Source organism: Podarcis gaigeae, assembly GCF_964106915.1.
Source record: "Podarcis gaigeae genome assembly, chromosome: 11".
Classification (NCBI taxonomy): domain Eukaryota; kingdom Metazoa; phylum Chordata; class Lepidosauria; order Squamata; family Lacertidae; genus Podarcis; species Podarcis gaigeae.
In genome coordinates this window covers 27,473,400-27,545,488 of record NC_139687.1, presented here as the reverse complement: position 1 = coordinate 27,545,488, position 72,089 = coordinate 27,473,400, and the positions used below count along the sequence as shown (strand labels likewise).

At 44.2% G+C, this 72,089-nt stretch overlaps 1 long non-coding RNA gene across 1 annotated transcript; it reads left to right on the top strand.

Moving 5' to 3' along the window:
- The first annotated feature begins 51,115 nt into the window (after nt 1-51,115).
- On the top strand, nt 51,116-60,759 carry LOC310827031. The gene is made up of 3 exons (XR_014556151.1): nt 51,116-51,140; nt 58,679-58,795; nt 60,715-60,759. It is a non-coding gene; the product is annotated as an uncharacterized lncRNA (long non-coding RNA).
- Nucleotides 60,760-72,089: the final 11,330 nt, after the last annotated feature.

Genomic DNA, 72,089 nt, shown 5'->3' with positions numbered 1-72,089 from the left:
TGTAATATCAGTGTTAGGTTTAATATTTAGAGACAGAGGATTAGCTTCATCTTCCAAAAAGGGATTTCTGCAATAATGAACTTAATGTGTGTTGTAATAAGGGTTTTGTTCCCTTTTTTGTTCACTGTAATGTGGAATTAATTTCAGTCTGGATGCACAGAGGTCCCTGCTGGTTTGTGTCATACGAAGGTGAACATTGGCAGGAATCCAACAGGCTTCACACAATAGAGGCAGGCAGCGTCGGCTGAGCATGCTTGGCTAATCAGATTTTTAAAAAGCACTGAGCCATTTCTTCCCCATATGAGTGTGAATGCTTAATGCGACTTGATTTTTTGTTATTTTAATAGCAGGATAATCTTTGTGTAGAGAAATTCTTTGCAGCAGGATGAAGGCGGAGGTCATGGGCTCCTGCACTCCTTGTAATACGGGCTGCTCCTTGACTCAAAGAATCTGAAAAAGGCGGGGGGGGGGGGACGGACGGACCCAAACTTATATACATAAGTGGAATTTTATTTTATTTATTGAATTGCATTCCAAATTGCATTCAGGGAATTCGGAAATATTTTAAAATGGCCATATATGCATAAATGAGAGAAAAGGTGAAGGAAGAAATAAAGAAGAATATTGATATCAAGTGTAAGTAATCTTTGATAATCCAAAAATCTCTCACATGAATATTGATGGCTGCTTATGACCCTGGACCAAAGTGGCTCACATTTTTGCCTTCTTGTTTCTCCACATGTGGTGATGGCCATGATTCCTTGTTTCCATCAATTTGAGATGTTTCACGGGCTTAAAACTGGTTAACACCTGCTCAGCTTCATTATTCGGAAAGATTATTTCAGCCTCCCCATGCTCAACTATGAGTCCTCTTTGCATTACTGCAAGGCTGTTTTGCTGCTGTTTTGGCAGGGGAGTCACAGAGCACAGAGAGGGGGACCGTGAACTTTCCCACCTTTGAGCCCTGAAAATGGCCACTCCCCATTGCACTGAAGCTGCAGAAAAGCTTCCCCTTGGCTCCAATAATGCCTCTGAAAATCTGTCTGAAGGCAATCCTGTAGGGGAGGTTTTTTTAAAAAAAGTTTAATGTTTTATTATGTTTTCATATATGTTGGAAGCTTTTATCAGAGTAGCTGGGGTAACCCAGTATGATGTGTGGGGTATAAATAGTAAAATTATCATTATGGAATGAGACGGCCCTATTTTCATAGGAGGGTATGCTAGCTGCCCAGTCATAACCCCCACTTTCAGATGTTGGGACCTCCAGCAGGCAAATTCATCTCCTACCATTTTTTCCACCTGCAACTGTCACCCAGGACAGCACTCAAAATGCTCTTGTTCCTGCAAGTCACTGAGCTATAGCAGGTATGGAAGAAATTGGTAAACAGATGATGCTTCCTTGAAGAAGAAGGTAGAACAAAACAGCTTTTGGATCCATTCTGTCCACTGAGTGTCCATTATGCAGAGAAGAAAGTTATTATTATTTTTAGAATAATAAAGGCAAATGCTCAAGTATAGATATCACATTTCCATCCTGTTTTCACTAGGCTAGTATGCACTGAATGACATGGCAAAAGACTCTAGCTCACAGGTGTAGCTCGTAGAATTAGATTTAATCATTTGTCCACGCAACTGTATACATTCTAGGATTTTACTCCAGTCAGCAACAGCACAATATCCTCTGAGATAGAGCAAAACAGAACTCTCAAGGAATCCTTTTTTTGCTACAGGTGCAGATGTTGAATAATTTCAGATCATCAGGGATCTGCTGTGATAACTTAGGATGTTGTTTGTCATACCCGAGAACATCCTCAGCAATTTTTCGTCTAATTCTCATCGCAGATGTAATGCACAAAAGTATTCCCCGAGACTTCAAGGGCAGCTTCTCTGAGGACTGGCTGCTTCTGACATATTTTCATACATCCCTGCCTCCACTTTGCTTGGTCCAGCACAAACATATGGAGTTAGTAGGCAGCACTTGAGACCTTTGTGTCCTGTGCGTTGCTCTGTTGTGTTAAAACTTCCTGCAAATGCACAGACATTGTAAGGAGAAGAGTCTCCTTATGCGAGCATGAATTTGTCTGTCAGCATTAGCTGCAAGGGTGGATGTCAGCCTCCACCTCACGAGGAATTCACCCCCGCCCCCTTTTTCATGGATGATGGATTGAGAGTTAATCCAGTCAGATAGTCAGCTGGTGTGAATCAAAGTCAATGGAGCTAGATAGATTTTACACACTGGCTAGGTTTCTGGCTCAGTCATGTGTACAGAAATAGAAGCCAGGCAGGCAGGCAGAGAGAGAGAAACCAGCACATGTTTAACAAAAAGGCTTGTCTAAAGGATAAATAGCACGTGAATGTAAATCCTGAAATAAGGTAACTGGGAAAATAAATATAAAGAGAAATGTAAACAAGAGCTGTATGCCAAAGAGAGCATGAGATCACACTGAAATGGAGATTTTTATTTATTTTTTTATTGGTCATTTGTAGACGAAAGGACTAACAAAATGGCTGAAATGCAGGAGCTACTCAGGGGGAGTCAATATTTGAGGTACCCAATAACTGATTTTGTACTAAGGCTAATCTTGGCATCTGCAGCCTTTTTAGCCTGCTGGTAATGAATCATTTATATTAAAAAGTTCAAAGATATTAAAAGTTAACACCATCTAGAGTTCCAGTTCAAACATTTCAAAAGCATTTAGCAATGCAGAGGTGAAAGTCAATGTAAAATATCATATTACACAATTAGGGCATGCGCCAAGAGGATAAAGTCCCAGGTGGATAAATATCTCCAGAGGATAGTTTATGAGGGGTGTGTGTGTGTAATTCTGACATTTCTTTCTCTCCCTAACCTTCTCTCTCTCTCTCTCTCTCTCTCTCTCACACACACACACACACACACACACAAGTGCAGTTGTTAGTTTTGGTTTCTCTCAGTTTCTCAATTTTTCCTACCTTAAATTCACTTCTCCACATTTCCAGATCAGTTTGCAATTGGTTGTTTGTTTGTTTTTGGTGTATATAAAATCATTGTGAATGTTCACCAGCATTATAGTACGAATGTCTCCGTCATATGCAAGTTTGCCTCATACACTTTCTTGTAAGACAACTTTCCCCAGTACAATGCAATTTTTGGATATTATTTTTGTCATATCCAATTTTAATGTGCACTTCACCCTAGTACACGTACTTTTGAATACATTACATGGCGCATACGTAAACCTAGGGCATGAATAAAAAGATATCAAGCCATTAAAAAACAAACAAACCCAAGAGGCCATGGATCAGTGGGAGAGCACATGTTCCCAGGTTCAATCTATGGGATTGCCAGTTTTAAAAGAACAGGTAAGAACTGCTGAGAAAGACTTTTAACCTGAAAGCCCGGAGAGCCATTTAGAGGAGAAAATACTGTGCTACATGGAACAATGATCGGACTTGGTAACAAAGCAGCTTCCTACGATGGCTATGGACTGGTTTTAGTAAGTTCTGTCTTCACATTTCAACAATAAGGATTTAATTTCAATCCATGCTGTGCTTGATAATGTTATGACACGATGACTCCACAGGTGGGCTTCCTGGTAAAATCCTATGGCTATCCAAGAAGACAGGGTAGCTGCTGTGCTTCGAATGCCACCACACTCTCCACTACTTTCTCCTGAAATGGGGTACTCAAATGGCAATTGTTACACACCTTTGTGTTCACATTGGGCTTTTTAAGGGGCAGACACACCGCCATCTCTTTAAGGGTGTGTCATGATCTCAGGCAGGCAAGCAAGCCCTGATAAGTATTTAACGACTCTCCAGCAGTTTTATGGTACGTTTATTTACAAATTACATCCACAGTGTGTCTCTGAGCCTGTTGCTCTTTGCTATGAGTTGGTCACTCTGAGTCTCCACGCCTATCGCAACACGAAGGGCGCCAGAGTCCAGTCCTTCCTCTCTTGTACTTCCGTTGCATCTTAACCCTTTCAGCTCTTCTGGTTTGGGGAGATGGTGGGTGAACTTCCTCCATCCCGCTATCAAATGACAATTCCTCTAAATGCTGTTTCCCTCCTGGTTGCATAGCAACCCCCTCAATGTCTTCTACCTCCTTCCCTCCCTCTGTCTGTGAGCTCTCCGAGTCTGGGAACTCTTGATAAAGGGGCCCCGAATTAACCTACTCCTGCTCTTTCTGCGGCTGCGATCACTCGCTTCTAGAGTCAGACTCTGTCTCCCTTTGAATTGGCAATCCTTCATCTCCAGAGTGAGACTTTTCCCAGGCGTTCGATTCAGCCCACATCCCTGACAAGGTGGCTGGCAATGATGCTTTAGCTACACCCTGGAGCCACCTGGCAACTCCAGTTTTCTTTAACCAGCCAGGAAGGGCAAGGGTGGACAGAGGGCACATGGGTGGATGCATAGTTGCAAGTATCCTGTCCAGAAGACCAGGTCACATCAGGGCGAAATGGTCCCTGACACAAGGCCAGACACCTTGACTGAATTTGCAATGACAATGCCATCTAAAGCACTAAGACACTGCAGGACAGAGCAACTTTGCCCTCAAAGTGCCCTTGCAAGCTCACAGCTAGTCATCATGAGTTGGGCACTATTCACAGTCAACAGTCACTGTCCCTCTGGCTGGTTCCAAAACCAGCTGTTCTAGGGTGGTTTATGATGCAAAGTAGAAGTTGCAAGGATCAATATAAGATTAGCTCAGTTGGTAGAGCATGAGACTCTTAATCTCAGGGTTGTTGGGCAAAAGAATTCAGCATGGCAGGGGGTTGGTCTAGATGACTCTGTGGTCCCTTCCAGCTCCACATTTCTATGATTCTGAATCTGAAGGAGAGTTGCTGGGCTTTGTTATTGTCTTTAATTTATTGCAAGGACATGTTGAAAAACTATTTTGTAGCTTTTACGGGAAATAGTTATGATTTCAAGATGTTTTAATTGCTGGCATGAATAGACACCATATTAATCTTTGATTTATTACCCCCCCCCCCGCCTTTTGGGCCTCTTGAGTTAACTTGTGCATTAACAAAAAGCCCTGAAGACTGTTTCTAAGATACTTCATCATTTATCTGATGTCTGTAAGCAGTGAGAGTGTCACTGGAACGCAGGAAGAAAGAAAATAAAAGGAAGGAAATATATTCAGCGTTCTAGCAGCATAATTATCAACTTTTCATGAACTCTGCAACTGATTTATATGGTGAAGTACCTGTGGACTGGATCCTTAAATGTACAGTGTATCCAAGTACTTCCACTGGACTGGAGGAGGGGGAAACTCATGACATGTTATAATAATTACTCACTTAGGTCATGTAATCCCATTGCTAAACAATAAGCACACTGATTCAGAGTGAATACCTACTTGAATCTGCAGAATGAAAAGGAAACTGATAGAACTGATCCACAGTCTCATAAGACACAGTTCAGATTGGACTTTTTTTTTGTCTATAGTTGCTGCCATAGGCTTCAATGGTCAGGAAATACTAATAACTGCTGTTCAGACATTCACAAACAACAGCAACAATGAAATTTCCCCAAAATTTGACTGAGATTGGCTGTGTGGTGTAGAGAGCTGATTGGCCAGAGAACAGGAGATTGACAAAGATGTGAAGGGGACACACACACACACACACACACACACACACACACAATGTGCGCAGTTGAGATATTGGGTTGAACTTTTTGAAAATAATAATAATAATAATAAATTGGTTGATATTTCACTTGCTAGGGTTAAACGCCGATTGCCCTAATGGACCAATCAGCACGGACTTTAATCAGGGAATAGGAGCAATTAAGAGTGAAGAAAACACAACAACCAAGAATTCAACAATGTCACTTGGTTGTTCATTGTCACTTTTCAATGGTATCTTCATATTTAACAAAGTATTTAACAAACTTGGGAGCCCTTCAGCTAGACAGAGCCCTTATTCTGCACATACTATTAGTATGCTGAGCCTGTAATAACCTGGGATATGTTTACCTATGAGATAGCCTTCCCGCACATATGCCCACGCGACTGCTTTGATTGGTGGAATTGACACTCCTACAGGTGTGGTGGCTCCTACGCCTTGGAACTCCCTTCCTATTGAGATGAAGCAGACACCTTCAATAAATTCTTTTTCAGTGCCTGTTTAAAACATTGTTTAGACAAGCCTACCCAGGTACTTAGAAAGTTGGTGTGAATTTTAACCTGTTTTAGTAATTTAACCTTTTGTATGTTTTGTATGTTTTATTATTTTATCTTTTTGTAAATGGCTTGGAAGGTTGTTGTTTTTATGAAGCAATGTATAATTTTTAAATGAAATAAGTAAGTTAGTAAGTAAGTAAATACAGTGGTACCTTGGGTTAATAACTTAATTCTTTCTGGAGGTCCGTTCTTAACCTGAAACTGTTCTTAACCAGAGGTACCACTTTAGCTAATGGGGCCTCCCACTGTCGCTGCGCGATTTCTGTTCTCATCCTGAAGCAAAGTTCATAACCCAATGTACTATTTCTGGGTTAGCAGAGTCTGTAACCTGAAGCGTCTGTAACCTGAAGTGTCTGTAACCCGAGGTACCACTTTACTGTGCGTCTCTATAAATCCACTACTGGTAAGAACACCAACATTGTTCAGTTTTAGCGAGAAGTGGTCACAAAAGGAGTGGAGCTGTTGTCTCCTGAGGGTGTCCCATTGGGAAAGGGTTGTCTCTGCTCCTTTGTCTGTCTGGAATACCTTGGCTGGGATAGGAGTCAACCCCTAAGGGCTGAGGTCCATTTGGCCCCAACAATAAAATATTGGATGGCTAAGTCCAGTCAAAGGCGACTATGGAGTTGTAGCGCTGATCTCGCTTTCAGGTCGAGGGAGGTGGCGTTTGTCCACAGACAGCTTTCCAGGTCATGTGGCCAGCATAACCAAACTGCTTCTGATGCATCAGAACACCATGATGAAAACCAGAGTGCATGGAAACGCTGTTTACCTTCCCACCGCAGCGGTACCTATTTATCTACTTGCACTGGCATGCTTTCGAACTGCTAAGTTGGCAGGAGCTGGGACAGAGCAACGGGGGCTCACCCTGTTGCAGGGATTCAAACCGCCGACCTTCTGATCAGCAAGCTCAAGAGGCTCAGTGGTTTAGACCACAGCACCACCCGCATCCAGTACAGTACAGTACAGCAAGTGAAGTCTTGGAGTTCCTACAGCTTGTATAAAAAGGGGAGCAAAAAGGATCAGCACATCAGTTTTCAGCACTTGCCATATATCCATGACAATCTTTATCAAAGCGGCCTTGCAAGTTGGCCTATTCATGGGCCTTATCAGGTAGATCATGCATTTCAAATTTCTAGCTATTAATGCAACATGTGCTATTTTTATAAGGTATAGGAGAGAAGACACACTTTCCATCTGCATCCCAGGCATGGCTAGAGACTAGCTACAGGTGTACACAATTTAGTACATTAACCAGAACAAATAGGGGGGGGGGCAGGAGTTCAAGAATGATCATCAGGTGTTTTTTTTTAAAAGCTCACCATTGTCTTAAGAAGAAAGAGCATAGCTAATATCAAAGGCAACAATTATATCAACTAATTGTGATCCCCCCTTTGTTGCATTATTTAACGGTCCAAGTATTTTGCAGCAAGGTGGCTGACAGTCTTGTCATTTTTAGACACAATAATTTCCACCCACTCACTAATATTCATAAAACACTGTTTCTATGGAAACAGATCTAATTCCACCTTTGAGTGGCTGCTCTGAAAAGTCCACCATTCCTTTTTCTTTTGTATGTATAGGCCTTTGTGCTGGGTTTGTGGCCTATATTAAATGTGAAGGTTAGCATAGCAAGGGTGCATGTAAAGGAATATATGGTGAAAGTGTGTTATGCATTTGCTCCAGACACTTGATTAGATGGATCTATAAAATGGGGTGCAGCTCATCCTTAATCTTGTCTTCATTTGTGGTTCCAGAGCAGTCCCCAAATCAATTTAGGATGGGGTTAATGTATAATTAGGCTTCCTTTCTCACAACCAAGAGCAGTGGGGTCCAATTCTTCAAGTTATTCCTTCATCAGTGAAGGAAACAATGCCCTGCAACATTGAATACTTCGCTCAACAGCTGTGGGGAAGAGGCTTGTGGAAGACCACTGTGCACCTCAGAGGGTTGAATCTTCCACTGAACAGCTGTTGAGCTGCTTCAGGGGATGGGGGGTGGGTTGGGCAAGAAGGAGAGGAAGGCATTGGGAGGGAAGAAGGAGGGGACGGGTAGGAATTCAGGGCGGGATTCACTTAACCAGTCTCATCAGGTAGGGTCGTTCTGTCGGGCGAGCTGAAATGCTTACAGAGATGGAACAACTGGAATCGTGTGACACTGAATTCCTGCCTTAGTCTTTAAGGCAGCACAAGTCTCTTGTTGATTTGCTGTAACAGATTAACATGACTGCCCCTCTGGAAATGATTAGTGTTGACTGTGGGTATGTTTAGACATGGAGATTATTGACTTTAGTTTTCCTGGTTATAATGCTAGTGCTTCTGCCCCAGTTTTTAACATTTCTTTAATAATAATAATAATAATAATAATAATAATAATAATAATAATAATTTATTATTTATACCCTGCCCATCTGGCTGAGTTTCCCCAGCCACTCTGGGCGGCTCCCAATCGAGTGTTAAAACAATACAGCATTAAATATTAAAAACTTCCCTAAACAGGGCTGCCTTCAGATGTCTTTTCAAAATAGGATAGCTGCTTATTTCCTTGACATTTGCTGGGAGGGTGTTCCACAGGGCAGGCGCCACTACCAAGAAGGCCCTCTGTCTGGTTCCCTGTAACCTCACTTCTCACAATGAGGGAACCGCCAGAAGGCCCTCGGCGCTGGATCTCAGTGTCCGGGCTGAACAATGGGGCTGGAGATGCTCCTTCGGGTATAAAGGACCAAGGTATACACTGCATTACCTGATGTGTTATGGAAAGGTGGCTTTTTAATCAGTATGCCACCATGTTTTGCTGAATTTCCTACTCACCCATGGATGTGGTGTGATATAGCAGCCTCAGACACGTCACCCTCCCATCCTTCAGGTGGATGTGTGCTTCTCTTCCCCCCATGTTTCACCCATGAAACTGGCAGGAAAGAATTGTGCACCAGCATGCTGCCCCAAATTTTGTATTTTCCAGGCTTTCCAGGGTTGCAATTTCCATTTTTTCCTTCTTCCCTGGAAGCAATTAACACAGAAATGAGCACCATGCTTCTTCTAGTTTCTACTAGATTTCCAGAAGTGGCTTTTATGTTGTGCGAAACATCACATAAAATGCAGAAATTATAAGGTAAATAAATGCTGGGGGAAAACTGAATAAAGTGCTTTCTGAATGCAACCTTTATCACTAGGGAAATAGTTCCATAGATTCTACTAATAATGGTAAAGTAATGTATTTCTAAATCACTGTATATTTAATGTAATTTAATGTTGGAAGAGAACTTTGCATATTGATTTTAGACAATGCCCCATGCCTTGTGTCTGCATAACCAAGCTGGCAATGCACTTCCAACACCACATATATACTTCATTGATCTTCCTGTGTACCACAATCCTTCTTAGAATTAGCTCTAATATATATTTATATGCCAGTAGCAGTGGTTGTAGCCAATAAAATTACAAAGGAGCTTTCAGAATACACTTTTCCCCTCAGATATTTCATGCAGAGAATAGACCATGAGGTCAATTAAGATAGGTGAGAAGCTTGGTTCGGAGAGAAAGGTCCTTAGATTAAGGAGATGAGTTTAAGAAAATGCGTTTGAAAACTATGAATAATCTGAATGAGTCAGGAGCCAGATTCATCTCCTGCTTCTGCTAGGTTGTAGCTGGTTTTACAGAGCCTCTTTCCCCTCACATTGTTCATTTAATGTCCTTGGAGAGGTCTCTGGATTCACTGTAGCAGCAATGCCTCCCCTAAGCCTTCTTAAATGAACACGAATAATATCTATGAGGGCTAGTGCAGAAGAAAAATTCAGTAACATCCAGTAAAAGATAAGTTGTTCAATTATTACTTTCCTGGTTTCCCCAAACCGTTTTTTTTCCCCTTCTCTTTTTTGCTAGCGGCAAAATAAGATTTATTTTATCACCGTCCTTTCCTGAAACGCGCTGAGTATTTTCGTTTCTCTTCGACAGCTTTCAATGCCGTGTTATTATCCAAAGGCTCATAGAGGAGTCTGTATTTTTCTTTTTAATTAAGACAGGTGACACAGTGGGACTTGCGTGATTAATGCTTGAAGGGAAGAAAGATGCTTCTTTTGTGAACGTTTGCAATGAAACCAAGGAAAGGTCACTGTGTCATAATGCAGTTTATTTAAAAAAATAAATTTCAGGACTGGCAGGTCTTTCCTTCCGATTTACTTCATCAAATGATATGAATTTAATATTCCTCATAAAGACTTCCTGGGTTTATTACATTTTGCTTTTGACTGATGTCTTTCCTTTTAAAACTCAGGGCTTATTCTTTTAGGGAGAATTTGCATGAGCAGTGTCAAGGGACCCCGATAATTTCTGAGTGAAGAACAAAATGAAAAAGCCAATATCACACGGCACACTGGGCCTTGCTCCAAGCAGTCATTTGTTGTTGTTGCCACCTCTGAGCATTTCTGGTAGCCATGCTAATACATCTGTCTTTCACTCTTTCCAAAGGTGAAAAGGGCTAGCAGAAATATTGCTTCCAGAGGCAGTTTCTTGAGCAATGGAAGCAAAGGACCAGATACATTTTGACAAAGGAAAAAAAGCATGTAGTTTGTGCACAGAGGCTGTATGGTAGCATGTGGTGAACTTAAGTCCCACTGAAAGCAATGGGCAGAGGTGGCAGGTTGCCCCCAAGATTGAGAGGGGCTGGCCCGCAGCACACAGACATGACGTCACACATGCCACACAAATTGTGAGACGTCACATGCGTCTTCTGACACTGCGAGCTTGTGCCAGGCCACACTGGTCCCCGCGGTGTCTCCCAACAATGCGCAGGCCACTGCAGCCTTCCATGACATTGCGTCCTCTGGACATTGAGGGGGGGGGGGGCCTTCAAACAAATATTGGCTCTCCTGGCAATGGGTCTACTCTGAACACTACTAAGACTGCAGTCCTATCTGGTATCCCTGCAAAGTGGGGCTTTGAAGAATGGAAAAGCCACTGCTGCAGCCACAGTTTCTCGAATCATGGTGGCTGCAGTGGAAGGGGAGGCTCTGGGCATTACCACTGTCCTGTTCCACCCCAGGCAAATATATCCAGTGGGTTGGGGCAGGATGGTGGTGGTAGGGGTACTGGACAACTTGATTTTTTAAAACACACACATGCAAAAACATCTCATTTTATTTTACAGTGGTACCTTGGGTTACATACGCTTCAGGTTACAGACTCCGCTAACCCAGAAATAGTACCTTGGGTTAAGAACTTTGCTTCAGGATGAGAATAGAAATTGTGCTCTGGCAGCGCGGCGGCAGCGGGAGGCCCCATTAGCTAAAGTGGTGCTTCAGGTTAAGAACAGTTTCAGGTTAAGAACAGACCTCCAGAACAAATTAAGTTCTTAACTCGAGGTACCACTGTATTTTATTTTCCTCACCAAATTTCAGAGCAGTTTCTGTGGTTTTCCTGCAATGGCAGCTGTTACAGTATAAGGTGAGGGAGAAATGAATAACTTAGCTTCTCTTCATGTTTTGTGGGCAATTATTCTGGAAAGTGCAGAGGTGAGGGTGCTACCCCTGCTCAATAAACTTTAAGCACTTCTCTTATGGGCAGAGAGTGAGCTATTTCTTTCTCCCTAATAAGACACAAATATTATATGCATTTTATGCAGCTCCTCCTCCTCCTCCTCCTCCTCCTCATGTCTTAATTACAAAGTGCCATGAATTGCCACATGGTCACAGATGCACCACTTATAAACGCCATCTCCAACTCCTCGAAAGATTCCATCAGTGGTGTCTCCGAAAATTTGTACACATCACTTGGGAAGACAGGTGAACTAATATCAGCGTACTGGAAGAAGCAAATATCACCAGTGTTGAAGCAATGATTCTTCAACATCAACTTTGTTGGACTGGTCATGTTGTGCAGATGCCTGATGATTGTCTTCCAAAGCAACGACTCTATTCCAAACTTAAAAATGGAAAGCGTAATGCTGGTGGTCAGCAAAAGAGGTTTAAAGACTGTCTCAAGGCAAATCTAAAAAAAATGTAGTATAAACACTGACAACTGGGAAACACTGGCCTGCGAGCACTCCAGTTGAACAACAGCCTTTACCAAAGGTGTCATGGGCGTTGAAGACACTCAAACTCAGGACGCAAGGGAGAAACGTGCTAAGAGGAAGGCATGCTTGGCAAATCCACACTGTGATCAACTCCCACCCAGAAACCAATGTCCCCATTGTGGAAGGACGTGTGGATCCAGAATTGGCTTCCACAGTCACTTAGGGACTCATTGTTAAAACCGTATTTATGGAAGACAATCTTACTCAGCTGTGAGTGATTGCCAAAGAAGAAGATACATTTAAAGCACACAGCTTTCCTCAATAGTCCCGGGAACTGTCGTCTCCCCCCTCACAGAGCTACAATTCCCAGCACTCCCAACAAACTAAAATTCCCAGGATTCTTTGGGGGGGAGAGTAATGTGCGTTAAATGTGCTTTAAATGTGTGTCCACAACCTTTGTTGGTCTCTCCATCAAAGCACAGATTCCCTCCAATTTACCTCATGCCTCAGATTCTTCCAGAGGCACTGCACATGTCTACAGTACTTTATTGCACTATGTACTTATGCAGGATATGTTATAAATTCATAAAATAAAATCTGTTCCCACCAGAAGCAGAATATCCATGTATTAAATTTTGAATTGAATATTGAACCCAAGGCATTTTTCCAAGTGTAGTGCATTGATGAGGGTGCTTATACCATCAGAGAGAAAGGGAGGTGACCTGCTAGTGCAATTCACACCTTTCTTTTGCTGAAGGACTTCCTTGTTTTGATGAATAATAGTCTAGAAAAAGAAGCCTCCTTTCATAGGCATATATTTCACCAGCCTTACAGAATTTCCTGTTCCGTGTGTGTGTGTGTGTGTGAGAGAGAGAGAGAGAGAGAGAGAGCATATGAGGGAGAAGAAGAGCTTGTTCTGCATGTACTGTAGGTAAAGCTGGGAATAAAATGAGCCATGGGATGAGAAACAGCTGTGAGGTAAAACTCTGAGGAAAAACTCTTGCCACCTCAGTAGTGGCAAATGCACATAAACCAGGACTGCCCCGCTAACAACAACAACAACATATTTTTTTCTACCCTGCCCATCTGGCTGGGTTTCCCCAGCCACTCTGGGCGGCTTCCAACAGAAGGTTAAAAATACATTAAAACATCAGTCATTAAAAACTTCCCTAAACAAGGCTGCCTTCTGATGTCTTCTAAAAGTCAGTTGTTTATTTCTTTGACATCTGATGGGAGGGTGTTCCACAGGGTGGGCGCCACTATCGAGAAGGCCCTCTACCTGGTTCCCTGTAACCTCACTTATCACAGTGAGGGAACCACCAGAAGGCCTTCGGTGCTGGACCTCAGTGCCTGGGTTGAACGATGGGGGTGGAGACGCATGTTCAGGTATACAGAACTGAGGCCATTTTAATCTGTTAACTGACCAGATTAATCAATTAAAATTATTGGGCTCAATTCATCAGGTACTGCTCCCCTGTCAACCTGTGTCCTCCAATGCAAATTTGTCACCTCAGATTTCTTTCATCAAGTGACAAGTGACCTCAGCATCAACAGGAATCACATCTGATAGACTTCAGCAACTGCTCACGCTAAGCACACCAGAACGTCGAGAACTGCAATATTTTCACATGATAAATAATGCAAACCGTAACGTTATTTTATTGGATTCCTTTCCCGCCACCCAAACTCCACATTGCAATGGATTTTAATGAATTGATTAATCAATTACATTGCAATCAGAGCCATCACTTCATTAAGGAAGTCTTCGTCAATTAATCATCAGAGTTTTAGTCAATCAAATTGATTCATGTTGCACAAATGTGTGTGTTCCTTAAAAAAAGCCCAACAACCAAGATCATACTTTTAATAAAATTATAAATATCATATTGAGTGAAAACACTTGGTAATGTATTCTGCCTCAGCTCTAAGAGATCACATGCTTTTCATATTTGCACCATCCCCATTGCTTCCCCCAGCAAGAGGCATTCAGAAGTATATTGCTGCTGCACTGGAAGGCTCTATTGCTGTCTTCTGTGGCTAGTAAAGATAGTTAGCCTCTTAAATTATTAGTCTGGGTGACACTGGAGGCATGGCTCACATTTCAAAAGGAATGACCGAGTGCTTCTCAGGAGAGATGGCATTCAAATGTAATGGTGCTGCTAGCAGAGCCTCAGCACATCTGACCTGGCTTTGTGACAAGCATGAGTATGTAGAAAGACCTTAATCCTTAGAGTGACCATAGCTCTACGATTCTATGATTTGATTAGTCTGTGTGCAGAAGATCCCAGTTTCAATCCCTTGTAGGATCAGGTACTAGGGGGTGTTCCTTAGACCCTGGAAAAGCCCTACCAGTCAAAGTAAACAGTACTGGACTAGATGGGACAAATAATCTGACCACGTGGAAGATGAAGAGCTGTGAGCATGGCTTGTTCATAGAATCATAGAGTTGGAAGGGACTATGAGAGTCATCTAGTCCAAACCCCTGCAATACAGGAATCTTTTGCTCAATGTCAGACTCCAACCTGCAACCCTGAGATTAAGAATTTCATGCTTTTCCCATAGAATAATATATTGGCCAACACAGGTTCATGGGTTCATGACAGGTTCATGACCTCCTACCAAACTATGAACATTTATTTTCCTTCTGTGATTCACTGTCTTCTCAAGTCGATGAACAAATTAAGCACAGTCTTCTAAATTTTGTGAACACGAAAGCTCCATATGGGGATAAGGGCATCTAGATAAATAAGCCTCAAGATGAGTAATCAGCTTCCTCCCAACCAGGTGCCCCAATGGCTGGGTCAACTGAGACTGATGGAGTTGTAGTTGAAAACCTCTGGAGAGCACCAGGCTGGAGGTGGCTGTGATTGCCAATTTAGCAACACAGGAGCTTGGAAGCCATCTAGCTTGATGTCAGTTACTGACTGGACAATGTCAGGGATTGGCTGAAGGAGTGGTAGGAGGCTCCAGCTGGAAAAAACGCCTAGGGAAACCTCAGAGGAGAAAGATCAGAGTCAGGAAAGTGGTGGTGGGACGCTGAAGACAGGCCACAGGATGAAGAGGGGCATAATGGTTGGATGCTGAACAAGCAACAGGCTTCAGTGTGAGAGAGGAACGAGAGGCAGAAAGCACTGTAGACTCAGGACAGGAAGCTGAGGAAGAAGAGGAGGTGACAGAGGCTGCAGCAACTTCACAGGAGCCTGCCAGTCCTACTGTATTAAGCTCCCCTCGTCTCTTGTCTCCAAGGGCAAAGAGGACCTTGCATGTAGCAGAACTAAGAGCATGGAGAACACAGGGGCAGTATTTAATGCTGCTTGGAAAACATCTGGCCGAGGAGGAGACATAGAGAGAAGTGAGAGGCACAGATTATCAGTTCTGGCAACTGCTTTACTGGGGCCAGTCTTACTGGTAGATTTCTCTGTTGGTATTCTGTTTCCTTGAATAAAGAATTAACTTTACTGCTCATCTCTGAGTCTCTGTGCTGACCTGCATGTGGACCAGCCCTCACACTCAGTCTTATCTACACCGATTGGCAGTGCCTCTGCAGGGTTTTGGATGAGGACATTCCTGGATCTGCCAGGGATTGAATCTGGGACCCTCTGCATACAAAACAGATAATCTACCACCAAGAATGCTGTTAATATCAGTGGTGGCTCTGATAGGCCCAGCAGAAAGCAAGCTAAAAGTTAGGAAGGTTGAAGTAAATCTGATTTCAGAAAACAATCAGGAGTTCACGTATTTTAGGATTGTGCCATCCAATAGTCAATGTAAGTGTGCAGAACAAGCTTTCAGAAGACCTGTGTTGTTTGACCCTTTAACAATCCAATTAATGAAGTAGCTTGAGCTGAGATCTAAAAAAATGGCAAAGGCGCTGCTCATGAAACACAGCCAAAGACACTCGTGCTGAAGGAAGTCTTTTGTTTCGTAATGCAGTTTGTGAAAGGAACTTATCAGAGTCTGATAGCGCCAAGGGAAGATCTCAAGATCATGCACATAAAAAGATTGAAGGACAAATCTTTTAGTCCAAGGTGACTGGGTCTCAGGAATAAAGCAACCTCTTTTTCTGCGTGAGCACAACTTCAGACCATTTCCTGAAATGCCTGTTGAGGCAGAATTTAAAATTCGTTGTGAAGCTACAAGGCTAGAGGTCTTTGTGTGAGTTTGAAATCAAATCAAATATTAACACCTAGCCTGGAGATGTTTTTGCTTTTAGGTGCTTCCCCTCCTCTTACAAGAAACAGTTCCTAAATAGTCTCCCTTGTAAGCTGTTCCATAACCATTTCAATGTAATGTGATTAGAGTGTAAGTGTAATGAGAGCAACTGTGGGGTAATGGCTAGGATGTGAGGCTCAATAAATCCCTATTCAGCCTTGAAACTGACTGGGTGGCCTTGGGCAATTGGCTGCCTTGGCCTAATACGCCTTACATATTAGGGTTGTTGTGATCCAGGATATAGGTCTGTAGGAAGGTGAGGCCCTACCTAGTGAAAGGTCTGCAGGTCTGGGCCCATACCTTCCAACATTTCTCCAATGAAATAGGGACTACCTGCTCCATAATAATAATAATTTTATTATTTATACCCCGACCATCTGACTGTGTTGTCCCACATAATAAAATACTAAACATTAAAAAAACCTTCCCTCTACATGCTTTCAGATATCTTCTAAAGGTTGTATAATTACTTATCTCCTTGGCTCGGGGGTCACATAACTTTGATGTCACACTCAACATGTTTTTTTGTTTCATTCCACTTATCAATAAAATCCCACTTAACAATAAAAGCATCACCAATAAAAAGATTAACAAAAAAAATCCTATATAAAGCAATTTCACATATAAAAGCAAATAATTTCCTATAAAACAAGTAAAACGTGCTCTTTCCCCCCTTATGCGTCCTTCCTGATTTTGTTTATATGAATAATGATTAGACCAGATGCAATTTTAGAGCATGCAAATCACTGTTCAGTTATATTCCAAGTGAAACAGTTCATAGTACGTCTGTGACTATCACAGTTTGTTTCTGTTATGACAGAAAATTGTTTTCTTTTTGTCCTTAACGTTCTGCTTCCAACAGTGGAATCGGTTGTGAAGGGCTTCCATCATCGCTCTCCAGGCCTTAGGACTTTCCAGTCTGCTAGGATGACAACTTCAAAATCCCTCTAGCTAGAAACAATAAATATTCATGGGCCATGGGTACCAGTCTTGGAAGAAAACTTCAGAGAGCTGAGATAGGCTGGAGGTAGCACCGTGGGATCTAGCTGCAGAAGGAGCTGTTCAAAACAGGTAGCTTGTGAGATAACTGGGATGTGAGAATCATAAGTTCTTGACTTGGAAGACCTAAAAATGAAAGGCAGGGAGGCGCGATGTGGCTTGCAAGGTGTATGGAGCAGCTATACCTGCAGGGCTTGTCAAAGCCAGGCTAGCCTCAGAACCTGATCATAGTGCCAGTGTTCAGTTGTGGAGCCTGAGGAGCAACAAAAAAGTGTGTGTGTGTGTGTGTGTGTGTGTGTGTGTGTGTGTGTGTGTAGGAGTTTCACGTAAGAGAATTCAAAAAGCAAGAAACTCATGGGGGAGTCCTGCTCCAAAACAGACAGAAAGAACAGCTGGAAAAAAGGGCAGGATACAAAGATTTTAAGGAAGTTATTTGCTCTTGCATAGCAGCTGTCAGAGGAATGTGAACAATAGGAAAAAATTATGGAGCACATTCTCAGCAAACATGTGCACCATGAAGAATGAAGATGTGCAGCTAAAAACAAAGAAAAACAGTTCACATAAGTGAAACGGTTTTTAAATAGAATTATTCCAGCAGATACACTCTTTTGTAAGTGCCTTTTAGCAAATTATATCTGCATAGGGTTTTTTTTTTTTTAAAAAAATGTCTTGAATACTTGCTACTTTTTTTTCCTTTTTGAGAAAAAAGCGATTTACGTGGAATGATTGCATTACAGCCTGAAAAATAGTCAGTTTTCAGGATTCTCATGAATATTAATCCTTTTTAGCGCATAAAGGAAATACAGCTTCGTATTTGTGTAAAGAACTAGGTCAATATTGAAAAGAGGGCTCCTAAACATTCATTTGAATAAAACACATGAGATCTCTTGAATAGCTGGCTACATGCATCCCTCTTACTTCTCATTTTTAGCATTGTTCGAAAAAAGTCTTTCTAATGAATATTCATGTACATTACCGCACTGATCTGCATAGCAAAACTATTGTGCACAGGACCGTATGCCTCACAACTGACACAAGGCTTGATTCACCTTATTAGTGAAGAGGCACAATCCCCTGTGATATATATGTGATCAATTATACAATGCAAATATTGGCTAAAGAGTATTGAGTACTCAAAGCATAAATATATCTAATAGGCTGAAAATAATCAAAATACCATATTTAATGGTGCTTACCTTCGGATTGAGCGGGTTGCATTCATAATCAGAAAACATCTATCCTTGCTTGTGGATAATTCACTGACTATAAGACTCAAAACCTGCAATGTTTGTGGGGAAATCGAAACTATCCTCAGGGGTACTACTCTGGGACTATGGAAGCCACAGCAGAGCTTCCCCTTTCTAGAGCACTGGGGTGACATCACAAGGTCCAAACCATGTGGAGAGGTTCGTGCTATCGATCCTACCTCAGGGCCGGTGATGTGGTGCCTTGTTTGAGGCCAAGATCTGACATCTTCCCAAAGTCAGGTAAGAGGTGCCAGGCTTTGGGAAGGAGGTGTGAGGGTTCTGACAGGGTCTCAGAGCCTTCCCTCCTCTTCCCCAAAGCCCTGTAAGCACTTGCCTGGCCTGGGGAAGGAGACAGGATGCTCTAGGAACCTGTCAGAGCCCTCCTACCTCCTTCCTCAAGTGCTTACCTAGGAAGGGGGGCAGTGGAGGTGGACTGCCCCTGGTGCCCTCACTGAAGGGGGGGTAACCTTTGGTGCACTGCCTTCGACTCCCAAGCATACCCCAAGCCATCAAGGTAAGGGGGGAGCTGCGCTGGTTTGCCGGTAGTATTCCTCCCTTCCTCCTTCGTTTTGACAGCTTGGGGGAAGCTTGGGAGTCACGGGCGGGTGGCGTGCCAAATGTCCGTCATGGGTGGCTCACTCCGCCCCCAGCTGCAGGGCGTGCATACTGCTCTGGGCACCCAAGCAGCTATGCTGTGCCTGGGAGGGCACCCTCTGTGCCCCCTCCCTGTTAGTTTCTGTTTGCCACTGTGCAGTGCTTTAGAGTCACAAGACTCTGTTTACATTCCAGAGACATTCCAGACTGTTGGAAGTCTCATGGGAGATGGATGTGACATTACTGGTTTCCTGATCCTTTGTTTTTCAGTTGCTCTCTGCTCTCACAGAGAGAGCATGTATATTTCTTTTCTGTCTGGGTAGCTAGAAAATAAAGCATAGCGATGTAGCCATAAATCTCATCAGTTCCACGTGCTGCTTTGATTCTCTGCTGAATGGGAATGTGCCTGGAGCCTCATCAAAGGCTCAGGCCATTAATCACGTCGGAGGGCGATTCCGGAAGATGAGCTTTATCAGCTCGGTTGCAGCGGAGATTCCAACACTCCCTCAGGAGAGCGTGCGCCCTGGGCAGCATGGGCATATGCTACGCCACTGTGTTTCCCTAGGTCAGCATTATCAGGACGGATAAAAGAAAGCTCCAATTTAAAGTTTCCAATGCATAAACAAAAAAGGAGTAATAATACAATAGGAGTGAAAATACAATGCAATTGTGCTAAAAAGCTTTACATTGTTTTTTAAAAAAACCCTCAATTTAAACTAATTGGGGAAAAACAACTTCTTAAACAGGTGTCAGTTATGCTGATTTAAATTAAACTGGCATAAAGCACAGCAGATCCAGAACTTGGCTAGGAGGCTCAGGGAAGGTGAAGTGCTGGCAGAGCCAGTCTGAGCCTGGTGGGGTGGAAAGAAGCCAGCCAAATTCAGAGAGCTGTCTCAGCCAGCGTCGTTGTGGGAAATGTGGCCACCTGCTGACCTGTAGGGAAGAGTCTCCAAGCACCTTTCTCAGGTATGTTTGAACTGTGAGGTTCCACAGAGGAAGGTGAGGGTAAATGACATTGGGTTGGGGGAAAGGAAGTGGTGTTGATCCTGATTGTGATGTTGGTGCATGTGCAGAAAACAACCTTGCTGGGAAAAGACCAGAAGAGTGGGCGGCATATGTGCTATGCCTATTCTCCCAATGTTTTCCAAAGGAGCAGCCCAGTTCAGAAGTCCTCTCACCTTCAATGGTGGGTGGTGTTACAGCCAGACGACGGGCCTGATCCTAGGGGGATTAATTGCGGTCTACCCTGGCTTTCCTCCTCAGCTTTCTTCAACAGGTCTCCCACCCTCTCTCCCTTTTCTTTTGCTTCAGTTTGGGCTATGACCTTGCTATGGACAACGTTGGCCACTGTATTTAGGACCACCGGGTAGGATTTTTTTCACTTGGCAAATTGGCATTGGTCATTTGGTTTTCACCTACCTCATAGCAATCACCACAACTGAGGTTAGGCATTGGGTAGGCCTCGGTATTGGCAAGAGGGGAGGTTGTAGCTTCTGCCTGCCTCTCCTTGGGTAAGGGTGTCCTGTTAAAGGTCCTGTCTGATGCCCAGACAAGGGCAAGGGCCATAGCACTTCAACAGGGACCCCTCAGGGGCACTCCTATTTGATGTAGGTCATAGAACCCGCCTAGGAGTGGTTTATCCTTAGATGCACTCCCTGGAGATGGGCTGGAGCTGGATAATATGGCTTCACCCAATGCCTATGCCAAACTGTTCACATCTGTAACCAATAAAAGTTGTGGCCTCTTTGAACCCATAAACCTATATGCTGTTGTCTTGTCTGGTTATTCACTCCATAGGGAACTGTGGGGTCAAGGGGTCTTGGCACTCAAATGATATGATTCAGGTCCTCCTTTGAGTTCCAGTCCTTTCCTACCTTACATGTCTCCAGGTGGAGAAGAAAGGCATGTCAGAGGATGGGAGGTGTGGGCACAGGTGTGTGATCTTCATAACTCAGCTTTCTTTATGAGCATTGTTAATTCAGTGTGTGTGTCATACATCTTTAAATCAGTGTGTACAGATCCGTGTGATCTTTAAGCAGCAACCTCCTCGGACGAACATTGTTAATTCAGTGTGTGTGTGTGTGTGTGTGTGTGTGTGTGTGTGTGTGTGTATAACAGGATATTTCAAAAGATCAATGGTGTGGTGTTAAATTCAGTGCATGTCAATTACAGACTGGTGAAGGAGAACAACTAATTCATTTTAATTAATGCTTAACCTCTGACCAAGAAAGGTTAGTTACAGGTGAATGTGCAGAGGCCCCTTGCATGTCACAATATGCTTACAGCATGCAGGTGTACACAAGAAGCCAAGACTAGGGCAGTAATCCTACAACAATATTAAAAGATGAGTAGACGGGGGCTTTCTACACTGAGAACATTACCTTCAAGACTTTGGCATTGTTGTTGTTGTTCTTGTCATTTGTTATCTTAAATAATAATAATAATAATAATAATAATAATAATAATAATAATAATAATAGTTGGGGTTCAGTCTGACTCCCTCTCCCCTTTCATAAGAACTTGCATGAAAGTGGCCTCCCAATTTTTCTCACAGGCCCATATAAGTTCAGCACAAACAATTGGGCCTGGTGAACATTTAAGGTCCCCAACCCTAATCTGTGGGTTGCCATCTGATTGGATTTTATTCTGATCCTGATCTGATTTGAGGATGTATTTTAATTGATTGTCTGATTTTATGTTAATGTGTTATACATTTGATGTTAGCCACTCTGAGCCCGGCTTTGGCTGGGGAGGGCGGGATATAAATAAAATTTATTATTATTATTATTATTATTATTATTATTATTATTATTATTATACCACTAAATGCCTTGAAGAGGTTCCTAAGCGGTACATTAGGTATAAAAGCCAAATGCACAAAACCAATTAATATCCATGATCAAAATACACAATAAAGTGGTGGCATAAAAACAATGGAAAAGCCAACCTTTGCTTTATTATAAAGATGATAATCATTGGACTGTGGCAAGGCTGTAATGGAAGCCCACATAGAGTGCATTCTTAACTCTGCGATGGATAGTGACTACATTATTTTGATTTTCTCTGACCTACATAATAAAATACAGGTGAGACCTAGATTTTGTACATGTGGAACCTGCAACAAAGTGTTGCACTGTGTGGGGTGCTCCTGTTTAGGATTCAGCCAGCTATTCTCCTCTCCAGGTTACTCCATCCCGTTTCCTCTGCCCCAAAACTCACCCTCCTCACCAGTCGCTCAGACCTCCATGCACTTTGTAAGGGTGTTTGGGGTCTCCCCCCTTTGGGTTTCTTTCTAAAGATTTTTCTAATACTTCTGAAAACCTTGGGGGTCCCCCAAGTCTATCGATAATTCTCCCCCTTGTGCATGGATAGTGTCGGATTGGCTACATTTGGGTAGGCAAGCACATGGGGAGTTAAGTTCGCAGTTAGTCTTCCTGGGTTGCTTTCTGTCCCTTCCAATCAACAAGTCCACCTTTTAGGACTGTGGCGAAATGCTTGATTCTGTGATCAGGTTTCATGTCATACATCTTGGCACCGTTCTTCTGTGACAGGCTATAAGAAGTAATATATTTTTGTTTGACTTTACTAAGTTATGTCTGTAGTGACAAATTGTGCTCAGCAGGTGTAACTGCAGGCGCGTGACAACAAGGAGCAAGCTGCCTTGGTGTAAAATGAATTGACATCTATCTTTGCACAATCCTACCTACCCCTTCCCATCAGTTTTATTTTTGCTTGTATTTTTTTTATTAAAAAAACCTGCATCATTTGGCTAATCATCAGGGCAATTTTATTGCCAAGCTAGAGTTTGTATCAGAGAAGACAGGGTGCAATGTGCAGATCTCATCTATTTGTCTGGAAGCACACTACAAATTGAAGGCGATTAGCCACATGAGTACTCTTATCTCTCTAGCTGCTATTCTTGAAGAAGGGGGGGGGGAGAGGGGGTGTTATTCTTCTTACTAGCTGCTGTAGAATGGGCCTGAAGTCAGGAGATGATTTATGAAATTCTGGAAGTGCTTCAAGGGATATAACGCTGTTTCCGTTGACAGCAGAAGTTCTATAATGGAAGGGAGAAACACTTGATGGTCTGTCTTTCAGCTGAGCAGAGCAAATATGCTGGGAAAAATGTGGCATATACATTACACGTTCCTGAAAGAAAGAAAGAAAGAAAGAAAGAAAGAAAGAAAGAAAGAAAAACCTGTGCATATAATCATTGCCATGCTCTTTAGCATAGGTTGCCAACATGGTGCCCTCCAATGCCCATCAGCCCTTGCAAGCACATCCAGTAGGATTGACAGCATTTTTGTGTACGTTCTCTTTTCCTAATGCACACATTCTTTTCTCATCCAGTTTCCTTTACATACAAATTTCTGCAAGCAGTTTCTCTTAATATTATGCATTTTCATATGCTATTATTTTCACTGATGTATGTATACTTGCTCTGAACGTATGCATTTTTCAGCTGGAGAATTGCAACACAAAATTCAGAGAATTGTGCATGTTGAAGGATAGTTGCATTTTAGTTCACATATTGTTTCAGGGAGTGCAAATAAGGTATTTGCCTTAAAATGTGAACAGAACTTAATTTTTCTCCCATCCATAGGTTTAGTGGTATATGTTTCTTTGGCAAATGCAGCCCACCTGGCTTGCTGTGCTGGTGTCTACCTGTAATTCCGCTGTGGAATACTGGGAATTCAGAATTTATTTGTTACCCTGGAGTCCTCAGGATGCTGCTGACACACAAGTAGAATCATCAACTATTACTGGTGTGGCAGAATGTTGACCTGCTCAGCTTGCAAGTCTTTAGCTAGCCACTATCTCCTGGCCTTTGTTGCCCATTTATAAAATGGAATTGATAGTTATGTATTTTACTGACAGGGTGTTTTTGCTTTTTTAAGGAGGAGGTGATATTTAGGTATTTAATAATGTGCAGCTTAAAATATCTTAGGTGAAATTACACATAGTGTTTGTGCGCTTGGAAAACATGGCACTTCCTGCTAAAAAATAAATTATGGCTTAGTGGTTCTGTTACTACAGCTTACCTTGCTCCAGATAGTTTGGAGGTATTCCCTCCTTTACTACAGTAAACATGATGTCCATAGATACTTTCTCAGCCAGAGTAGATTTCTTATTAGTATCCTTGGCAATGCCCATCATCCTTTGGCTTGGTACAACAAATGAATCAAATGATACATCTAACAGTCAAATTTCAGCCTGAACAATGGAACTCTGATTGTATCAAATACGGAACTACTGCAGAGCCGGGAAATTAAGGATGATTGCTCCCCCCTCCTTGTCCTGCTGCACCTTTGCATATTCATGCCCATCTGACAAAACGGCAAGGCAGTTGCCCATGGTAAATGCGTGGTGTGTTCAGATGAAGAGAAGCAAGAGGTCTTTTTCCTCCAAGGATTCTCTGATCAGATGAATTACAAGCATGGATGGCAGATGTCACATACGCAGCCAAATGCTCTTTGATAAAAGAAATGGCGTCTGAGACCTTCAGATGCATTATGCATAAACAAACGATCACCTCTCCAACGATGGCTGAACACAGATACGTAGTTAATTGTCTTCAAGTAGGCAGTGAAGCTTGACCTGTTGTGCTGCATGCAATATCAGACTTCCTTATCTGTTCCTATTTTCAAGCAATATGTGCATCCATAGTGGTTTACTCATGTCTGCACGGTGAATGTATGTTTTGGTACATAGGACAATGAAATGTGAGCAAAGTCAATAACCAACAAGAAATGGCTAAAATGGATCTCACAGACCAGCTATTGACAATCGTTGTAGAGAATTATTTCAGGGCTTACTGTCACTAAAGCCATCTGTACAGTATTTCAGAGTGAGGAATATGTCAAGCCAGATCTTAAGTTGCATGTAGAGAGGAATAGCTTGTTTGTGGATGAGAGCAAAGGTTCCTGTTCTGCTCTTATTATATGGATAAAAGGTAGACATTAGTTTAACTCCTGTTATACTATTTTAAAGAATTGTTGGAAACATAAAGGAAAACAGGAAAGGTACAAGAGTTGTACTGAAACTTGGCATTCAGTAGAAACAATAAAGGTTGTTTTCATTTACAAATTTATTTCAGACTATTCATTTCTATAGATCTTTGAAATGTTTCCAGCCCTATAACCTTAACAAACCTTTCATGTGATACCAAAGGCTGAAATACAGCATGTAACTTCAGGGTTAATTTAATATTATAAGATAACATTTTAAAATCTGATTTTAAGAAACACACACAATTGTTTCACTTTTTAAAAAACAACTTGGTTTAACATAGAATCTGAATATAACACAAATGGATGTTAAATTCTACACTTTTTGGTTAAAACTAAATTGAGCCCTTCACCTGACCATCTATCAAACATGCCAACATAAAGTCTGCCTTTCTATGTAAAAGAGAATGAAATAGGGACAATATTTGACTTTCAAGAGGCAATATAAATATGATAGAGCAGTAAGTCAAGCATGATGAGAATTTTTACTATCAGCCAAACAGTATGGATCTTTCTCTCGCACTTGTGAACCATTGCAGGGTTTCTGGCTTATTATGGTTTACAGTGAATGAGCAATGTGCTCCTTCTTCACACACACACCCTGGTAGGAGAAGGTTTGGTTTCTCAGTATGTCTGAACCCGGGTTTGTGGCTTGCTGCTTCTTAATAAGCCACCATCCATAAACTAAAATAAACCATGGTAATTGTCACTAGTTAGAGAGAAGCAAGCCAAAATTTCCTGATCTGCTTATCTTGCTAATACCAGGAGAAGAGCAAAGCAGGAAGACTGGGCACAGTGTTCTTCAATCTTGGGTGCCCAGATGCTGCAACTCCCATCATCCCTAGGCAGTAGTCTGATAACATCTGGGTATTCAGGAATGAAGAATACTGCACTCAGCATTCATGGGAAGGGCGGAATGCTGGCTTATCATTGTGCATGAGACACTGAGGGTGCACATACACTCATGGTTTTTAATGTTAAGGAATGTGTATATGGACTCATGACATCCTACTTCTAACATTCATAATGTGTTATTAAAATGTGAAATCAGAGGGCGCAGCAGAACAACCAGCAACCAGCATCAGGGAGATAGCGTTTTGACAGAAAAAGCCAAGGTAAAAAATGCTTTAATTAACAAGTATGCCCTGTGATGTTTTAGAACAACGTATCTAATATTGTCCTGATAATGTTAAACAGGTCAATGTAGATCTAGCCTGAGATACTGTTTTGCCCAGATATTGTTACTGGAGATGGGAAAGCACGACAATCCTTGCCCCAAAAAGAAATTGTGCTCAGCAAGCATTATTGGAGAATGCTTTGAAACCTTTGTATTGTGTGCGTGCCAATAAGCATTCATTAAATACACATGGGATGTGCAGTCCTTTCTTGGTTGTCGAACGGAATCCGTTCTGGAAGTCCAATCGACTTCCAAAAACATTTGACAACCAAGGTGTGGCTTCTGATCGGAAGCCGCAGAAGCCACGTCGGACGTTCGGGTTCCAAAGAACGTTCACAAACTGGGTTCCGGGTTTGTGCCGTTCGGAAGCCAAAACGTTCGAATCGCAAGGTGTTCGGGATCCAAGGTATGACTGTAATTGGCAGACAGTCCTTCACACTCTCATTTTTCACCTCTCACACACTCAAAAGCAAATAAACCAGTCTTTGGGAAAGGAGAAGGGTAACAGGCAGCGAAAGGCTCTGCTGCACCCAGGAGGCCTCAGCCTCTCTGCCAGCTGGAAAGGAAGCACATAACATCTGTTCCTGGTGAGGATGAAACACATGTCCCATTGTTCCCAGTGACAAATGATACTGAGGATGCCATTTTTTCATCCATGGGATGATAGGTCCATTGTGCCCCGTAGGAAATGATGCTTCGGCCATTTCCTTTGGGAAACGGAGCCCTCTGCAACTTACTTTTACCTTCCCTTTTAAGGGAGGTGGGGTGGCTGCAGTTGAAAGGCCCTTTCAAGAAGAATCAAGGTTCTCACCTTGATTTCACTCTTTTCCATTCAAGCAAGGGCACCCAAATCTTTCTGGAAATTCACACTCTTTCCCCAATTGCCACCCTTGCTTCTGTAAAATTCTTGGCACTTAGCCCATAATCAAGCACAACCCCCTCTATGTTGGAGTTTGTCCTTTGTCTTCGAGTAAGGTACCGTATTTTTTGCTCTATAAGACTCACTTTTTCCCTCCTAAAAAGTAAGGGGAAATGTGTGTGTGTCTTATGGAGTAAATGCAGGTTGCGCAGCTATCCCAGAAGCCAGAACAGCAAGAGGGATTGCTGCTTTCGCTGCACAGCGATCCCTCTTGTTGTTCTGGCTTCTGAGATTCAGAATATGTTTTTTCTTGTTTTCCTCCTCCAAAAACTAGGTGCGTCTTATGGTCTGGTGTGTCTTATAGAGCGAAAAATACGGACTTGCTTTGTGCCTTGCATGCGAACACAGAACCAAACCAAATTATGCTAATGCAACAGTTAACAACTTTTGCTGAGCAGATACAACCATGTAGTGCCAAAAGCATGCAGTATTCATGACAAGAGGTTTTGAATTTTGTTCCTAGGTTGTTTTAAGGCTTTATATAGATGCAAACCATTTTTGCGTGCTGAGGTCCCCAAGACACCCCAAACCCAATAACTCAAACTTCACACATTATTTTTGTTTAAGGTTTTTGGCATAATTTTGGCCACAACTTTATTATCAATACAAATTGTGAGTGGTTGCTTAGGCATTGGTTAGACTATCTGTCCTCCCCACCTTGGGGACAGCCCTGACTCCGTAGTCAGTGCGGAAGAGCAAGATCAGGGTCAACTGGAGCTGCGAAACAGACCCTCAGCTAATCCCCGCATGCTCCTTGGAACTTACACGGCCCGCACCCTGCACCAAGGGTTTGGACGAAGGGGATGGTAAGTTCCAGAATTCCTTTAACGGAATACCCGTGCAGCATTGGAGGGGCAGGCCCAGCCTATCCATACCCCTCCACCAACCAATTTTAACCAATGCCTAACCGCCAACCTTACAAGTTGTGACGATTTGCTACGCAGTAGGCAAAACCCAATTGGCACACACTAATCAGCCAAGAGGTAAATTCCTACTGGGCCCCCGCACCAAGGCGAACGACCCCATGACAGGCATAGCAAGGTCAAGTGAAGCCCAACAAGGGAGGGCGGGCGGGAGATCCGATGTCCACAGCAAAAGAGAAAGAGAAAGCTGTGGACCTTGCTTAAATAGCCACTGACCCCACCCCTAAGTTTGCAACATCAACTTTCCCCAGATAACCAGATCCTCCCATCTAAACAAGCCCTGGCTTTAACTTGCCTAGCAATCATGGGGTGCCTTGTATAGCCCCATCCGCAACCCGTGCTCTCCTTTTAGTGAGAACACGCTTTGCGTGCTGAGGTCCCCAAGACACCCCAAACCCAATAACTCAAACTTCACACATTATTTTTGTTTAAGGTTTTTGGCATAATTTTGGCCACAACTTTATTATCAATACAAATTGTGAGTGGTTGCTTAGGCATTGGTTAGACTATCTGTCCTCCCCGCCTTGGGGACAGCCCTGACTCCGTAGTCAGTGCGGAAGAGCAAGATCAGGGTCAACTGGAGCTGCGAAACAGACCCTCAGCTAATCCCCGCATGCTCCTTGGAACTTACACGGCCCGCACCCTGCACCAAGGGTTTGGACGAAGGGGATGGTAAGTTCCAGAATTCCTTTAACGGAATACCCGTGCAGCATTGGAGGGGCAGGCCCAGCCTATCCATACCCCTCCACCAACCAATTTTAACCAATGCCTAACCGCCACCCGAGCCCTTTATGCTCGCCGCCAACCACTCACAGACTAAACCACACCCTCAACTTGGACACCACTGCATCCAACCAGACATCATTCCCCAACGGGGAAAGATGCACCCCATCATCCCTGAATAATTCAGAGGCCTTGAACGAAATCAGAGGGTGAGGAATCACAAATCCGCCCAAACCAACCACCAATTTGCTTGCCGCGGAATTAATCCGCTTCCTAACTCTTTCGGTGGCCGCCGGGCAAGGGCTACCCCTCCAAATGCGGCGTTTCAGCAGCTGCGACCAAATTAGTGTGGTTGAAGGCACCAAGGCCGCCAAATCCCTCAAGTCCAGTAATATGGCAGCACGCAGCCCAAAGCAGGAAGAGGAAACCATATCATTCTCCCCCAGCTGCACCACTATCGCTGTAGGGGGGCCAGCGTGGAGGACCCGTCTGTGCATGAGAGGCAATAATTCTCTCCACTGCATCCCTCGTCTGGAAATCCAGGACACCTGCACGTGCTGCGGAAGGCCCAAGCCAGCTCCCAGACCAGATTGACGAGCTCTGACAGCGGCCCAGTGCACAATGCTGTGTCCCACTATCCAAATACGGATAGCGGCCAGACCTAGGGTTAAAACACAAAAATGTCAGTACACACACCACCATTATTTCCTCACATATACTTTGAATGCATCCGATCTCCAACGACCCAGGTCCTTTATCCTCCTTGCAGACAAACCCCAATGGGCAGCTGTCGTTGCGGCACCAATACGGAAGGAGTGAGGAGCAAATTCCGATGCTTTGCGGCCGCAGGCCACTACCACCTTGCGCATCACCTTAGTGAACTGATGCCGGACTAAAGGGTGCCCATTTTCATGAATAAACAAAGGCCCCTCGCCTGCCGGCCGCAAGGACAAGTATCTCTTAAGATCCTTTACGGGGCAAGGACCCTTCTCTCCCGTTGCCGAGAGCCGAATGACGGCTCCCCTACCCACCTGGTCGGTCTTCGAATTCCTGATATGCACCCTCAGGTCCGACTGTGACATGCTCACGTCCTGCAACAGCAAACCCCTGGAACCTCCATCCCGTTTTTGCTCCAGGACCACCTCGCCTACCCTCAGTGCCCCAAAGAATGCCAAGGAAAAGGCTGCTGAAAATAGACGGGCCTCAAACTTGGACCAACAGATGCTCCGCAGTTTACTGCGCATCTGTATCAGCAACTCAAAAGTGATGGGACTTCTGGGAACAGTCCTCGATGGGGTGAGCCGTCCCCATCCCTCCAATGCCCGGCGCACCACAAACTTCCTACATGGGTCCTTGTCAAAAGTGGCCCTGCTAAAGAAAGAAATTGCTGCCGAGTGAAGTCGCAGGGTCCTAGCCGCCCGGCGCATCTGGAACAAATGTGCCAGATACTTAAGCACCTGGGCAGTAGAATGAGGGGTGATGACCGCCCCCGCCGATTGGCCATTAAAGGACAGAAAATCAGCCCAGGCCTTCTTATAGGACCTTAGCGTGGAAGGGGCGACTGATGCTGCTACTCCCTGTGAAACTAAGTGTTGCCAAGGTTCCAGAGATGATCCGGGAAAATCTCCGGACGGTCTCGAGCCTCTGGCGCCAATGACCTGAATCGTTCCATCTGAAAACGGGACAGAGCATCAGCAATCTCGTTAGAAATACCCGGAACGAAGCGAGCAGAAAATACAATATTAAAACGCAGACAGTGCAAAACAAACACCCGAAGCAAGGCCGAAACCCTAGACGACCGGGATGACTGCTTAGCTAAAACAGTCACTACTGCCTGGTTATCGGACCAAAAACAAACCCGATGGTCCTTAAAATGCTCGACCCACAAGTGTACCGCAACAACTATGGGGAAAAACTCAAGAAATGTCAGGTCTCGAGTTATCGCTTCCCCACACCAAGCCTGGGGCCAAGGTTCAGCACACCACCTGCCGTCCCAAAACAAACCAAACCCCAGTGACCCTGCCGCGTCCGAATGCACTTGAAAATCATTGTGGAGGTTCAAAGTGTCCTGCCACAGTGATACGCCATTAAATTCTTCCAGGAATTCCAGCCACACACGGAGGTCGGCTTGCACTTGGGCGGACAAACGAACCCTATGATGCGGTGCCTGCAGCCCCGAGGTAAGTTTGGCCAGGCGAGAGCAGAACGGGCGCCCCGGCGCCACCACCCTGCAAGCAAAGTTTAAATGACCTAGCAACGACTGAAGCTGTCGCAAGGTAACCTTCCTCAATGGGAGCAGTTCTTCAATGACCTTCCTTAAAGCAACTAACTTATCTGGCGGCAAACTAGAGGTTTGGGCCACGGTATCCAACAAGATACCCAAATAGGTAAGTTGCGTAGTGGGACCCTCAGTTTTCTCTGCCGCTAATGGAACCCCCAGGTCTTCAGCCAGGGACGCAAAGGCACGCAGCAGAACCACGCAATTCCCCGTGTCCCTCGCGGAGGCCAGTAAAAAGTCATCCAAATAATGCGTAACCCCGCCCAAACCGGTTCTGTCGCGCAAGGCCCATTCCAGGAATGAGCTGAAACACTCAAAAGCCGCACAAGCTACCGAGCAGCCCATGGGCATAGCCTTATCAAAATAGAATCCCCCGTCAAACTGAAAACCCAGCAGCCAGAAATCCTCAGGATGAATTGGCAACAAACGAAAAGCCGACTCAATGTCGCACTTGGCCAATAGGGCACCAGGCCCAAACTTCCTTATCATCTTGATCGCATGATCAAGAGAGGCATACTTCACCGAACAGAGCTCCGGGGGAATTACGTCGTTAACCGACGTACCATTAGGATGAGAGAGGTTATGAATTAGGCGAAACTCCCCCGGGGCCTTCTTGGGAACTATTCCCAAGGGTGAAATGTGCAAATTAGGAAAGGGGGGGGTGGCGAAAGGACCAGCCATACGACGTAAAGCCAGCTCCTTTTCAATTTTCTTACGCGCCACACCAGGCATGTCCTTAACGGATTTCTGGTTCCTAGGATTCTGGGCTACAGGGGCCACGACCACTGGGATCCTAAATCCCAGCGAAAAACCATTACTCAAATACGACGCTGACTCTCTGTCTGGGTAAGATTCCAGTAACGCCAGTAACGGCTGTAGCCGAACCGGAGTATAGGCCAAAGAAAAGATATCACTTTCCTGCTCCGGGAACAGGAGGCTGGGCAGGGACCTTGGGGGGCTGCTGGGAGCCCCCTCCCCTGCGAAAGGGCCGCCTGGCCGCGGAGCAAGCAGAAGCCGAGTGGCTCCCAGAGCATTTGTCACAAAGGTGTGCGAATTTACAGGCTTGACGTTGGCAAATGCCCTTATTAAAGTCCCAGCAGAACCACTTGCGCCCAACTTTTTGGGTGGCAGGCTTGAATTTTTGCAACTCAGAAGCCTTCTTCTCAATACGTGGTGCCACATAAGTGGTCCACACATCCAAGTCCTTCCTGTCCCAGCGGGCCGTCGGTATCTTGGCCGCCCTACGCCTAAAGTTCTGGTCATATGATAATGCAGCAGTCTCGCCAGCCATCGTAAAAGCTGAACGGACAATAGACAGATAAACCCAGAGGTGCAGAGACCTCTTGGGATACGCTGCAGAAATCACACCAGCAAAAACCTGGAAACTATCCATCCAACGTTCAAAAGTCCTGTCAGCCTTTGCTACAATTGTCCGTCTTTTGGGAACGGAAAGGCCCTTGTCCAGCGGCTCCCGACCATCAAGCGGAGGAGCCAAGCTGAAAATATCCACGTAGCGGCCATCCAGAATCCTAGACCGCAATTTGGAAGACAAGTGGGCACCAGGAATAATATCCCTAGCAGAATTGGTGGAGACTCTTACGTCAGGCACCAGGACCCCTTCTCGACACTCCTGTACGGCGCCATACCTGGCCCTATGAGAATTTGCCCTACGCTCCCAAACCCACTTTGGCAGCCCCGACGACTCCCCGTAGCCCCAGTAAAGCTTAAGGGGGGGCCCCCTCATCACTGCTAGAGCTGATGGAGGAAGTACCTGAAGTGGAGGACGATGTGTCCCTCCGTCTCTTCTTAGAGTGCCTCCTGGAGCCCCTTTTTCGGCGACGATGCCCACCGGAAGAGGACCTTGGAGGAAGAGGAAGACTGTCTTCAATCGAAGAATCTGACGCTTCACCCTGTTGCACTGCACCTGGGGCTGACTGAACAGAGACAACTTGTGAATGAACTGGATTAGAATGCCCCAGCGCTGGGGGCCGTACAGGTGAGCCCCGTACAGCGCGGCCCCGGGTCGATGCGCTTCTTCTGGCGCCGACCCTGGCACGACCACGGCCCCTAGGCACTGCATCCTGCGATACAGGCAGCACCGAAGGTTGGACCTGCGGAGCATCAGGTAAGCCAACTCCGGCTAACAGTGGCTCCCCTTCTTCACTAGATGATGATGCAGGAGAGGAAACATCCACCGGGGGAGGCGGGAATGCTGATGACGTTGACGGGGTCGAGCAACGGTGTAGCAGGCCATCCATCTCCGCCTCTACCCTTGCCAGTGTCACCGGGTCGCCAGACAAACTTGAAACCATAGCCTGGATGCGTTTCAAGGACTGACCAGGCTGCGGAGATCGCAAGGCCTGGGATGGGCCTTTTATAGGCCGCTTCGAGGAGCGGGCTGGAACAGGCCTTCCTGCTGCCTTCTTAGGAGCCATTCCTACTACTGGTGAGAAAAGAAAAGAAAATAAAATTAAGTAGAGAAAAAAAAAAAAAAAAACCAACTAAGTTCTTTAAGACGCTAGAATCTGCAAGAAAATGAAGCAGAATGAATTAAATAGTTAATTAAAACTAAGACCTAGACTATAAAATGATGCACCAGTAGACAGGAGGCAACCACTTGCTTACAGATTATGCAACAGATCGGTAACCCAGGAGCAGCTGGGAAGAGCAACAGCCACCAAATCAGAAGCTGTCCAATACGGAAACAAACCACAACCTTGTGCTCTTTACCAGCACACACACCTACACTAGCCGTCCAGGCTGCGTGCAATTGAAGAAATTAATTGCCTGCAAACATATCAACTGCCACAAGAGGTCGCAGTAGTACCAATTATACTCAGCCTAGGATAAAGCAACCACCAGGCCCTGCAATTACTAGGCCTGAACGCTAGAGGCCGCCACGTGGCCGAGAGGAATCAAAATGGCGCTCCCGCCTAATGAGGCTGCAAAATGGAGGCCTCACAGCTCTCCGCTCAAATCAATGCACCTCTGGGGACAACCAGCGGCACCCAGCCCCCCAGCAACACCAGGCCGGCCTCCCAGGGCCTGCTACAGGGCAAGGTAAGCCACCCCTAGCCAGGCAGCCAGCCGCAGGGAAGCAAAGGCCCTGAATAGCGTTTTCGCGGGGGGGGGGAGGGGGGGAGGAAAAAAGGCCCGAAAACACAGGCCGCGGCACGTCGCGGCGCGAGCGCGCCCACCCCCCCACAAAGCGCGCACCCCCGGCTCTCACGGGGAATCGGGGCCCCGCTTGCCTTCGGAGGCCGATGCAGGCCTCTCCGGAGCCTCCGGAGGCCCAGGGAGCGCCAAATCGCAGGGAGGCCCCCGGCACCTGCAGGCCCAGGCGGCGGGGGGGGGGGATCGCGCGAAAGCCGCCCAGGAGGCCTACTCCGGCACCAACAGAAGCCTGTGGGGAAGGGAGAAGCAAGGACAAACTGAGAAGAAATGTTCCCTTGACTGGGGATCGACCCTGCAAGAGGGCAGGGGAATTGAGGGAAGCCCTCCCCACACGGCCCCTGGGCCCAGGCCGAGCACCCCCCCCCGACTAAATTAAAGGGAATCAAAACAAACAGGAAAATTAAATAAAGTGGGGAAGGATCTTTCAGCAACAAATTAAAGAAAGAGGAGAAAATGGAGGAAGAAAAACAAAGGGAAAAGGTATACGACCCAAACTTCTGCTGTAGTCACTCAGAGATCCGATGAGATCCGATGTCCACAGCAAAAGAGAAAGAGAAAGCTGTGGACCTTGCTTAAATAGCCACTGACCCCACCCCTAAGTTTGCAACATCAACTTTCCCCAGATAACCAGATCCTCCCATCTAAACAAGCCCTGGCTTTAACTTGCCTAGCAATCATGGGGTGCCTTGTATAGCCCCATCCGCAACCCGTGCTCTCCTTTTAGTGAGAACACGCTTTAAAAAAAATGTTATTAGAATCAATTAGTATGTTCAGGAAATGCATGGATTACAAAATGAGAAACTTGATTTAAATCAGTTATGTAAATCACTCCTTTTTCTTTTCTTTTCTTGATGATTTAAATAACATATTCAAATGCCTTGATGTAAATTAAACCTTACTATGATCAATCTTAAACTAAATGTTAGATTAATTATTTGGTCCTTGATCTCACTTATGACCCGGGCATGAGTGGGTGGGCTGTGGGCTTTAACCCTTTGGTTAATCACTCCACAATGAGCTTGCGTCTCATGCAAATAGCAGGTTCAAGGGGGCAATCTGGATCAGGCCCTTGGCAGCAGGGGGCAGGGGCAAAGGGTTGAAGTCCCCTATGCTCTCCCCCTCCCCATGTTGGGTTCTTAAAGCCAGATCAGCGGGCCCTTGATGGTTATTTCTGAAAGGAAAATATCGTGTTCAAGAGAAAACTGCATGATTAACATGCAGTTTGATCTTGAACTCATGAGTCTTATTGTTGGTCAGGTTAGATGAACAAACATTTCTGGGTTGGGGATTTAATCATTAGCATATTTAAAAACCAAACATATTTTACAGATATAATTTAACTCTGCCAAACTTTCAAATTAATTATTAATATTAACTTTGATTTATTAATTGCCTTCTGAAACCACCATCTCAAGGCTATTCACATCTAAAATAATTTAAAGCAGTTAACAACAACAGCAACAAATACACACTGGATCAGTCGGTAGAGCGTGAGACTCTTAATCTCAGGGCTGTGGGTTTGAGCCCCACATTGGACAAAAGAATTCTGCATTGCAGGGGGTTGGACTAGCTGCCCAGAGTGGCTGGGGAAACCCAGCCAGATGGGCAGGGTATAAATTATTATTATTATTATTATTATTATTATTATTATTATTATTATTAACTCCCGTGGTGTCTTACAAATCTGCAATTCTATGATTCTGTGATTTAAAACAAGACTAAAGCCCTAATAAGTGGACACTCATGGGAAAGACCCATTAATCCAGCTAGGTAAATCTTTTGGAACAAAAACATCTTCATTTGTTTCTGGAAAGTGCCAAGAGCGAATGCTTGTTGTAGGGCAACAGGAATTGTATTCCACAGAACAGGGGCAGCCAGGGTAAGAGCCCTACTCTGAGTAACTGTGGAGTGAGCTTCTGAGATCTTTGGCAGTTGCAGGAGAAACTCTCTTGCAGATCACAGTGATCTGTTGGGTGCATAAGGAACAATAAGATGGTCTCTCAATCTTCCTGTTTTTCCAAAAGTGGTCCCACACATCCCAACATTTGTGAATGGGACAGTGTGACGTTACCATATATGAGAGAGTGCTGGAGGGGAAATAGTTAAATAGGTTGCACCGACAGGACCCAGAGGGGTGGAGTCAGTGGGTCTATAAAGGAGTTCTGAGAGGAGTTCTGGGGGTTAGGTCGTTGGGAGTTGTGGGTGGGTAGTTGGTTGGCTTTTGAGTGGGTTGGCTGGTTGGGAAAGGCAGTTGGTAATAGAGAGACAGTTAGGGCAGTTGGTCCTTGAGTGTGGGGTGGTAGCAGAGATAGACAGAGGAACATAAGACTAAGAAAGTAAAGAGGAACACTGTTTAGAATGCTGTAATAGTTTTGTTTTTATGTCTGAAATAAAATACACTCTTCTTTATGAATTGAAAAGCTGACTGAGACTGAAGTGATTTTACCAGGGAGGACCTGGTTGGTGGCAGTGGATTAGTGGTGTATGGGTCAATAGTCCGTGAGACGACCGGGGGCTCCGTACTAACGCCACAGACAGGTTTCACATGATCGCCCATCTGAAGATGCTTAGGTTGCCTCTTTTAACCCTGTACAATTTGAGATCCTTGCAACTAACGGTATTGATGTGCAGGTCCAGGGCAATGCATCATAATGTTCAGCCTGGAGGACGTGCAGATGGTAAACTGCTGCACACCCTATCAAATTCATTCGGGAATGTAATTGTGGTTTAATTGTTTCGGTACAAGCAATTTAACTTTTAGATAGGTTATTATTTTATGGCTTACAAAGCAGCTGAACAATAAGGAAAGCCTACTGATTTACAGCACTATGCTGACCTCAGACATAAAACAAAATTATCCCTCCCCCCTTCTTACAGGTGACTAATTTCTCATTGGCTCTCACTTCCATGCTGTTGTTGCTACTTAGCTACAGAGAAGGAAATATTCTCTTCACCATAGAGAGCAAAAGTTGTCTGCTCTGACCAGGAGAACCATCTCAATAGATATGTGTGTTTTTCCCAGATGCCTATTTACATTTAATAATGCCTCTTGCCATCCTTGAAGAATAGGGCCTGAAATGTCAATTTAACCAACAGGGCTGGGTTGTTCTGGGAAAGTATTCTTTGTATTTGTTTAGATTAAGGGTCCGGGATTACAGGGGATAAAGTGCAGCAATGTTATTGTCCTAGAACTGCTGAGCATCAAACCAGCAGGAACTCAGAGGAAGCTGCCTTTTGAGTGGGAACTGCTAGAGCAGGGCTTCCCAAACTTAGGTCTCTAGCTGTTTTGGCACTACAACTCCCATCATCCCTGACCACTGGTCCTGCTAGCCAGGGATGCTGGGAGTTGTAGTCCAAAACAGCTGGAGAACCAAATTTGGGAAACCCTGTGCTAGAGCTTTCTTTTGGATTATTTCCCTGGGCAAGGGATGCAGAACCTGTGGTCCTCTAGATGTTGATGGACTCCAACAGCATGGCCAGTGATCAGGTATGATAGGAGTTGCAGAGCCACAGGTTCCCACCTCTACCATAGGTGGTAAGTAATTCCTGGGCACAGGAGTGACTCCTAGGTTGTTTCTTACCTTTCCTTTCCAGTGAAAACTATTGACCCTGTCCCTCTCCCTAACTCCAACCATTGCAGGGGCTAGGAGAGCACTGGATGCCATAACAGCGTTGATACCACACCCTCCAACATTTCATAATGTCTGTAAGGACATGCTAGATTCCACTTCATCTGGTGTTCTCTTTATTTACTGACCCAGAAATGGCCTGTCAACTAATTTGAAAGTTGAGGGAATGTTGGCACTTTGGGATAACGACATACTAGAAAGGCCTGCTTGTCCTTGAGTGTGTTGTGAGCACCTCAAAATATGTCTCAGGAGCTGCAATGTGTGGAATGAAAGGCTCGGAACTGCAGAGTGTGGTCATATCCATGCATTTACACAGGTGTGCAACCAATATTACTTCAATGCTGCACAAGGCCTTGATTCAGCCATTCACATCAAGATGGCTTTGGGGGGGGGGGGCGCAGTGGTTTATCCATGCACAAATGCATACTGGAAATACAGAGGGCAAGGGGAGAAAATGAAGGAATGGTAACCTGCCGCAGACCGTGCCTTGGAGTGGAGGATCAGGTCCTGCACACGTGACAGTGCTCTCTATACAATGTTTGCCCTTGTGCGGTCAAGGTGTTTTGGTGTCTCTGTAGAAACACATCCTTTCTTCTGATATGTACAGGCAGTGACCCTTTGAGGCACATCCAATATGTGAGTGATGTCGCCGGACATCACAAAAAAAGGGTGGAACAGGGCTGGCCTGGGCTGGGGTCAGAATGGAGTGCTTGCGGGCTTTTTCACTGGTGTTTCAAATATTCACAATTTCACTTAAGTTCCTTGGAACATATCCCCTGTGTACATTACAAGTTGCCTGTAATGTGCGGGGGCACCGTGGGGGCGCTTGCATTTTGTCCAGAAGTTGCAACTAGTGTAAAATGCAGCAACCCATATTGTGATGGAGAGGGTTTCCGCAGTGTATAGCACCTCCGCTTAAGAATGTGCACTGGCTGCCTATCTCCTTTCAAGTCAGATTCAAGGTCTTACTGTTAGCATTGAAAGCCCCACACAGCTTGGGAACAGCGTACTGGAGGGACCACTCTGCCTTATATACCTGATCTTTATGTTCAGCCAGAGAGGCACCATTAAGGGTGCCACGTGATGCTTGCCTTGCTTCTACAGAAATTGGGCATTTAGTGTGCCTAGGCAGTGGATTAATGGTAAGCAAGCATCCTTAGTATTTGTTTCCAAATGCCTGCTTAAAACCGTATTGTTTACACCGGTCCTTTTCTGATGCATAGCTCCATCCATCGATTACTTTGTGTTGCTGTCCAGATGTTAAGTACTTTTATGCTCTTCTATGAATGTGTTATGTTCACCATCTAGCAGCTAGATGGTTTAGCAACTTTGTTTATTGTGCTGTATACAGTTCTATTTTTGTAGGGGAAGAGATGCCCGAACTGAGTTCTGGTGAGTTCCTGCTGAAAAAAAGCCCTGGGAGTATATAACCCAATAAAGCAAATATATTAATATATATAAATGAGTGCTGGAATGAGCTCAGGAACTGATGTCAGATCCAGGCCTCAAAGGAGAGCTATTTTGTGGGACAATTCTTCATGCTTAGCAATATCGTGAACTTGTGCTCAGGAAGACTAAGTCTTTATCTAGCACCCAAACAGCTTGCAATTCACACAAAGTTAAGGTGTAGGCCAGAGGTGGGCTTCTAGGCAGCATGAGTCCTGCCAAAGTTTTACTCTAGAAAAACACCACCCAGCTTCCTACCCTTTCCTCCAGAATAGGAAGTCATAGATGACTTGCCACATGATGGCAGTGTGGGGCTGAGTGGGGTGGAGGAGACAACCACCCATTGGCCTCATAGTGCCTGGCTCTTCTTCAGAGTGTGAGCTCCAAGACTTGTGTCTCATTGTGGGGACTAATGACTCACAGCAAGCACGTACGGTGCACAGATTGTCTAGTGCCAGTGAATGCGCATATATACATGACTGTCTCCTTCTTCCATTGAGAACCTGAAAGCTCCTTGTCATGTTTGTTCAGAAGAGAGAGATGAATAACTTACGTTGGGGGAACTATTACTTCCCATGGAGTTAATTTATCTTGCAGCAAAATTCCATCAGAACTGGGTAATGGCAAAACTCTCATATCTGTCCTTGTAAAATTACTTCAAATAATTGCAATTGCGGAAATCAATGAAAATAATATGTTCCATTATTTCCACAAAGCATGAAGAATAAGCCCTGTGGACAACCTTGCACAGCAGTAGTTTGGCATTCAAAGCGCTGTCTCAGACTTTATTATCCCAAATCATCTGTTGTGGCAAAATTCAAACTTCTAAGAGGTTTAGTGTTTTGATCAAGAGCCTATGATTTATTTTGAAAGAATTGATTCACCAGATTTAATATTATATCCTGCAACTGGGCAAACCAGCAAAAAATAAAATATTTTTTTTAAAAAGCTCCACAACAGTTTAAATGTACAGGAGAGTGTTGTGTATGTTTGTGTGTGTTGATATAGATATCTACCAAAATATTTTTGGGTTGCTGCCTGGATTTTATTCAATAAAAGTAGGCTATTTTGAGGGAAAGTGATCAATAGTATGCATGCTTGTATCTAACACCACCCTACATTTACAGTACTATCTTACCACCTTAAACTGTCATGGCTTCCCCCCAAAGAATCCTGGGAACTGTAGTTTCGAAAGGGTGCTGAGAGTTCTTAGGAGACCTCTTTGCCCTTCACAGTTCCTAGAGTTCATTGAGCAGAAGAATTCACTGTTAAACTATTCTGAGAATTGTAATTCTGTGGAGCAAACAGGGGTAACTACTCTCAGTGCCCTAACAAGCTACATTTCCCAGCATTTTGTATAGAAAGTACAGTGCTTTAGATGTATCTTGCATAATGCCATGTGTACTCAGAAATTCACTAGGGTTCAAAGCTTGAGGTGGGTATAGGATTACACCTTTGTCATCAGGCCATTTATCTGAGGCCAAAGTTAGCACTTAGATGTTGTTGTGCTGAAAACTAGACGTTTCCAGCCATTTTACTTGGATATAATGAACATGCATTGTGGCATGGTGCGGCAGCCCATAACATAATGCCCACATACATACTCTCTGGAAAGGCTCCAGGGCTCCTGAATGTCCTACTTCTACAGGGATCTTTTCAGGTGGCATAATAATTGCATATGTGTTGAAGTGGCTGTTTCCCCCTCACTGATAATGTTGTAATATACCACACCCTGGAGATAAATAAATATCAGCAGGTGTGAAGTGTTGGTGGGAAGCTACTGCAGGGCCTAAATCCAGGTGGAATCTACACGCACATTAAAAAATAATAATCTGAAAATGCATTTTTAAAGTGTTTTTTTAAAAAAATACATTTCCCATAAACCCACCATCGCCATGTAGTGTCACATTGTATATTGCACGTAAAACATTTTATTTGCAGCTGTATAGCCGGGTCCCCAGATTAGGAACACCTTCTGGAATGGGACCCACAGCATTTCCTTTTCTTCATTTCTTCAGAATAAAAAGGTGACCAGCTTAGGCATGATTTCTAAAATAGTGAGTAGCAAAACATACAATTTGGTCCTCCAAGTCTTTGTCAAGTATAAGAAGAGAAGAAGAGTCTGTTGTATCAGGCCAATGGCGTATCTGGTCACATACTGCCCAACTTTTTCATGTAAAAACTGGGATGTGCGTCCTCTGGGACACGTTCCTGCGTGAGTCACATGACCTGCACCATGATCTCGCTGCAGAAAAATTGCTTTTTCAGGGTGAGAGTGTGGCACAAGAGCATGGCTCCTAAAATGGCTGCTGCGATCTCGTGTGAGAAAGCCTCTCCTCCTTGCAGAGGGGAGGAGTTGTGAGTAGGAGCCGTTTCCCGCGTTGGCAGGGGGTGTTTCGGCCCCTGCCCAGCCATCCCAGCTGCTGCGCCATGCCCCCAGTTAGCCAACCAACCAGGTGGAGGCTTGGGGCAGGGTTTCGCCGCTCAAACGTGGCCGCGGCACTGCTTCCCATCCATTGTGCTGCTCCCTTTCATCGGATCACCCACCCACCCTTCCTCTAGTTCATTGCTTGGTTCTTGACATTGCTATGGACCTGTGGTTGGTCGCCTTGGTTGTCCAAGGGGCCTGGTAGGAATTTTTATCCAACTGGCAAATTGGCACCAGCCACTTGGTTTTTTCACCTACCTGGTAGCAAATCGTCACAACTTTTTGGTATTGGTGGTTAGGGAATGGAATATGTTTGTGTATTGGAGGGCAGGGTGTGGCCATCACCTACCCCTCCACTTTATGGGTATTCCGGTAAAGGAATCGGCGGTCGTGGATACTGTCCGATGCCCTTGCTAGTGGCTAGGACCATGACACGACTCCCGATGACATCAGGGGGAGCTTTCAGTTGTATTTGCATCAACAGCCTCCTCCTACTGGTGTTAACCCTTGATAGACTCCCCCCTCCCTGAGGGGGTGGAGTCACTTGCTTTAGTTTATCCAATGCCTAAGCCAATACCTCTCACATGCTGTAATCAATAAAGTTGTGGCCTTTTTAAGCCCATTAACCTTATATACCGTGTCCATGTGTCTTTCTTATACTCAAGTGGGTGGCGGGTCCTTGAATCACAAAATGGGATGTCCTGTTTTCCCCCAGGACACTTGGTGGGTATGAGGTTGAGCATCCTGTTCTCACAGTGGTCACCCAAATGTCTATGGAAAACCCAGGAGCAGAATTTGGGCACAAAGACACTCTCCTTTGATCCTAAGTCTGTGACTCTCCATGAGTGCATGTAAAAAGATTGGCTTTCATAGGTTGCGTTCCATGGGGTGCTAACCCTGGTTGCCTCCTGCTTTTACTATCTTTTAGACAGTAATGTGAGAAGCTGCTCCATCTGGTCAGACTGTTTCCTGATCTTGCCTACTGTTATCTACTATGCTTGACAGCAGCTCCCAGGATTCTTACCCAGAGGTCCTTCCTGAGACCTGTTTCTTTTTAATGGAGAAAGTAGGACAGTTCTGCATACAAAGCACGGACTTTTTCCCCATGTGGGGAGTAGACTTCTGCAGCACAGTAAATGAGGCTGTATGATGTGTAAGCTTCTCAAGGCCATCAAAACGATACGTCAGCTCTAGCATATGTACTTCACATGTGTTGGGGTAGCAAAAGGGGTCAAGAACATTTCTATGTCTTTGCTTCCAACATGACTCAGTCTGTAAAGCATGAGACTCTTAATCTCAGGGTTGTGGGTTCAAGCCCCAAGTTGGGCAGAAGATTCCTGCATTTCAGGAAACTGGACTGGACGACCCTTCTAGCCCCTTCCAACTCTATGTTTCTATGTGGAGCACTGCCACCCAGGTGGGACTTTGAGCACTGGAGAATAATAATGTTTGAGTGACATTCAGATGGCACAAATTACAGCCCAGCATGTTCCTGAGGTATGTTGCCTTGGAAGAACAAAGGACCATGATTTATCCCGGGCTGTCAGAGGTTGATTAGCATAAATTCATAATGATAATTTTACTGCACTACAAAAAAACCAACCCCCGTAATCATATAACATTATGAATGCATCACTTAAGCTGGTCAATATAAATGGCTGTAATTCTTTTCAAAAAATGAATGACTTATACCATTTCATACACAGGATCAAACAAATATTACTTCATCAAAATTAATGTGGATAATTATATTAAGAAAATGAAGCTGATGTTTTCCCAATTCACATTGATTTCCATTTGACATTTTAATTATTTACTTCATCTCCTATGGGTTTCAACACGGATGGGAGAGAGAACGATGAATCTTTCAGATTGACCCCTCTAGGACCTCAATATTGCAGTAGATGAGATACTGTCAGAGTTCATTTGCACATAATAATATGAGAGTCAATATTTATATAAAACACTTTTTAGTAACACAAGGAGAGATGTAATGAGGATAATAAAATTGAGTTTGGGAAGCACGATGAGTGGTTTATGAGATCAGTTAAATAGAAATTATCTCTCTGCTTTAAGTTAACTCAGGGTAAACAAATTAAGGGCAGAAACTTGAGATTTCAAATTAGCTTCTTCAAACCAAAAGGATGGCTTCGACGTTTTCAACATCATGGTTAAGTTTTATTGATATTAGCAAAATGCCAAAATAGTTAAATTCTGGATGTATTAGCCAAATAGCTTTTATTTTTACTCTGGCCACTGTCCTAAGAACTTAAAAAATGTAAGAAGAGTCTTGTTGAATCAGATTAAAGGCACATCTAGTCCAGTGTCCTGTTCTCACGGTGGCAAACCAGGTGATCTCCATCCATTGGCACTCAGATACATTCCACCTCAGATAATGGAGGTAATATACAGCCATCGTGACTAATAGCCATTATCCTCCATATTGCCTAGATACATGGTGGCAGAGAAAAGCACATTGGATGCAAAGAGGTCCAGTTTTGGGTATCATAAAATACTGTACTGTATAATAAAGATCAGTGTGATGGACTGTGTTGAGTTCCAGTGTGTACACAATCATCTTAACACACTATTTGAGGACCCAATAGTTGGATTTTTTTTATTTAAAAAAATCCTAATTCTCCTCCAGGTTTCCGATTATCGTAAACTGAAGCAAAATGCAGTGGCTTGTGAAGGGAAGATATTGCAAGCAATAATTATGAGGCACTTGGAATCTATTAAATTATCTATAACATAATTTGATTAAATGGCTTGTTTTGGCAATTTTACATTCACATTAAATGCATGCATCAATTATGCTTAGTTTTTAAACCACCAAACATAAAGATGTAATTTCCCATTATCGTAATCTGTGATCCTGGCCTTCTTATTTGACACTCTCTGAGAAAAACAACCTCAGGTGCATTTTACCATAATTTTTGTCTATGTTCCATTGACTAGCATGGATAACTAGCTTCAATATGCTAGTCTTTTATTCCTTTCTTCAGTACTATAAGTGGACACAATTCAGCCAAACTTAAACACTTTTACGTTCTATTGATTTTAATAGCAGAGTTACACTCATGCTTAAAAGTCTCCCATTAAAATCAATGAGACTGAAAGCATTTAACCTTAGCTATATTATACCCACATTTATTTTAATTTCATCAAACTACACTATGTTTACAGGGTTTTTTAAGTGATTCTCATAAATGAACCCTTTATATTCTACATATACTGGCAAAATAAGAACAATTGCTTCCTCCTCTTCCTCCTCTTCCTCCTCTTCCCTACTTTTTTTGCAGAAATACTTTCCCTAGAACTATTCTAAGCTTTTGTTTCTGCCACCGACCTAAATAAATGCTTTTGTGTATTTCAAGTTACATAGTTACATAGCTCATTATTAAGCAATTTCATTATCAAGTCAGTTTAAGAGTCAGAGTACCATTTGCCAGTACAGTGCCATACAATTTTGATGGTTCCACACAAACACAAGAATAGCTCACTTATGAAATAAAGGTAAAGGGACCCCTGACCATTAGGTCCAGTCATGGACGACTCTGGGGTTGCAGCGCTCATCTTGCTTTATTGGCCAAAGGAGCTGGCGTACAGCTTCCGGGTCATGTGGCCAGCATGACTAAGCCGTTTCTGGCGTTTCTGGCGAACCAGTGCACAGAAACACTGTTTACCTTCCTGCTGGAGCAATACCTGTTCATCTACTTGCACTTTGATGTGCTTTCAAACTGCTAGGTTGGCAGGAGCAGGGACTGAGCAACAGGAGCTCACCCCATCACGGGGATTTGAACTGCCAACCTTCTGATCAGCAATCCTTGGCTCTGTGGTTTAACCCACAGTGCCACCCGCATCCCACTTATGAAATAGCCACCCCTTTTCCACTCTTATTCTTTATCATTGTGGTGCTTGGGGTGCTACAATATGATGGTGCTCAGAAGAGGCTATATGCTCAAGTATCGTAGCAAGTGTGGTGATGGCGTCTATTGAGAGATAGTTGCATAAATGGAAATGCCTGCTATGAAGATAACACAATCTGTGTGCTAATCTGGTCCACTGCTCTAGTGAGGCAGCCATGTTTACCTCAGTGGATCAGTTTGAAGATGTGAAGAGTCAGAGGAAGCCCTGGCTCCATCTTCAGGGCTGTCTCCACTGAGGCAGTGGCCTTCGCATGGATGGATGCCTTTTTCTCCCAGCACCCAGCAGCTTGAACGAACTGCATCAGCCCCTGCCCCACGAGACACCCAGGTGAAGCCACCTCAGCTCCCTTGGCTGATAAGATGGTGTAGCCTAGCATCTTGTCATGTGATTTTGGTTTCAAGATGGTGTTGGCGTCTGAGCTGGTGACTGAGGCAGTGAGTTCTGGCACTTTTATCCTAGACGAAAAGCACTGCCCGAAGGATCTGCTTGGGAAACTGGTGAGACTAGATGGACCTTTGGTCTGGTCCAGCAGGGGGTCCTCAAGAAATGATGCAAGCAGCTAGGGACTTAAGTGGTCTCAGGATATGCGCTGAAGGCCCATGCTACAGTAACTTTGCTGAACCTAGCCTGGCCAATGCCTGGGAGCAGGGCCTTGTGGGAACCCCATTTATGCTGCTTTAAGATCCACAGGCTGATGCATATAAATCAGGAACTGGGCTGGCTCCTGTATATTTCATTTTGGTTCTGTGCAACTCGACATATTTCCCAGTTTTGAGTATCAGAAAAAAGTTGGCAGACAAGAAGTACTGTACCCACTTCGTTGGCTATTTTCCAATAAAAATGTTTGCCTTACATGTGCTCGTTTGCCCATTTCAGCACAATATTGAACTGTCTCAGATGAAAGGCACAGTGCTATTCCATTACCAGTTCTCCAAGCCATCAACCTTCCCAGCAATCAGTACATTTTGGGGGTTCATGCTGAGTTTTTGAAACTGTTCTCTGCAGGAAATAATTATTTCTCCCCATGTCTTTATCTTTTAAAAGTACACTGAAAAATCTGAAATCAGTGAAATTGGCAAGTGATCAGCATCAGGTCCACTATTTTGAGTACTGTGTTGTGGCGACTGCTGTGGAGGCAGAAAAAACCCTGCAAGTATTAAGACCATTGGAAGCTTCTTCCACTGATGGGTATGGTAGCTATGATTGCCGCCTGACATAATCTTTGGAGATGCAATATTTCATCCAGAAAAACAGGGTAGCATTTCTTCAAAGCTGAGATTGGAATAGACGGAATTGCAACAATGACAGAATATCCATTTTCATTTTCAAGTACATTTCTTGCACTTGGGGACAAAAGCTTGCAAGTATGTGGTTTTCATAAAGTTTTAAAAAGTGAAAGAAACAAAAGTTATATTTTAAAGAAGTCTCATTTAGTTTATATAGAAAACCTGCAACTTACACAGGGGTTAAGTTCCAGGAATTGCACCTAAAGGCAAAATTGCACATAGTCAGAACACATTGTGTGGAATGGTGGAGGTTTGGGGGATTGCCAAAAATATTTTTTGGATGCCCGCCCCCTTTCTGCCTCCTTTTTAATTTTTGCCAAGTGCCAAGTGTGTAAACCTGAATGCACCCAAGTTAAATGTGTGTAAGTTGTGGTCTTACTATATACATAGTTTCCAAGTGCCACGATTCTGCCACCACAAAAACCAATAAGCCATCACAGTTTCTTCTTGTGCCATGGGGTGTCCCAATGGGGCTCTTATAGGGGCCATGGACAAGATTTCCACTAGCTTGCAGCCCCTTTAAGAGTATCCTGGCTCCCAAATTTCCCGCCTTAGTCTCCTATACAAATTACTGAGAGAAATGCTCCTCTCTGTTCAGTTTGTTTTCCACAGTTGCCTGCCTGCCTGGACCACTCGCTGGCACTCTTCCCCCATGATCTCTCTCTCTCCCTCCCTCCCATGGCCAGAGGGTTGGGAGGAATCGTAAATCCACACTGGCAGGGCCTCCTTGGCTTGGCAGAGGAGCATTGGGCAAGCTATGGAGTGAAACTGTTGTCTCGGAGCTAAAGGGTATGCAGCTGCCTCTGTGTGGCTCTGCAAAGTTAGGTAGGATTCTCTCTCTCTCTCTCTCTCTCTCTCTCTCTCTCTCTCTCTCTCTCCCCAATCCCAACATATCTATTTGGAAGCAAGCACGATTGAGATCAGTGGGATTTGCTACCAGGTCAAGGTGTATAGTCAGGGAGGAACTAGGCTGGCCACAGAGAAGAGAATTGCACAGGGTTTTTTTCCCTGAGGGAACTGAGCACCAAGGCAAGGATGCCCATCTGGGCATTTGGCTGAATAAGAGAAAGAGTTTGGACTTGATATCCCGCCTTTCACTCCCCTTAAGGAGTCTCAAAGTGGCTAACATTTTCCTTTCCCTTCCTCCCCCACCACAAACACTCTGTGAGGTGAGTGGGGCTGAGAGACTTCAGAGAAGTGTAACTAGCCCAAGGTCACCCAGCAGCTGCATGTGGAGGAGCGGAGACGCGAACCCAGTTCACCAGATTACGAGTCCACCTCTCTTAACCATTACACCACACTGGCAAGTACTGGGTAGGGTTGCCATATTTCAAGAGGTAAAAATCCAGGCACAAAAAGTTGTTGAACTTTTTTAAGGCAATCGCCCAATAGCCCCATCACCTCTGCAGAGCCAAAGCTGCGCATGCCAGAGCCAGAACCTGAACGAGAGCCACCCGCGCACAATGTTTTAAAAAACTCCAAATCCAGGACATTTGCTTTAAAATGTAAACTTGTCCCCAGATGGGCATGTAGGACCCCAAAAAGAGGACAAGTCCGGGAGTTCCCAGACATATGGCAACCCTAGTACAGGGCAAAACGGGTGGGGGGGGGGCCTCCCTACTTCTCCTTTGGCAGTTTGCCATTTGCGATGCAGCACCTTAAAAGCTGCCCAGACTGGTGGCTGGAGTTTTGTGGGGTCTTTAAAAGACTGGTGGTTACAGAAACTCCATTGGGCTGGTGTTGTGAAGAAGTTTGTCCAGCTTTTTAATTAACCCCTTTGGAGGTTGCAAATAAATGTTTGTGATAAGCTTCTGAAGCGCCACAAGGCTTTGAGCGTGAGGGCGCTGCAACAGACGTGGGAGCTTGTGTGTTGTGCGTTCAGTTGATGGGAGACAGGCATTGTTCCTGAGCGTGTTGCCCATGTGAATCGTCTTCTAGTATGTGTGTGTCTGTGTGCCTTCACCATGTATATATATATGCCAAGATAACCTTGCTCATACAGGCTGGCACCTCAAACTGGCAGAGTTGGTGTCCCTTTAACAGATGAATGAAAGGCAGGTCAGAACCAGCATATTGAGTGTCATCAGTGGCGTAGCATGGGGGGTGCAGGGGGGGCCGGACGCACTGGGCGCAACATCGAGGGGGGGGCACGCTCGCACTCGCAGCTCTCTGCCCCTACCTGGCTCACTCAGGGTTAGGTAAAAGGTAAAGGTACCCCTGCCCGTACGGGCCAGTCTTGACAGACTCTGGGGTTGTGCGCCCATCTCACTTAAGAGGCCAGGGGCCAGCGCTGTCCGGAGACACTTCCGGGTCACGTGGCCAGCGTGACATCGCTGCTCTGGCGAGCCAGAGCTGCACACGGAAACGCCGTTTACCTTCCCGCCGGTAAGCGGTCCCTATTTATCTACTTGCACCCGGAGGTGCTTTCGAACTGCTAGGTTGGCAGGCGCTGGGACCGAGCAGCGGGAGCGCACCCCGCCGCAGGGATTCAAACCGCCGACCTTTCGATCGGCAAGTCCTAGGCGCTGAGGCTTTAACCCACAGCGCCACCTGCGTCCCCTCAGGGTTAGGGGGCGCAAATTACTTGCCTTGCCCCGGGTGCTGACAACCCACGCTACGCCACTGAGTGTCATTCCTTGGAAGCCTGTGGGATTTGCATCCCCACATTTAACAGTTTAAAAGTGTTGCAGATCCCTTTGTGTGCTTGCACTGAACAGGACGGCTTGTGTATAAGATTTCAGACTTGAGCACACTTGCATTTGAACTTGGTGGAGCTTACACTTTGAACCATGCACAGTGTAGACCTTGAGTGTTTTCTTAAAAGTAAGTCCCCCTCTGGGGCAGGTCAGCCAGCCTCACCCTTTTCCCACTGATGTAGAATAGACTGTCCCTATTTTTGTCTGAGGAATGTTGGAGGGCCTGCTGCGTAGCGTAGGTTCTTGTTAAATGAATATGTTTCTAGAGCACTGTTTAGGACAGGAGTTGGGGGAAATGGTCCTTGCGAGGGCCACATTCTCTTGGTTTAAATAAGCAAGAGAGGTCTCCTTGGAAAGGGAATCCCACAAGATCTGGGGAAAACAACATGCTTCCAGGCCAAAGCTTGGCTTTTTCAACTTTGCTCCATGAAATTAATCCAGATTCTTTAAGTGTAGAATCAGGCAGAGCACGTTCCATTCTCAATATTCAAGCAAGAAACCTAATCACAAACAAACAAACAGAAAATGCTAAGCAAATGAATTAATCCAAGGCTTCGCTTTGCTTCACCAAAAATGGAGAGAAAAACCAAAAGAACAGGGGAGGAGGATTAAGAGGAGAAAGGGTGCTTGAGAAACCAGGTGACTGCACAGCTGGATTGGGTTCTCTTTTGATCCTTGACCTTCCCCATAGCTGTTGGATGTTGTGAAGTGTGCAAGACTTTGCACCTGCACTGATAAGATCAACCGTTTTCTGTGACAGCAGAGCAGAATTCCAAATCAGCTCTCCTCCTCCCTGGAGGTATTGCAAAAGCATCAGGCAGCGAAACCTCCATGCTTGCCAAAAAGAAGGTGATCACAAAGGCATTAGGAATGTGTACATTTTGAATGTGCAAAACCCAGTGATTTATTATTTACAATCACTCGATCACACAGATAAGGCAGAATTCCCCCCTCCCCTCCCGCTCTTGTGATCTGGGAGATAGCATGCTCTAAATAGCGGTGCAACTTACTCTTTCCCCTTAGTGTAGTGATGATGTTTCAGTTTGGAGTGGGGGCGGGGGGAGTCTTGTGTTTCAGTCTGGGATACGTTGTTGTCAGCATTATTGACAGCGATTTACAGAGGCATCTTGCTGCAGAGCCTTATGCCGAGAGTGCTTCCTTTATCAGATGCATGCGTGCGTTAATATGGAATTTTGTTGTTGTTGTCAGGAAGTAGTTTGTCAGACACCCTGTTAAGAGTCATTGTTAGAGCAATCAAATCCATTAGAGGCACAACCTTTCTTCCTTCAGTGAGTATTTGCACTCAGGGTGGAGCCCCTTTGCTTGCTTTGTGAAAACTATGATATCTCTTTGTTTCAGTTTGTTTTAACATCCCCGGTATTAGCTAGTAGGCTCTTTTTAATTTATCAGAGATATTTAAAAATTATTTCCAAAATTATATTTGCATATAAATCCCTGTGTAAATCTAACCTCCTTTTTTTTTTTAAACAAACTCATGGTGATTGTTGGTAGATATTTTATGGGCTAAGCACTAGCTTCAGTGAACTATTTCAACTTCATCATTGACATCTCTCTCTCTCTCTCTCTCTCTCTCTCTCTCTCTCTGTGTGTGTGTGTGTGTGTCAGTGTCAATACAGTGCTTTTTTTCCTTAGAAAATATTTAGGGGTACTCCCATTTTCATACTCATATTCAAATACTGCCCCTCAATGAGGCCAAACTTAGATTCACAAAATGTTTAGGGGTATGCGTACCCCTGCGTCCCTGCAGAAAAAAGCACTGCTATTACTACACACAAACACACACACACACACACACACACACAGAGAGAGAGAGAGAGAGAGAGAGAGAGAGAGAGAGAGAGAGAGGTTGGAGTTGATTCTGTAGCTGGCTTCCCTGGGGATGTGACAGACAGTATACAGGCATTTATTGATTGAATTTCTATTATCACTTGTCTTAATAGCTCGAGATAGTGCATGAAAGCACCCAAGCTATTGCAGAAAAATATTGCACAACAAAGCCATCCAGTATCACATCAGAAAAGCTAACATAACAGAAGTAGCAAGATCAACCACCCCCCTTACCTCTTCTTCCCAATAAAGGAAAATCCATAATGAAGGTGTTTTTGTTTTTTGTTTTACTTTCCCTATAAAATATAGGAAAACGTTAGCTCAAGCAAGCTTCCAGAGACAGTATATTAATATGCACAGGAGGAATCTTGCTCAGGAAGGACTATAGTGAAATGTTTAGTGTACAGGGAGAGTAACATTTTGGGAAAAGGTTGGGAGGGGACATTTCCAGCAATTCTGGTCTCCTTTCAAACATGTCATAGTGCTTCTCTAGATTGTGGTTTGGAGATTGCACCCTTCAAAGTTGTGAGTCAGTGGTTGAGCACACACATCCGTGTTCTAAAGGTCCCAGGTGCAGTCCCTGGTGTCTCCAGATAGGACTATGAAACTCTCGAGAGCCACTACCATTTCCGGTCAGTATGGACTGTGCTGAGGTAACGGGACCAATGTTTGACTCAGTGCAAGGCAGCTTCCTATGTTCCTGTTTTATCAATCCATGTACAGTCAGAGATGCTGCCACTACCGTTATGCTTTCTGCCCTATTCCTTCTTGGATCCCGTCTGAGAGGAGGGTGAAAAATGGGAGCTGTGAAGAATCAGGACGGGGAGTGGCCTCTCCAATGTCATTTAGATACCGTTAAGCATAAAGGTGCAATTTCTAGGATGCAACTTGGCAACCCTACTGTGATGAAATTATTGGCAGAGTGCTTCGAGGCAGCTCTAGTTATTATTCTGTGCACATATCTCTCTTTAGATAGGAGAAGGGAAAAAAGAAAATGATATATATTTGTATCCCTTCCGTCTTCCATACAAGCTAGGAAATGACACTCAGCCAAAGCCATAGCCCTCTTCACACATTAGGAGCTCTGCCCCACCAGTCTTGCAACATTTAAGACAAGGGCATTGCCCGCTTTCTAAGTGGTGCATTTGAAACAGAACGCTTGTTCACTCTGGCATTTCCTCTGATTGGGGAGTGAGAGCTTCTGAGCACATACATGGAGCATCTAACCACGTACAGATACATTTGTAAGGTCTCCTTCTTGCACATCCCAGTCAACACACAGATGGTGTGGCTGGCGCTGGTGCTCTGGCGTCAGGGCAGGGCAAGAAGGTCATAGTTTTCCATCCTCTCCACAGGGTTAGTGTTCATCTGAAGGCATGCATGAAGATGAGTGTTGTTACAAGTTGTCTACAGGAAGAAATGAGGAAACTGATGTATTTCAGAATTTGCAATTTTGGGGATGGGCAAATATTTCACCTTGTTGAGTTTTGCACCCTGATCCTAAACACTCTTGCATCCTGATCCTACTTTCATTGCATGTATGTTAAGTCCTATTGACTTCTGTTTGATTCACCTCCAAGTAAAGCGACTTACAATTACAGTTTCCAGAGTCAAGCTATGTGTTATTGATGTAAACACAAGAGCCCCATTCCTTATTTCCCATTCCCTGTTTCCTAATGGAAGTCATAAGCTTATCTCTCCAAACATTAATATAGGATTTATTTTCTTAGATCATCTTGGGAAGTGTGGAAAAGGATCATTAGTATTCTTCTGCTCACATGACACTCATACATTAGGCCTGCCAGGCATCACTCATGACTGAAAGTGTTGCATGTCTAAATTCCTCTCCAGTGACTCTTGGCTGGGCGGAAGTATCAGATCTCACCATAAATTTCTTTTTTTACTTCTTTAACCTGAGGTTCCTAAATAAGTAAGTAGAGACTCAAGCCCCGCGAAAGACCAGGAGCTAAACTGCTGAGTGAGTTTATCCTGAAGCATATAAACGTTTCTTCTAAGAACCTGTGCTCCCTGTTTAAAATTTATTTCACTCAGCCATTCCCTGTGAGGAAGGCTGAAAAATAACCAGGAGGGACATAGTTCAGTGGCAGATGACATTCTTTGCCTACATGAAGTACCAGGATCAGTCCCTGGCATATCCAGGTAAAGAAAAGAAAAGAAAAGAATCAGGTGGCAGATGATGTGTAAGATCAGTAGTTCAGAACTTGCCAGTCCGAATAAACAAATACTGGGACAGATGGTCAAATAGCCTGTCCTAGTAAAATGAAGCTTATTATAGGTTGTATGCAAACAGCATTCCTCTCATGCCATGGGACACGTCTTTCCTTTTGCCATGTGCCCCCCACAAAAATATTCTCTAGGGAGTCCCCCAACCCATCTGCAGCAGATTTTGAGAGTGTATGGGAAGCAGGAGAGAGGGGGTTAAGATTCAGTAGCATTGGTTACAACCCTATGTTCCCCCCTGTAGGATATCTTAAGCAAATGATACTTTCTTCTGGTATGTGGTTGTCTTCTGGAATGTGGTATTCATTCATTGTCCCACCAGATAATCTTAGCACATTTGGGGCTACTTTGTATCACTTCTCCAATGCCATTCCAAAACAGTAGATCCATTTGGCTGATTGGTTTCGTGTATTAACCTATATTATCCCTACGTTCAGTGAGGATCAAAGTTAAGCTTCCCTGCTTTTCTAGGGGGAGATAGATTTCTGAGAAGTTTCCTGCTGAAGAATTAATGTTATGCCATGCTCTTTCATTTCTGCAGCCAAAGGCTATTTGTGGGGAAACACTCACCTTGACCCTATTAAAACTCCAACGTTGAAATGGGTTGCCCAGGAAACCTAACCTTAGATAACTCAGTTTGCCTCTCTTTATTTTGAGCGAGGCTTTGGCCAGCTAGGAAATGCCAATCTCTTTCCCCGCAGGCTTTATCCAGGAGAGAAACTGGCACAACTTCTTCACTTCATCTTTATCCTTTCGTAACAGCAAAAGCTTTAATCCTGCTCACCCATCAAATTGCGCTACTGCTGAAAATGCTCATCGGTTCAGGTGGAATGTTTCATTTCTCTGACTTTTGCCACTTATATTGTCTCAATCTTGCATCTCCAGTCTGAACCTAATACAGGAATTTGTCACCCCATTTCTTTTTTCTTGAAGTATCGGATATGAATTAAACATACTCACGTTGTGGAGTATTTCCAGCTGAGCTCTCCAGGTGATGCATTCTGTTAAACAGAAAATGTTATCCTGCACAAAATGTGTTGTCATGTCACTTTCCTCCCCCCACTTTACTTTTCTTGAATCTCCCATAATGTTCTTTCTTCATCACTTTCAATCCTCTCTCATCGCAAACCTCCTGTCTTTGTTTCTCTGTATAGGACAGTCAGAAAAATCTCTTGGTGTACATCTCAGCAACACCTAACAAATACTGAATGTTTGTATGTGTTTTGGTGGAATGTAGGTTCCTTCACAAATCCTGCACATAAACAAAAATGAAATCCTTTGGAAATGATGGATATGAGGAGACAGTGTGCATAAAATCACATATACTACTGAAAATAACACATGAAACTACATTGCAAGAGCATGGCAGTCATTCTGGTTTCTATGATCTTGTATGGTGCCCACAAACCTGCATTTTCGGGCACCAGGCAAGACTGCAGCCCTGAAAAGTGCTTTTTCAGGAGGAAATCTCACTGTGAAATTGCGACCAAAATGGCCGCCGTGCTCTTGTGGTAAAAAATGAGATGTCCCAGTTTATCTAGGACACTTACGGGGTATGATGTTAGGCAAAATTGCATATGACAATGGGTGTATTAGGAGTTATGCCCACTAACCTGCTGAATTTTCAGGAAGACTTTTAAAAATAACATTCGCAAACTAATGCAGAAATGTGGCAAAGTCTGGGATAATGAGAACTGGGAGAAAACAAAACTTCCAGCTCCGCGTGATCAGGGGACTCCTTGGGCCGTATTATCCCCTGAGCCAGCCAATCGGCTGGCTCGGGGTGTGTGGCTTGCCTCATTTAAGGCAAGCGCGGCCCCAGGATCTCCCTCTTGGGTCCGCACAGCTGATATCGTTTCCCACCCACCCGCCCTTTAAGGTTCCCCTTCTGACCTTGCTATGGACTTCAGTTGGTCGCCGTTAAGGGGCCTGGTAGGAATTTTTTCCACTTGGCAAATTGGCACTGGCCATTTGGTTTTTCGCCTACCTTGTAGCAAATCGTCATAACTCCTTTGGTTTTGGTGGTTAGGCATTGGTAGGGGTATTGTTATGTAGATGTGTTGGGGGGGGGGCGAAGTGCCATCACCTCCCCCAAATATTGAAGGGTAGTCCGGTAAAGGATTCTGGGCGGCGTGGCCTCGTCCAAAGCCTATGGAGGCCAGGGCCTAAAGCGAGCCCCCGAGCGGTGACCCCGGGGGAGTTCCTAGTTGATGTGCATCAGCAGGGCTCCCTCTGCTGGTGTTAACCCTTCCCGGTTTTCAAGCAAACAGGCTGAAGCCGGATAGTCTGATAGGACCAATGCCTAAGTCAATACCGCTCTTACCTGTAACCAATAAAGTTGTGGCCATTTTTAGCCCATTAACCTAAAATAATATTCCTACTGGGGGGAGGCGGGAACTTGCCATGCAACACCAGATCTATCCAATAATCAAAAAGCATGTATCGCCACATCCTCTGTTACCAAATCTCCTGCCTAGCACTTATCATATTGGATCTCTGGCAGCAAAAAGGCCAAACTAGATGACCCAGGAATGCACTTTAATGTATTGTTTGCTTTCGCCTCAAATTTTCAGTCCCTTTCCCAGCAGTCTAACCCAAGTAAACGACACGGAGCAGAGATGCCACGAAATGTCATACACTTTTAAACTTTGCACAATTAATTTGAATTTTGAACAGAGCATCCTTAAACAGGGGTGGGTGGACGACGACTCGCAAGGAGGTTGGGATGTACAAATAATTGAAGACTATAAAACTCCCTCCTGTACTCTTGATAGGAAACTAGCAGATCGAGGTACAGGGAAATTGGCTTGGCAAACAGAAGGTGAGTTTTTGAGGCCCGCAACATCTCATGTTAATCCAAATGACATAAAGTCATTAAATCATTTGAAATTACTGTAGGGGGCATTTTATTGAACAATCTATGGAGGCAAATTAATTGGGCAATGAAACCTGACAGTTGCACAGGTGAGGTTATCAAGGCATAATGATGCCCCCAGGGCACAAGGCACAGCTGGGTGCTCCTCTTTCCTTCAGAATTGTGATTGTCTTGTGATAAAAATATAATTACCCCCTGTTGGGACCTAATGGCTTAATGAGATTTGTCCGGTGCCTAATATTAATGCCTTATGTCATTTGTGTACCGCGGGACAAAATGGCTAATATTGGACTTTATAAAGTTTTAAGGAGACAGTACTGGATAGACAAACACTAAATGACCTTTTTTGTTTTTTCAGACAGGATTTCTGCTTTAACCTCTAAAATGTACTGCTGTTTTTAGATATCCCGGAAGGTTTGTTTTCTCTGCAAGCTACTATGTCTTAGGAAAGTTAGAAAAATAATAATATTGCTCCTTCTAAAAGTGAACTGAGGTGCTGACAGGATTGGAGCCAAAACAGGGCAGCCAAAAAACAAGAGGGAAAGATCAGTGTGCACAGGGAAAACTCAATGTTTTTGTTTTTATTAATATTTTAATGAAGTTTGGTTGTTTTTGTTTGTTTGTAACAATACAACAAAAACAAGAAACTGAAAACAAAACCTAATGGAGGTGGAAGGGACAGCAGGTCCGAGTTTGCAGGTTTTGCTCATTTTCAATTTTCAGGGTCATAATAAAATACCTTTTCATTCAGCTAGGGATACGAATTCAAAATACCCAGCCCAGTGAGGACTGAGCATGCTTAGGGGGCCACTGAAGGTGTGTTGGGGAAAACAAAGAAGTGGAATTACATCTCCTGGAAATTGCCATGGCTGGTGGGAGAACTGAACTGCAGTTTTCCAAACTGGAGTACTGAAACATGTCTGCCAATTTCTCAAAAGTTTCTTCCTCTGTAAAAGAGCTCTCCACCTCCCCACCTCATTGCAGAGTGATTTAGAAGTTCTTCATAAAAAGGGTGGAGGTCATCATATTGTTGCTGGGTGATACGTGCCCTTTCCTTTCCATTAAACAATCTTTATTTCTCTGCAGCCTCCCTGGCTGCCCACACTTCCATATTTTTTTTTGGGGGGGGGGTCTCAGTAAGGTGGGGTTCCCTCACAATGTCATCTGCTGGAAGAGTGGCAAGCTGTGGAGGGATGACTATCAGGCCCCTGAGATGGATGCACTGGCTGGTTTTGTTTTTAAGGGAAGTCATTCCTTTTTGAACTCTCCACAGAGCTGTGGGATGTGATCCATGAGAGGTAGTCAAGTACAACATTCATTGTAATGCTAGAGAAGACATGCAAGGGAATGTTTGGTCCAGCCAGTCGAAACTTCCTATTCCTCCTGGCTGGAGCATCCTTCCTTTTGCATGTGATAGAAGGTGGGCGTGACCTTACCTGTCCAGGTAACAAAAGGATGAGTCACGCAGCACTACCCACCTCTTTCTGACTTCCTTCATCGTTTGACCAGCTTTTAGCTAGGACTGCTTTGCTAGCTCTCAGCTAGCAGAAGCACTGGAATTATTCCCCCATATGGGCTAGATCCACATGTATATATTTGTAACTAGATCTCTTGAGAGTCCCATGGACTGCAAGAAGATCAAACCTCTCCATTCTGAAGGAAATCAGCCCTGAGTGCTCACTGGAAGGACAGATCATGAAGCTGAGGCTCCAATACTTTGGCTACCTCATGAGAAGAGAAGACTCCCTGGAAAAGACCCTGATGTTGGGAAAGACAGAGGGCACAAGGAGAAGGGGACAACAGAGGACGGGGTGGTTGGACAGTGTTCTCGAAGCTACTAACATGAGTTTGACCAAACTGCGGGAAGCAGTGGAAGACGGGAGTGCCTGGTGTACTCTGGTCCATGGGGTCACAAAGAGTCGGACATGACTAAACGACTAAACAACAACAAAGTCTGCCTTCAGGAATCCAACGGTGAACTGATGTAAGTAAACTTTTATTGACTTTGAATAAGATTGTGGCATATTTATTTTTTAAAGAGGGATTCAAGGGAACTTAATAGGAACATACAATTCAATCTGAGACAGACTGAATTGTATAATAGTGAGAGGCTCACATGAACCTGCAACCAGCTATTTGCTGCATTGTGAAAAGTGGAATGTAAACTCTGCTAAGTAAAGGAACTTGCTAGCACAAGTTAGGAAGGATTTTAATAAACAATATATCCTCTCCTGCCACCTTGAACATTCCCACAAGAGCAATGGCCTGCATTACACAGCACCCACTGAAGTGAATAATGCCGAGGCACCAAGGAATAACTTTTGTCAATGCCATTCTCTAGTCTGAATGTTGCATCATGTCATCAGCCAGATCAGTTTGACTCAGATCGTGAGAGGCTTCATGTGAAATCATCCATTTAGTATTTCAAATGGCCATGCTTAGGGAACAGGCACACCACGGAGACCACTTGGGTAAGTTAAAAGTTCTGGGAGCAATAACAAAGCGCCTTGCATGGTTCCTTGTAGACACTTTCCTCTACCACTCAGCCAATTTAAAGTGCTTTTAAAAGAAACCGAGGGACAGAATCCCAATTGCACCTCATAACCCTGAAACGTACATGCTGAAGATGTTTATGTGTACATTGAATCTTGAATTTTCACCAGGACAGTCATTTTCGTAAACCTTTCATGGAAAGCGTTAGCAGTTCTTTTGTGCCTACAAGCTGTTGGGAAAATGTTTGTGGTGTTATTGAGTAACACTGCATCCCTTTTATCTTTTAGCCTTCTGTAGCAGTGGCCTGTGTGGTGGGCTGTTTTGCTGCTCACTTGAATTATCTTTTGAACATTTAAAAATACTTGTTTTTAAAGTTGTTGTTTTTTAAATGATAATGTTTATGTTGTAATCTATTGGTAAACCCCTCAGAGGGTTGTTGTGTTTGTTTCAGGTTTTTGTTTTTACAATTAAGTGGTATATAAATGTTGAGAAATAAATAAAATAATTATTCTGTATGGGTGGATAGAGTGAGGGGAGACTAAAACTCTACATAAATAAACAAGGGACGCAGAAATCAAAGCTAGGGGCATCTATCCATTCTGGAATGATAGTGTGTGGGAATGCCTTTGCTAGGACACCCCTTCCCTCCCTCCTCCCACAAAAGTCTGGGAGTTCCTGATAGAATTCCATAGCATAATCCCACACATGTTTTCTCAGAAGTAATTTCCACTGTGCTTAATGCTGATTCCCAGGTAAGGGAGTTCAGGATTACAGTGCACTTGTAGCAGCTTAAGCACAGCTTCTTATTTTTTGAGAATTTATACATGGAGAGGAGCTGTTACACTTCTAGATGACTTCCCATTAAGAAGCAACGCCCACAGTGCCTGCTTCTGTCACCCAGAAACATAATCCCTGTCACGTTTTATTACTTAATTGAAATACACATGAATGTGAGAGAACTCTAATTACCTGCAGATCTGCAAAACCCTTTTGTGCAAAAGCATTCTTGGTCTTTTTTCCCATTTCTGTATTTCTGCTTGTTATTCTGACTTCCCCCTTTCACTTCAAGGTATCTGCTTGTTGTCTGCAACCACAAGACTACAAAATACCTTTTTAAAAATAATAATGTTTATTAAAGATTTTCTTGATTAACAAAAGAACATGCATTGTCTTTTCCCCCCCAAGCTGTAGGGTCTTTTTTTTACATTTGATGTGAGACATTATTGTTGTGCACAGAATAAGACCTTTCACTGTTTATGTGATGGATCTCACCTGTTCCATCGCTGCTGCTGTCACTCAGTTGACTTTGATGCTGATATATTCTTTGTCTAATTCAGGAACACTGTATAATGCTTTAATTTCATTTGTTCTCATAGCCCTAGAATGAGTCTCATTTTCTGTTCCTTTCAGATGTCTACATGTGCTATTTTAATCATGACTGATGGGTTCCCTAATCCCTCAGAAAGGCAGCTGTGTTGGTTCATTGGCAGAGAAGGGGGTGTGAGAAGGAAGCTCAGGTATTGCACCAAGTCTCCCCCTACCACGATGGTCAGTTACAGCTGTCAGGATTCTCAGTATTGTATTACTCTGCACAGATTCCATCCCTGTTGCCTCTAGTACCCTAAATATTTACACTAAGCGCATAGGAATTCCATCTCAAAGTGTGGCTACAAGCCCACAATCATCTTCATTTATTTATTTTTTCCTGCTCAAGGGCTAAAAAAATCCTTTCTGGTTTTACATGATTGCTTTAACCGAGCAAACTTGCACACACTAACAATTGAGTATTTCTTTAAAATATTTAGTAACTCCCTCAATGAAAACAAAATTAAGAGTCTGAACAAGGTGAAGGAGATCAATACTATGGTTATTGGTTACACAGGACTAAGAACCCCGCAATGGCAACAGCATGGAAAGATTGACGTGAAATTTGTATTAACCCACTTGAGCTAACATAGATTAAAGTATGGAGCCAGCTGTCCAAGGGCAATGGGAAGCAATGAATCATTTCATGTTATTGCTTTTAGATTGTCACTAAAAATAAGGTTTCGGCCTCCATGTGTTGCATGACACATTTGGATTCATTCTCTCCCCCCTCCGCCCATCAACAGTATATCATCGGAGTAAAGAATGGATTTCAATTCAAAGCAGGTTCTTAAAATAACCTTCCTCATTGCTTTTGCCACAGTAATATTCTCTGAGCATATCTCAGCAAGGATGATCTTGGCAGGTCCCACTTCCCACACCACCCCAGCCAGATTTTAAGAAGTATGAGTCATTACCTCTTCTTCTTCTTTACCAGCTCTATACCCCACGCCCCACTTATGAACAAGTACTGGAAGCTGCAAAAGCAAATATTAAAATTAGTGCTGTGCTGAAAATTTCTCCTGTGCTCCCCCTGCCCAACTGTTTGCCACCAGTTAATAAGAAAATAAATTGCATTTGCAGGGCCGTATTTAGGTTTGTTGAGGCCCCAAGCTACTGAATGTAATAGGGCCCTTTATATAGCAGGCGGGGCCCATTACTTGCATCATAGGATCCTACACAACACAAAACATTGTTGCTGTGTGTAGATTTTATTTTATTTGTTTTTATCTTATATTTTGGAAATGTACATCCAGGTTTTTTTTGTCCTTTAAATTTTTGGTGGGCCCCCAAGAGAGTGGGGCCCTAAGCTATAGCTTGTTTAGCTTATACATAAATCTGGCACTGTGCATTTGCAAAATGTCAAAAGGAAAGAGGACATTTCTCTGAAATTCTTCAGGTGTGCACAGGGCTTTTTGTTGTACTTGCCAGTGGCGTAGCGTGGGGGGTGCAGGGGGGCTGGCCTCACCGGGCACAACATCTGGGGGTTAGGGTTAGGGGGCGCAAATCCACGGGTTGGGGGGGGCGCAAATCCACGGGTTAGGGGGTGCAAATTACTTGCTTTGCCCCGGGTGCTGACAACCCACGCTACGCCACTGGTACTTGCCTTACTTTTGAGGTGGGCAGCGAGTGTTTGTGAGAGTCTTTTCCTACATTTCCCCACCCATCTCAACGACCCTTTCCTGGTGTTCCCTAAAAAAACCACGAGCTCCTCAGCTTGACTTTAAGCATGGGAAGCTGCAGAGATTACCAACCATGTGCAGAGGTGCCACATTGTCCCCAAGATTGAAGGGGCCCCTCGTGCATTGCACACACACGACAACATACGCATTGCGCATTGTGCGTGTGTGTAATGCACGCATGATGGAGGAGACTGAACACCCTGGAGGAGCCAGCCACTGGAGCTGCGATACGTGAAGGGCCATCTCATTAAAACAAATATTGAGGGGGCCAAAATACATGCATTATTTTTACTTTTCAAGAAATGAATGCAGAAGTATGGAGTGGAATCCAAAGTAGTGATAATTCATCTATCCTGCCAGCACAAGGATTTCTACTTGTGCAAAGGAACATCATGCCCCTTAATTTGTTCTAGGGCAGGGATCAGCAAACTTTTTCAGCAGGGGACCGGTCCCCTGTCCCTCAGACCTTGTGGGGGGCTGGACTATATTTTTTTTTGGGGGGGGGTGAACGAATTCCTATCCCCCACAAATAACCCAGAAATGCATTTTTTTTTAAAAGCACACATTCTACTCATATAAAAACACATTGATTCCCGGACCGTCTGCGGGCCAGATTTAGAATGCGATTGTGCCAAATCCGGCCCCCGGGCCTTAGTTTGCCTACCCATGTTCTAGGAGCTCCCCCAATCCTCTGGAGCAGATTTGGGGGAGATGCAGGGGGTGCACAGTAGCAGATGATCAAAGTCAACAATTGTAAAAACCATGAGACTCTAAGGGAGACAACATCAGAAGTACAAAGCAATGTCTTCCAGAGTACAATAGCACCAAAAGCAGAGGCATGTCACTCGGTCTTCATTTGTTTTCCAGTTTTAATAGGCTAAGGGGGATGAGTGATGTAAACAGGTGGGATGTAACAAAATTTATGGTAAAAAGCAGCATTATTATTTTTTTTTAAAAAAAATTAAGCCCCTGAGTGTCTATCATTATGAGGAGTACCTGGGAGGTTTGAGCAGAGCTAAGAGAAGACATAAAATTACATTGGCGCCTTTGCCAAGATACCTAGAGATATTTACACTTACACTTGCCAAGGTAAAATGCAAAATTATTGAAATGCTTGACAAATGATGGATAAGCAGGACACCTCTTCTGGGGTTTATGTCAGAACAGATAGATAATGGTGCATTGTAACTAAATTAATTTTTCATTCCTTCCCCCTTATAGTTTAATCTGATATTTGCAAAGTAACAGGGGAGGTGTATTTGCAGAAAACAGTAACCGTAACAGTAACAGTATTGAAAGGCATACACTAAATGCATTTTCAATATAGAGAGCAAAATATTACAAAGCTACTGTGCTGTGGGGGCAAGAATGTGTGTATCCCATGTGGAATCATCCAGATTTGAATGTAATCCTTTTAGATATTGTTTTAAGATCTGAGCCGATAGATTAAAATGACATTTTACTTGAGGCACAGCCAGTATGACCACAGTCAGTTATTTAGACAAATCACTACTCGCATGAAAGCAGAACTCAGAGGCAGCTATGGCTATTTTGGTGTCTGGAGGAGAAAAGCTGTGTGGTGTCCTTTCAGTGATAAAACTATAATAATAAATGAAATAATGGGAGGTGTTTGTTGTTGTTTTTTTGCCTTTTAATGGTCCTCACACATCTTCCACCTGATGTGGGGCTTTCCAGCCTGCCAAGTGGTGGTGGCCCTAGTTGACATTCCAAGTCCTTACTGCCCTCTCTGGTTAGTGATGGAGGCAAAGTTCAAATAAGGGAAACCTAGAATATGAAAAGCTTCTTTGTGGTCATGGACCAGGTTGGAAACAGAAATGGTGGGAGGAACCAGCTGACGGAACCATCAAGAGAAGAAGGCTCAGTATCTGGAGAGTGGTGGAAAGACAATGATGAGTGATCAGAGGGAGAAGGCTGGGAAGAGGTAACAGAACTTAATGAGCTGGGAGAGTCTGTGGCAGTCCAGAATCAGAAATTGAAGCAGGCAAGGGGGAGGAAGGAGGTCAAGAGGCAGAGATGAGTCAGGCTGGTGAAGAGTCACAGATGTCTCCCCCTCCTGGTGTGACAAGCTCTGCTCCCTGGTTGTTTCCAAGATCTAGAAGAGAGCTAAAATGGGCAGAGCAGTGGCAGGCATGCAGGAGCAGTCTCTGATTGCTTGGAGAAAAGCCCTGGAGAGGAGGGGACTTAGCCAGAGGAGGGAAAGCAGGGACTTTTGGTCTCAGCAACTGATTCATGGGGCCAGACCTACGGGGGGATGAGCTGCTGCACTCATTATGCCTGACACTCAGCCAAGTCTGTGAAAATTGTAGTTTTGCTACTAGTTAACTCCAACTTTGAATCATGTGAGTTACTCCCGGCTGGCTCTTTGACATCTGTGTGTGAAGAGCACAGGACCCATTAACCTCGTGCCTGGAGTAATATTACTTTGCACTGGGGTTCATCAACCATCGCCCCTGCTGCTTGATAGTCCTCCTTCACTTCTTTTTTTCACTGTCCCCTTCCCTTCCACAAATGTAGCAAATGCAGCAAGATCTTTCTCTTTCTGCTGCCCTGGAAAATATCATTCTCTAGGGCTCTCCATTCCATAGCATGGATTCAGAAGTCCTGGAGACCTACAAATCCTAAAGTTAAGTGTGCCCGGAATGCTGCTGTTGCAGTACTCTAGGCACCAGAGCAATGTTGGAGAGACAGAGAGCTCTGCTACACTGCAGGGTTCAAGGGGGTTGTGGAGGAAAAAGGTGTTGCCTAATCTCCAATTCCTCATTTCTGCAATGCCTTTGGAGCACTCAAAAAAGAAGAAAGACAAGAGTGTAAGAAGAGCCTCTGGATTAAGCGAAAGGTCCATCTAGTCCACTCCCCTGTTGTCATAGGGGCCTACAAGATGCAGGTGGCGCTGTGGTCTAAACCACTGAGCCTCTTGGGCTTGCCGATCAGAAGGTTGGCGGTTCGAATCCCCACGATGGGGTGAGCTTCCGTTGCTCGGTCCCAGCTCCTGCCAACCTAGCAGTTGAAAATCACACCAGTGCAAGTAGATAAATAGGAATTGCTGTGGCGGGAAGGTAAATGGTATTTCCATGTGCTCTGGTTTCTGTCACGGTGTTCTGTTGCACCAGAAGCGGATTAGTCCTGCTGGCCACATGACCCGGAAAGCTGTCTGTGGAAAAACACCGACTCCCTCGGCCTGAAAGCAATATGAGCGCCGCAACCCCATAGGTCACCTTTGACGGGACTTAACCATCCAGGGGTCCTTTACCTTACGTTACCTTTACCTACTAGATGTCCATGAGAAGCTCACAAGCAGAACCTGAGCATTGTGTCTCATAGCCATTGCTAGTCTCATCTTCCTTGGATATGTTTAATCGCCCAAGTTAGTAGCCATCACTGCCTCTTGCCGAAGCGGCTTCACCCTCTGCCTGCAAAGGCTTGCAAGGAAAAAAGCAAGTGGAATTGGAAGCAAGCAATGGGGAGTTCACCCATCACTACCTCTCATAAGACAAACAAGACTAGAGGAGATCAGAATCCCTAGATTGCAATTCCTGGCAGAAAGATTAAAGTGTTAATTTCTAATTAGAGAAGACAGCAGAGCCAAGCGCACAGATACAGCCTCTTGATTTTTGGCAAGCAAAGCTGGTACCGAAACTGAGTTTTCTTCTCAGCCTTGCCAGAAGTGAAAGTCACTTGCAGAATGGGAGATCTGATACTTTTTTTGCATCTTAAGATAAGAGTAATAGAGAAGGCTTACATTGATTGTGCTCAGTAATGAGGCTTGTGGGGTGCGCTGATAGGGGAGGAGGAAGATAAGTCTTGAACTCCTTATCTATAAGGACTATAGCCCAGCACAGCATACTTTCCTGGGCTAAATGGCAACTTGCTTTAATGGAGGAATCTCACACTGGCCAGATTCAATCTTACCACAATGGGATCCTAAATACTCTCCAACAGTTTTGTCAGGAACTTGCTGATTATGTAAACAAGAGCTGCAGATGTGGGTTCCCTACATCCTAACGCTTTGGAAATACTACTAGATTTGCTTGCTTTTGGTGGAGTTGCATCATCATCATCATCATCATCATCTTAATGCGCTGGTACCACTTTTTGCACTTCCAAAAACAATGCACAGACCAAATGCACCTTTGAAATTTGCACTTCTCTGGACATTTTGATGCAGTCAGGGGATATGACTATATCAATGATAACAACATAAAAAATACATTTTGTTAGGAGAAACTGCTTGCGAAAAATGTGCATATTAGACAAAATTGCATCTGAAAATTAGGAGAATATGGAGAGATGCATGCAAAAGGCGGGTGAATTTTTATGAGAATTTTTATTTTTTTAATGTGCAAACTGATGTTAGCATTGTGGTGAACCGCACTTAAGACTGCAAAAGTGAGAAATTGAGGGAAACTGAAATAATAATAATAATAATAATAATAATAATAATAATAATAATAATAATTTCAATTTGTATACTGCCCTTTATCAGAAGAACCCATGACAGGGCACAACAGATAAAGCACATTACAGAACATCAATGATAAAAACATAATAAAAAACATAATGACAGAGATTGACCGGTTCATCCATCCCTACAAGTCCATCCCAAGCTCTGGAATTAGAAGGTGCTCCCCTTTTCCTCACCCAATGACAACCATTTGATCATGTTTCTTAAAATCCCATATATTGGTCCCAATTTCCCTTTCTTTCTGTGCTTCCATGCTTATGGCAAAGCTTGCCAACCAAACCTGCCATTCCCATCATCTGCAATTGCCCTCAGCTCTTTCTAGCCTCCTGGTCATTGCAAAAAATAAAAAAAGGCACTGAGAGGCCCCAGACTATATAATGCTGTGCTTCCCCTGAGGTTTCTGCTGCCAGGTGTCCTGCCACCATCGCAGCTGTTTGTGCAGTGGCAGAAGGGCTTCTGGCTGCATTGTCCCTGCTGTCTGCTTGGCTCTCTACAGCTGTAAATGCTGCCAGGTACACTACATTACACCAGGCTTGCCTAATGCAGTAACATAATGTCAGGATGTACAGTTGTACCGAACACGGTGACATCTATCATGGAAGCGCAGCGTGACTCAATTCACAAACAAAGGGAGGGAAGGATTAAAATAGAGGTGTGGGGGAATAGGCTTGCTAGATCCCTCCTTTTATGTTCCTCCCTTTGTGCAAACTTTAAGATGCAAATTGGAGGCGCAGCATGTAATGAACTGTGATTAGTTTAAATGTCTTTGATTGCAGGGTTTTTGCCAGTCCTAGGTTCTGTTTTCAAGCTTGATTGCCGGGGCTATTTTTCTCTCCAAGCAGGTGATGTGAGGCGAGGGCCCCCATCAAAGGCCTCTTGCGCCGCTCCCATCGCCTTTCTCTCCGCGCAAAGGTAATTGGCGTAAGGGATTGCGCGCTGTGCCATAGAATTCACGCAAATGCGCGCATCACCATTTGTGCACGGGCAGGAGGTAAACGAATCTGCTGTGGCTGCTGGCCAAATGAGATTCTGCAGAGAGAACTGTCTGGCTGATGCGTAGCGGGTGTTGGATCTACCTGGAACAGCTAAAGGAAAAGGAAGCCAGGGTCAGGTCAGTATCCGTGTATCGCAAAGGGACAGGGTGATATTGTTTAAGCTGATTTGGGTAGAGTCCAATGCTGATCATTTCTGTGCATACTGAAATGCACGGGATGTCTCCCCCTTCTCACTAAGCAAGTAAACCACAACATTTGACGCTTCTCCTGCATTCTGAATCATATAAGGCAGATGGGGTGGCTGTGGATGTTGTTGGACTCTGACTCAAAAGGCAGTTAAGAAGATTAATCATGTCTAACGATCTCTCACCTTTATATAGGTTTTTACCCAGAGGCTTATCTGCATTTCACATAATATGAGTAATAGTGTTATGTATTGAGTTGAATAGGATCCAAAATGCAGCAGTCTGATTGGTCCTAGAACAATAGGATCCAAAATGCAGTAGTCTGATTGGTCTTAGAACAATAGGATTCAGAATGCAGCAGTCTGATTGGTCCTAGAACAATGCAGCAGTATGATTGGTCAGCAGGAGCCACCCAATCCAGCTCCAGATGGAAGTGAATCCACAACCTGATTGGCCTACAGGAGAATTCCAGAATTAGCCGATCATGTGCAGCCCATTGTGTAAATAATGTATATAAAGCAGATACTTTGGGGGAACTTTCATTCCTCCTCACCACTATGAGCTGAATAAAGAGCATGAAATCCACTCTCGACTCTGAGTATATTTCACCCAGCTAGAATGATCAGTGGGCAGGGATGGTGGGAACTGTAGTTCCACAACACCTGAAAGGCCCCTTTACATCCCTGATGTTGGGAGTTTTCACGTCTCAGAAGCAGAGCCCTATGTAGATATCCAACTATCTTATCTTTCATTGCTCCCTTCAGCCACCACTGTATATATTTTGCGTACCACCTGTGTACACGCTAGATGGTGTACCATTCCCTCCAACGTTTCTCCGATGAATATAGGGATGTCCCATTCCATAATGATAATTTTACTATTTAAACCCAACACATCTTATTGGGTTGCCCCAGCTACTCTGGGCAGTTTCCAACATATATAGAAACATATTAAACATTAAACATTGAAAAACCTTCCTATGCAGGGCTGCCTTCAGGAACTTACCTTCTTTTGGTAAGTTTCCCCCCAAACATTTTAACATGTCTGATTTATTTTGCCTATTTGCATTTTGCCCATGTTTAGGCTTGCCTTTAGAGCAACTGAATGTTGTATACTATCAAGCCATCTATCACCTATCTATTACATGAAGTTTTTGATGTGATCGTTTAAAATATGTGCATGATGGGAAATCTCCCATATTTGCAAATGGTATGTTCTCAGTGTAATCCTAAATATATTTACTCAGAAACATACATGCAAACTACATGAAATGTTAACTGCATGAATACAATAAAGGTACACTTACAAAAAATAAAATTAAACAGCATTCAGGCCCCTAGAAGCAGGACTGGGACCAAGAGGGGCCCTTTGCCGTCCTTCTGATTTTCCAATGAACCCCTTTCCTATCAGTGAAGGCTTTCTTCCTAATACATATTGCGGCTTCAAGATGTGTTTTTGTTTGTTTGTTAGAATTGTGCTAAAATGGGTGGCTACCCCTGGTGATTGCCATTTACATTTAAAACATCTGCACTTAATTGCATTGCATTTAGACAATTAACATCTAGAGTGGCCTTCAGTTGTAGTCTCAGCCTTCTTAAGAAGACGCTTTGACCCCTGGTATGGCTCCCCTTTATCACATACACAGGCCAACAAGACAATGACAAATTGGGTCCTCCCTTAAAGAGGGCATGTATTTTGGTGAGACCTGGAAAACTGACACCCTGTCTTGTGGGTGGGTATGATTGGTCAGCCACAACACCCGATTGGTAGGTCCCTTGAAGCTGGATGAAATCTGGCCAATGGGGCACAGTCCAAACGACTTGAGGTACCTATTTATTCCCATGCACGTGACCCAGAGCCTCCTCTTTTGGCGCGTGCATTCGTAACACCTGCCCACCTCTCCCTACTTTTAGGGCTTTGCGCTTGACCTTGCTCTGCTGTCGTCTGTCGTTGGGACAGGGGACCGGCAGGAATTTCCCCCACTTGGCTGATTGGCTGGTGCCATTTGGGTTTCGCCTGCCACGTAGCAAATTGTCACAACTTGTAAGGTTGCGGATAGGCACTGGTTCAGGTGATAGGGATGGGGGAGGGCTCTCGCCATCTCTATGTGAAGGGTATTCCGTTAAAGGAATCCAGGGACTCGATGGTTTGGTCAACCCCTGAGAGGAGGTTGTGCCCGTGCATGAGTCCAGGGGAACATTTGGGTGGCAGAGTTAGACCGTTCCCGGTTTTCCACTTATCCATGTGTTCACCCTCGGATGACCTATGCTGTAACCCTGGGTCAGCGCTACCTGCATGGCAGGGAGCTAGTCGAACCAGAGCCTATGCAACCAGTCACTTTCTGTAATCAATAAAGTTGTGGCCTTAATTCTGCCAAAAACCAAACCAAAATTTGAGTCAAGTGTGAATTTATTTAGGGGGGAGGTTTCTGGGTCTGAAAATGCAAGAACCCGCCAACAGCATAGAAATCAATATGGCTAACCTGATACAAAAACACCCACCCACCCCACTCACACATGAAAACAAAGTTCACCACAGCCAATCACAAACAGACAACCACACCCTAGGTCAACCCCAACCTCTCTCACCACCAAAGGAACACAAGCAAATAGGAAAGAGAACCTGCACGAACAACGCTGACACAACTCTGCCACATAAGTAGAATAGAAGCATTGCCACTCCACCCTCACTCACCATGTCCCCCTCCACCTCTTTCCCCTTCTTTTTCTTCCTAATGTAACACTAATGTCTCAACAAATGAAACTGATCTGTAGAAAATGTAACTTGGAAAAAAAAGACATTGCACATACTTTTGTAAACCAAGAAGTCTTTAATAAAAATATGAAAATCATCATCATCATCATCATAATCATCGACTGCTTTGCTGTGATTTTCACTTTGAACAGGTTTGTGGTAGCCCTTAGCTGTGGAAGCCTCTGGTATGTATGTATGTAAAAAATAAAATAAAATAAAATAAAATAAAAAGTATTACTCATATTATGTGAAATGCAGATAAGCCTCTGGGTAAAAACCTGACTGCACAGAAGCTGCTGAGTTTCCCACTTGAACTACATTAAAGGGAAAAAATCTCTCTCTCTCTCTCTCTCTCTCTCTCTCTCTTTCTCTCTCTGTATGCTCTTTTTCTCTCTCCTAATTAGCTGTCATCTAAAGGGGTTGGAATTAGTTGCTCAACATTTGAAAACTACTGCCTTTGTTTACCTAGCTTGTCTGGTGAATCCACTAGCTGTGCACGTGTTAATTGCTAATATTTTTGCTGATGTGTCAAAAGAATTCAGTAAAGACACGGGATAATGACACAAAGTTCTCAAAAGGCAGTTAAGAAGATTAATCATGTCTAACGATCTCTCACCTTTATATAGCTTTATATACTGTATACATAGTTTGGTCTCGCAGTGAGGGCTTATTCCAGCACTATCTCTGGTCTTTCTAAAATGCTACTATGGCTTTCTCTGTCTGGGGTAAGTGCACTCTTTCAAAGATGAAACTTAAGAACCAAAATGGGTCCTGTGGATCTATTGATGGGCTTGTGCTGGTGCTGGTGTGTTAGAGATGGGGGAGACATTCATTTTTCTTTTCATGTTCACGAGAAACTATGTAATTGGCACTTCTTGAAGCAGTATTCCAGGAGTGGGGAACCCTTTTTTGGCTTGCTGGGCCAGATCTTTTATCTTTTGGACTTCCATGGGCCAACACCAACAACCAACTGATGTCATAATGCCCACATGCCCAAAACAAGTACAATGGGGTTCTTTGCCTATCTTCTGATGGGTGGTGAGTTCAGTCTTGATTTCTGCAGGGATCAGCTGCACCAGAGAGTTTCCCATACCCAAATAGTAGCCCGGAGGTGGGCGGTGTGTGGCTTTCTGTTGTTGTTGGACTACGGCTCCCATAACCTCCAGCCTGCATGGACAATGGTCAGGGATGATGGCAATTGAAGTCTATCGCCGAAGAATTGATACTTTTGAATTATGCTGCTGGAGGAGACTCTTGAGAGTCCCATGGACTGCGAGAAGATCAAACCTATCCATTCTTAAGGAAATCAGCCCTGAGTGCT